Genomic DNA, 56,531 nt, shown 5'->3' with positions numbered 1-56,531 from the left:
TTTTTTAATTATTATTATTTTTGTAACTTCTATTTCCAGTTTGTGTGCTTATATATTGCAGTTGGCCAGGAGACACTTCACTTCTGTTGCTCTTAGCTTGTGTATAACAATGTGATGTTATTTCTATAAAGACGGCTCAAAGTGAGCTGATTGATATGCTGTTACTCCAAGAGCAACAAATTTACCCTCCATGATGTGTATTTTTAGGGGTAACTCTTAAAATTAAGTCAAATACACATTTCTAATTAACCATGTGTGAAATCAACCATGATAAATTAGGGGAAGATTTCACTGGATGCCTATAATTAATCAAAATACGAAAGATAGATAAACTAGCAAACATAAGGTGTTAGCGCAGTGAGGGGAACTTTATTTATAAGCAGCATTTAGCACCATTTAATTCATGAGTTTGGTTTCTACTGACCATCTGTCATAGCTGCTGTCAGCTTCACAAGCCTCATGAACTTTGCCAGTACTGGTGTTAGACTTCAAAAGATGCTACACCCACCCACCGCTATCACACGGATCCACAGACCGTATTGTGGCAGTGTGAAACAAAGCGTGGTTTTGGGAGGAATAGAAGAGGCTGCCCCTGCGTTTCAGTTTTCCTCCTTCCAAAGTAGCAGGCATTTAATTGGATTAACCGGACTAAAGTCACTACTGCTTGAAGAGGTAACATCAGGTTCAGCATCAGATGCCTTCTTGGCAATCAGAATACTTTTATTCAGGGCCATTTGATACATGGTGGGAACTAAATCTCAGTTGGAAGATTGTATTCTCTTCTCAGACAAGGTTTGTAGCAAGATGAGGTGGAATGCATTAGATATCTATAAAATAGCTTGTATGGCATAGGAGAAGTAAAGAGCTTTTAAAATCTAGTTTATAAAGACCTTAGAAACCTGGAAAGCAAATAAAGCAACAGACATTCATGAGCTGTATCCATGCATTTCATCAATGCAGCCTAGCACAGCTGATTGACATAAACTTCAAAATATATTTATCAGGTATTAATTCCTTTTAAATTCTCTATGAGAAATGTAGGGGCATGATAGTCCCTGTCAATTCCCCTCTTTGTATTCACCTCACAAACTTGTATATTTTTACGTCTTGTGGATCTTGATGTGCATATTTGTCACACTGACACAGTGGTTGTTGCTGACACTCTTCTGTAGTCTCCTGTGACTACCCAGCAGCTCTGAGAAGAGGTTTGTTAACTGGTGTTCTGGCCACTGGTTTCACACAGGCTGAGGAGGAACTGTTCTCACCTCTGTTTAGGAGTCTGTACATCTGACGTTGGTTCATCTGAGCAGTTTAAGAGCATTTTTCTACAGGGTGCAGAACACTGAGTTTCAAATCCCTGTTTGCAGACTTTCTTGCTTTTTTAGAAATTCATGTTCTGGGCTAAAATTTCCAAGTGTATTTCAGATTTGGCAACCAAGGAAAGTAAAAATGGACAAGAAGGATCTCTTAGGTATGATCAGGTATACATAGCACATTAATAATTGTGGTATCATTTAGCAGCTATCATTTTTTACAAGATTGTAATAATTTGATTATGTTAATCCTGTTATTTTGTCATTTCATATACAATTATTGAGTAGATCACAGCTTCCTTCATAGTATTGGTGACCTGTTACTGACCCCTGGTCTGTTTATTAACAGAATAAACTTGGGTACACTTGGCAAACAACACTGGTATATGCTACGCTCTCTACCTCTCTCTAGCATTCTTTTATTTTACTACCCTAATGAACATAGAAAACACCTTGTGAAATAAAGAAGTCTCTAATACATAGGGAATGTATCGTAGTCTGAGGAGACCCATGAAGTTGGAGGTAGCTTTTGTTTCGAGCCATTTGAGCAGGCACATTTCTGAGACTGTTCTCTCTTCTCATTGGCAAATGTCCCCTGACAGTTGTGGTAAGCTGGACACAATCATTCCTCAAAATCTGCTCTGTTAGCATAGATATCAAGCTGGAGCAGCCAATACAGTTTTACTGTCTGTACCATGCCTAGGGTGCTTGCCTACTGAGCTTCAAGCATGCCATCTCCTGGACTTCCCCACCTACACTGAATGCATATGAATTACAGGTTGGTTCCTGCACTACAGGTGGACATGTGGCAGCCCAGCAGCACCTTCCACATCGTCGAAGGTACGGTCACCGACGTGCGAGTACCACAGAACACGTCCCGAAGTCTGCTGCCCTACCTCCAGCAAGCAAACATCCAGTACACGTAAGCCTGTGCTTCGCTTTCTGTGCCTCACTCCAGAGATCTGGCCTCCAAGGCAGGTCTGCATCTACTACACCAAGTGCACTTGAAAATACGTTCCACGTCACAGCAATTAGACTGGCAGACAGCTAGACATTGCCAAGAAAACAACCATTTTAATGGGAGAACAGAAAAGCTCCCACAGGCAGGCAGTTTTAATTAAATGTCCTCCTTTGGAGTCATGCTGAAGTGTTTTCAATGTATATGAAATCACATCTGTTAAGAGAGGGATGGCAATTACTAATTCTACAGCCTGCTTTGCTTCTCTGTGTATTTAAAAGGAGCTAGGTTTGTTTACAAGTCTGCTGCAAATGCGGAGGTGGCAAGCCTTCTTCATGAATTATAAAGGAAAGTACTAGTTCTGTTTCATAACTTTTAATTCCTCATGACCCAAGGCATGTCATACAGAACAAATACATGCTAAGGATCACGCATCATTTATAGCACTTCTTAAAAGCATTCAAGACAGTTTTGGAGTATACTTTTTATTTCTTATTTATCAATGTGGTATACTAGACAAGAGTAATGATCTTGTCATTAAAGCCTTTTCAGTGAGATGCTGAAGCATCTGAATAATCAGCTGATGAGCTATTTGAATTCTCAAACATTTGCTGAATAAAGCCCTATGTGAAGCTATTTATACTTGTGAGAAAAGGATGCTGCAAAGCATAGTGTATATTATACGTACCGTTATCAGAATTCCATTTTTATTATAACAATGGTCTCTTATTAATTTGTCATTCTAAAAATACAAAACCAAATATTAGGAAATTAATTATGCAGGCCTGGTAGCTGAAGTTCAGAGCTACTTTCATGTGGGCTCTACACTGTTTCAGTTTTGTTTGTTTTTAAAAATTAGATGGGGATTTCTGTAATTGTTTTTCTGTGCTTACACAAAACATGTCCCCTAATTACTGTGCCCCAGCAGTTGCATTCACGACTGCTGCTGTTCCTGCTCACAGTAATCACCTGTAATGAAATGACAGAGGCCCATTTTATATGTGTTATAAACACTCCCTGTACTTGAAGACCTTTACTTAGGTTGCTGAGCAAAGTGTGCAAGGGCAAGAACTGCAAGAGTGAAGGGTCTCTGCAGTTTACCGAAACAACGTCCTACAAATGGAAGGACACAACTACATTAATTTTCCACATGGAAAATTTCTTTCTGGCACACAAGTTGCGTGTGCATAGAAGGAAGCAGGGCAGCTCTCCTCTTCATCTCACCCCAACCCATTTCAGACTCCTTGACCGCTGGGTCCCAGCTGTCAGCTGCAAAGCCTCGGACAAACATGTGCTTGTCCTGACAAGCCTCCTGAGATCCGTAACTCCACAAGAGCCAGTGGGATCGGCCATGAAAGCAGCAACAGCTCTAGTCTGGGATCAGCAGGAGCAGGGCTGCCAGGGTGGCCAGACACAGCCGTGCCTACAGCGCAACTGGGATGGGGACCACAGCCCTGAGCTGAAGTGCAGCTCCACAGCCAAAGGGCTGAGGCACCCGACCAGGTTTCATACAGCTCCTTTCTCATGGCTGTTTTTTCACAATTTTTTTTAATTTATTTTCAGCACATTATTTGCAAATAATGCAAGTGTATCAATTCAATTGATACATCCCTTTCCCAACTGGAAAATCTGAGGCAAACACCATGTAAAATTTCAGCCTGATGGAGTGTCAATTGCATAAATTACAACAAATTTCTAGACTGGAAGCATTAAGCAGCCCTAATAATGAACAAGGTGACAGCCCTTGCCTGTAGAACAGGCTTATCTGTCCCAGTGTTTGACTTAATGACAATAAGATGGCCGTGAAAACAATCCAGGCATCAGATACACTTTTACTGTACCAAGTTGTCTGGATTGTTAAGTTCTCTGGCAACAAAGCCACGTAGGTTGTATTGAAACCTGAGGGACCTAGGAGCCTTTGGATGTTATGAGCACACACAGTACACAGTCATGTAAAAGTAAATAAAGACTACAAAACCTCATTTGGACTACAGACACATAAACAATCAGGAGTTGTGAAATTAAATCTATTATTGTAAAAGTGAACAAACAGAGCTTGACCCTGGTAGGTACTTAAACTAAATTCAGCAAAGCAGACAAGTTGGGTTTTTTTTAATATTAGATGTCCTAATGACTTGAATAAAACCACTGCTTTAATCTAACTACAGGATCTTTACAGTGCTGGTCTTAAGAGTGTATAGCACTTTGCAAGTCAAGACTATAGGCTCTTAGTTTGCCTAATGAAAATTGCTGATGTAGACCAATGAGATTCCTAATTATACAATTACTTCACTAATACATTTGAAGAAAGTGGATAACCTTTACTTTGATACATATTGCAGATAGACCTCTTCAAGATATCTGCTGCACAGTTGACTTAGGATCAGAGTGAATGTATATTTTTTTCTATCTTTTTCCAATCATTGCAGCTATTGCTTGTAAGACTTCAGAGGGTTGAATGTGATCATCATTTTACAGTAATGATGAATTAGTGGTATGGTAATTATTCTCTGCCATGCTTCAAGAGAAGGTGGTATGCAAGGGATGGCCCTCAGTTTTACGGTGATGTTACTGATGTCAGTGACAATATTCCCAGCATCTGCCACTGTGTGATGGAAGGGACAGACGCTTCAAACTCTGATAGAATTATTTTTAGATGTTTTTGCAGCATTACTTGGTTTTGCCATAAACCAGGAAAGTTTTCAGCTTGAACCACTATTCCTGCATTTTGTTCTTAATGCAAAGAACCTCTCACTTTTTATGCACGCATATCTAAGTTACACTTAGTGTTGTTTCATGTTTTCCCTTAGTTATTTAAAAATAACTGGCAACCAACTATTGCAGGTAGATAATCGTAAGTAACAAACTACACATAAGGTTTTTCATTGTTTGTTGTGTTTCAGACAGAACGATAATGCCATCAAGTTCTTTAATTTTTTGTTTTGCCTCTACAACTTGTAGGTATATGTAATGTTCCATGCCAGTACACTACTCCTGACAGAAAGTATGTGCATGCTTTTCTAAGCCTAAAAATATGGTTTTTAATGTTTTTAAGTAAATTTTTGAAGATTCGTGATCATGTCATATAACTGGATTATAAAAGAAGACAACAAATGTTGCTCCATAAACAAATGAAGGTGGCTTCTCCTTCACATTGGCTGCATTATTTACATCATTCTGTTTTATTCACTTAACAAACTGATTGTGCTTTTTGAAGGCACTGTTAGATTTCAAAGCAGCTGGAGTATTTCTTTGGCAGCATATATTCAAATGAGCCTGAAGCACTCTATTGTCAAAATATAACAGATGAAGTAACATAGGATGGTTTTACTCCAGCTATATTTCTTGTAAATGGGATTGTTGTTCTGCTTTAGCCTATGTGTTCTACTAGTTTTTCAGTAATACCGCTATCTTTTTTTACCTAGGATTCTCATATCAGACCTGCAGAAAGCAATAGAAAACCAAACTGGATTGAGGTCACATAGGAATCGAAGGTCCCTTTCTGAGTATAACTATGAAGTGTATCACTCCCTGGAAGAAGTACGTGGAAATTCATGTTGTTCCTCTTATCCGCCACACCATTGTGTTTAATAAGGCTAAGATTTCATGCTCTACAAGTTATGGTTGCCTATTCATCTTCAGAAGTATTCAAGTATTTCTTCTTAAAAAATGGGCACCTTCTCGAAAATATGTATTTTTTTAATATTTGTATTCAAGGCTTATCTTGACATGTAACTATCTTTGACAGCTTCTGAGTTCTTTTTTTAAGATAGGGGTTTGATGGATTAAGATATTTCAGTGATTAGCCTCAATGATTTATTTAAGTAAGCAATATGAGCAAATGTTTAAGTATTTGCACAAGAGGACCAAAGACTAACAAAGACTTACAGATTCCTATATAAGGGATACTATCATGGAAGATAGCCACATAAACGATTTTTTATTATTTCAGTGTACTCATATATACAGTTTCAGTTGCACCAAGACAAAGTCCCTAGGCAGAGCATGGAAGGTGCTGCATCCCATAAAACAAATATTGCAAGCAGCATTGAATCCTGCAGGTCAATCTGTTTGCTATTCTGTGTCCTGGCAGGCTGACTCAGGGACCTTCTTTCTTCATTCTACTAGTATTTAGTGGGAATGGCAGATTAGCCCCATCCTCAGATTTTCTATGAACAGCTAATGCATTTCAGTAATATCCAACAATAAAATGGAAAAAAAAAATCCCATATGACTGAATGCATCCAGCCTCTGGCTATAGAGCTATGAGAACCCAATGATAGTTCAAGTGTGAAAATAAAACCAAAACAAAACATAACAACAAAAGACAAAAAAAATTACAGGAAAATCCAAAACCATACAGAGGATTCAGAGCTCAGATCTGAATTGTTACAATTGCTTCATATGTGCTAAGATTGTAGTAACAATTTTATTTCTGTATTTGCAGATCCAGAGTTGGATGCATCATCTGAATAAAACTCATTCAGATCTTGTTCACATGTTCTCTGTTGGGAAATCCTATGAAGGGAGACCACTGTTTGTACTCAAGGTAAAGATTAAGTAGTCATTAATCAGATTGAAATCTGGAATCAGTGACAGACACTTTATTACTTACAGTGTAGAATGTACATTGGAGATGCAGGTTATTAGTGTTTCCTAAGGATAAGCTGCTTAGATCTAAGTATCACTTGGAATGTCATATTTAATGAACAAAAAACTAAAAGCTGGAAAACTAAAAGCCCAATCCTATTTACTTGGATTGGATATGGATGAAGATTACAGGCCAAGTTCAATTAGCAGGATTTGGATTTAAGGGAATTGGAAAGTTTTGTGTTTACAAATTTGAAAGCAGTTATGCTGGAGGGGGACTCGGGAGCCCTTCTCAGCATGTGCCGCATATGCTTCCTCTTTAGCTACTGACAAAACTTCAGGGTTATGTGCTCTAAACTCACTTTATTAGGATCACAAATTAGAGGGTGTCAGCAAGATGCAAAATAATTACTTTCAATGTAGTTTCTTTTCATCTGCTGTTGCAGAGTTCTGAAAATTTGATTCTGCATCAGGCTATTCCTGTAGCATTGTTTTTCCTCACCCTGTTCCATGTGATATTTAAGAATTTCATTCCTCATAAAAAAGGAATTGACAGATCTCATTTTTCCTGTAATTTTTTTTCTATAGATCAGCTTCATTACCTTGGCGTACCTGCGTGTCATTGTCTTGGCCATACCTTTGAAAACAATGAATTTCTTTTCCTTTATATGAGGAAGTTCAAAATGGTTTAGTGTTTCTAATATTCTATTTTCTCATTATTATATCACATTAATGTCATGAGACCTATTGATATTTCTATGAATATTCACACTTCAAGTTAGGTAAAACATCACGGCCCTACAAGAAAGCTGTCTGGATAGACTGTGGGATTCATGCAAGAGAGTGGATTGGCCCTGCCTTTTGCCAGTGGTTTGTGAAAGAAGTAAGTGTTTAATGATTTTCAGTCATGCAGCTCCTTCAGTTCAATAAACATGTTTTATTTCTATAATGGATCTAACATATTATTGATAAGAACAATAACTATCTACTATACTTGGGTTTTTTATTTAGTTGGAGAACACTTAAGTGTATGATAAAACACTTAAGTGTTTGATAAATGAAGATGATAGTGACAGCCAGACACAGCTAGGCACAGGACAAAAATATGCCTGACACATACGGGCAAAGAAGTAGGATTTTATTCCAAGACCTAAAAACATAGAGATTGTAATTCTGGTAATGCTCCAGGTAAACCAGTGCCAGTGTGTACTGCTTCAGATCCGTTCAGTAATATCTTTGCTTTAAGGATTAAGAAAGACATTTATCCTCTGTATAATTCCATTAACAATAGGAAACTAAAACCATAGAGAGATTTCACCCAAAATTATGGATTTCGTATTCTCTGAATATCAGGTACTTCCTCCAATGTTTGTTTGATCCTATCTGATTGGATTTATGCTCCCTTTATCTTTGATATCTGGGGTCTAGCCTTCATACCCATACCTTTGCCATTTTTCAAATGATCAGTGAAATCAAATGGAATTAGAATTTTGCTTTCTACTTGTCTAGTACATCTTTTTTTTTAAATATCAGCACTTAAAATTTTCTAATTTAGGATTCATTTCATATGCACGATATGTTTGCAGGGTTTTGACATTTCCCCTTAACCAGAATACTTTTGTTCAGGACAGCATATTAGCTGCACAGTGGATACTGTTTTGCAATGCAATTTACAGAAGTCAAAGAAGGCTTCAAAAAAACCAACAGATGTGCTTTCAGTATCTTCCATACCACTTTTTTCTCAAAATAAGTGATGTAAAATCTTTGTTTACAAGGTTCTTCCTACAAACACACAATTTTCTCACTTCTGTCCTATTCCATCACTGTAGAATTTTACAACGTACAGTTCAGGAAGGACAGGGAACTGCTTGAGAGAGTCCAGCACAGAGCCACCAAGATGATTAAGGGAGTGGAGCATCTCCCTTATGAGGAAAGGCTGAGGGAGCTGGGGCTCTTTAGCTTGGAGAAGAGGAGACCGAGAGGTGACCTCATTAATGTTTATAAATATGTAAAGGGCAAATGTCAGGAGGATGGAGCCAGGCTCTTCTCAGTGATGCCCAATGATAGGACAAGGGGCAATGGGTGGAAGCTGGAACACAGGAGGTTCCGCTTAAATTTCAGAAGGAACTTCTTTACAGTGAGGGTGCCAGAGCCCTGGAACAGGCTGCCCAGGGAGGTTGTGGAGTCTCCTTCTCTGGAGACATTCAAAACCCACCTGGATGCCTTCCCGTGTGATCTCATTTAGGTTCCTGCTCCGGCAGGGGGATTGGACTGGATGATCTTTCAAGGTCCCTTCCAATCCCTAACATTCTGTGATTCTGTGATTAATACCTCTTCTGATTTAAAGGATCGGCCTTTGATTTTCTGGGATCCCTCCACTCAGCAGAAAGATCCTGGCCCTGTAAGTCACTTTAGGAGAGTAAATCTCTACATCATCAACACCCAAGTTTGTTAGCTGAGAGGATCATATAACTATGTGTGGACTTCCCTCAGAAGTCACCAGAGCATGAGCCTGCCAGCATGGCTGTTGACGCATGGATAGGCTAAACTAGATCCAGGAGCTGATCTCCAAAGTGCAATGATGGTCTGTCTTCTTATTGGGACTTCTGTTAGTGTAAAGATGAACAAACTAACAGCTATTTCTGAGCAGCTTTCCTACCCAGAAAAACAGGAGGGGAGAGGTTTTGGCCAGGTACTGGTGGGAAAGCCTATTGCTCAAGTACCTTTTCCTTACCAAGGTTTTATCATGTGGCAGCAAGGTAAAAATCATATTTCTCTGTAGAGCTTATGGCAGAACATAGGCTGTATATGTGTACATAAAAACCTTCTTGTTGTTATCTGAGATCCTCAGAAAGTAGCTTGCTTGTAAGACTGTTTCACTAACTATGTAAAAGCATTTTCCTAGATTAAAGAAATTTTCTGCAGCATTCCTTGAAACTTCCAGAATGTACCACCTTTGTCTGCCCATCTCATTTGTGTTGCCTTTGTACACAGATGGCACATATTTTCTTCTTTCTTTAGAGCAATATTTCAATCCAGCATTAAAGCAAAAAGGATCAGGATAAGTAAATTATACTCACAGTCTCCATCATTATATTAAAAATGGCTGGGAGGGCAGAAGAGATGATTAGACTGTTTGGTTTAGGATATTGCTTTTCTAATTAAATGAGTTAGACATTTTTAGTAAGAACTCTGGGAAAACTGAAGGTCTCTCCATGCTTCAAACTCTGCAATTCTCTTTTGCTGGCAAACTCCTCTCTTAAGCACCTCTGCAGCTCCGCAGCCCACTTTCCATCCTCCCTGGTGCTTACCGGTACTTCTGAGAAAGGGCAGCCAGCATGGAAACAGATTTTTCCTGGCATGTTTGTTGACTCTAAGGAATAGCACCACAAGCGCATTGATTTAAGGCAAGCAAAAGGAAATGTTGGATTTATGTGATGTTAGCTTCTTTTTTAGCAAGAACAGCACACATGCATCCCTTTGCTGTGCAGGCAGCCTGAAATATTTTGAGCTTTCACTTCACCCTGTGATTTCTGTCACTTGTTTTTATTGAAGTATCCATACCCCTGTGTGCAACTGGGCTTTCCAAGTGATTTAGCTTAGTAAGCAACCTCTATTTATGAATGTCACTTAACATTCATGCTCAAGACTGGGTGCTGCAAACTTGATCAGATATTCCCATCCAGCTTGGGAACCATCGGTGTCTTGTGTGCACCTCTGGAAGCGGCAGCTTCTGAGTGCCAGTGAATTTGCCGCAAGCAATGGGAGACACCAGCTCCTGTAGGATGGAGGTGCCACTGAGCAGATGGCTGATAGTGTGGCTTGCCAGGGGTATGGGCAGTGGGTCCTCAGTTTCTGCAAAGCATCTGGAGTTGTTCAGCTGAGCATGATCTGGCTCACAACTATCTAGAAATGCAAAGCAGGTTAGGGCAGATCAGAAATGGGAAGTGAGGATGTGAGGCTAGAGCATGGGAAGGCAAGAGGCTGCCTGCTATATGTTCTGTATTTGGGCAAATACAATAGAGAAAAAGAACAGATGAACTAGAGAAAAAGGGAGAAAGATCTAGCTGTAAAAGCTAAAGATTAAAAAGAGAAAGAGAACACACAGGAAAGAGTTTTGCATTATGTGATAATATAATTGAAAGTAAAACACCAGCCTACTCACATTTTGAAACAAACAAAAGGAGAACAAAGACTATTGTTTGGTTTGGGTTTTTGGTTTGTTGTGTGCTTTTGTACTATAATCTACTCCAGCATGAACTCAAGCCTGGGCTCTGTATTCCGTAGGTCTCGTGTTAATAACATCACTGTTTGTTTCTGTAGAAGGTGCTCCTGAATGCCTGTAGTCTCTCAACTAAAGATAATCAGATGTTCTACCAGGGTTAGCAATACTGCTGGCCTCTGACAAACCCTACCTCATGGTCGTTGAATTTCAAGTCAAGAAAGAGGATGCCCTGCGCACACGGGATCAGAGCTCTAGCTAATGAGCCGCAGAGAAGTGTCTGCACCTGTACTGTCATAGAATACCAGTTAGGTTACAGTGGAGTCCCACCCAATTTCAAGCCTTACTCTGCTGGAAAGGGGTGGAAAAGAGGCCCTGACAGTGGATATATTAAAAGACCTGCAGTGGAGTAGGGAAGCAAGAGGCATTGTAAAAGGAAATTGAACTGATTATGTGTGGACTATTTTGAAGGCAACCTGAATCTAACGTAACCCAGAACTTGTGTCCACAGCAAAAGATTTTAGAAAAAAGAAAAAAAAAAAAAGAAAAAAAAAGTGTTTGTTAGCCTAGATTTTTAAAAAGACTGCTGGGATCTAATCATACATTAAAATGTGTTAGTAAACATTACAAACTGGAAAGAAAGGGACTCTATTATGTCTTACTACTTTGTAGAGAGCAGTAGACTTTAGAAAAAAAAATTTATCAGACATAACATGTATTTATCCAAAATTAAATAGACCTCATAGAAACTAAGAAGCAAAACCTATAGACTTTTTACAAAAGTACAATTATAGGTGTATATATGTTAAATAAGAACATTTAACTTCTCTCCATTGGATGTGCAATTGTGAGAGGAGAAGCAGAATTCGGATACCAAATTAGGACCTCAAATTTAGGATTTTACCATTGTTTTAAAAATCTGAAATACGGTTCACAGGCTGATATTCAAATTAACATCAAAACTAGATTCTGTTTCAGTTTTAGTGGAAGCAGATGATGATTCCCATTACATCTGGTTTGACTTTCTTCCCTCTAATAAATGCTGCCATTTGATCCATGTCAATGATGTATAACCTTGAAATGCCATTCATACATTTTCTGAAAACAATATACAAGAGTTGTGACTTTAAGATGCCTTGTTCTTTGTTTCTGATGCAGAGATTTGTATTTCAAGATTAGAAAATTCAAGAAATGTAATTAAAAACCTTGAAGAGGCAAGCACTGATTGTATTTCTTGACAAAATGTTCTAAGAATCCAATGGCAACTGTAAGGGAAATGTCCCTTAAGACCAAGTGCATTCCCCCTAAGGGAGTGGCCTCATCGGGGCTTCAAATGAAGGTGAAAATAACCTTGTACTTTGGAAATGCAGTAACCTCCACCATCACCTTCTCCTCCCATCCTCAAAAGTGAAGCTTTTAGGAAAAAAGGAAAACTAACATGTGTTAACCAGATTCAGTATATCTGTATCTCAGATGTGAACTGTGCTCTTCCACAGGCTCCCTAGGCTCTTATATTTTTCAAATGTTTAAATCTTGAGGACTGTACTCAAAAGAATGTTATTATTCTTTGACTGTGGGTCAGCATACACTGCATTGTACATGGCCACTTTTCTTTACAGTGAGACTGTTGTGGGTTTTTTTCCTGGATAATCACTGCTACTGTCTGCTTTTTCTGGGACAGAACCTAGCCAATATCCCTAGCCCTATCCACAGGCCCACTGGAAAGGAGTTGTATAGTACAGGAATCCAAACCCGCACCTCTGAAGCCCTGCTCAGAATCCCAAATCTGAAAAGATTATCAGTATGCTCTGTATACTTTAATTTGTGAGATGCATGGCCAGAAGTCCAGATTCTGAAATGTGGGTGTTCTACGATTGATCCCAATTATATGAGTTCCCAAATTATTCAAGATGATGTGTTTGTGCTTCATTGTGCACCCAGGAAGCAAACAGGTAACCTCAGACAAATAAATTAAAGGTTGGGGACAGATTTTTAAATTTTTTTTTTAAATGCTGACATTGATATTTATTGCTGACAAAACCAGGCCTGAATCCTACCTTTTCACTCCATAATAATGAGCTAAGGGAGACACACAGACTATCCAAGATGCAAAATGGCAACACCTGCCCCCACTATTCTAAGTTTGAGACTGATTATGAGTCACCTGGTGGGACCCATATGAGATGCATACTGCCAATTAGCCAGCCATTAAGCTTGTGGACCAGGCCCCAGAGACCAGTCTTTACCAGGAATTTTGCAGAGTTCAATATTCAGATTCTTCCTCAGGAATGTTTATGAAGTGCCTGACTGTAAAGATGGGATACCTAAAATAACAGCACATACACATATACAGAACTGAATAAAGACGACAGTGCAATCAGACACAGGGCCAAGCAGGAGATCCAGACAGCGTCAGTGTTAAAATGGGTTGGCTCTTCTTCTGCACTATACAGGCCATGTGGTCAGAAGGCCATAAAGCTATAAATGTTCCTACTTTAAGATCTGCTGAAAGCCAGTGTAGCACTTACTTACACTTATTCTGCAAAATTCCATAGTCTGTGTCCTGATGGACAAAACATCTGCAATATGCTGCACACATCAACAGTCAGAGCAGCACTCAGTCATTCATTCCAGTGCTGAAGTCCACACTGTCAGGAAAAGAGCTTCACCTTCTGGATCATTTCTGGGTCTTGCTAAGCTCCATCAAAACTGGTAATCCTTTAAGAGTCAGAAAATTCCTTTCCACTTGCAATCCATAGTTACCGGAACCTCAAAATACTGGCTGATTATGAAATTCAGATACCAGTTTTTCATCCACCTCGGAAACAGTCTGATCTTGGGGGTATGTGAGACAGTTATGTGAAACAACACACTAATGCTTTTTAAAGATTATATGCTTGGCCTATCACTTGTCAACAGACTTAAGCCTTTTAAACTGGCACAGCTGAAATGCCACCTTCCCACAATACAAGATTTCAGACTAATATTAATTTAAAGGATGCACATTACACCTGTATTTAGTTATTCTTTGAGACAATGTAGTTAGTTCACCCTCCATGATAGGCTTGCCATCAGATTTCTTTGAGTTCTCCAAGCTGAAGTTTTGAGCCATAGAGGAAAGAAAGCAAGGACCTGACTGCCTCTCCCCAAAAGCCATACATTCATGCCACTCTCTTTCCTGGAGACAGATACGCCCCTGTTCTTAACATATCTTTGAGTGCTGGCTCTCAGAAACCTGAAGAGCTTTTGAAACAATTTAAAATATTCCAAAGTGAATCAGAGGCATGCAAAGCCAAAACAAACAACTGTACCTGTAGCTTTTTCCTTTCACCCTCTTGCTGGATATGTTCCTTCTTTCCAATGTCCATTCCATTCATCTAAAGCTCTTCAGCTGATATTGGTTTGACTTGACATTTTTTGTTGCTCTTTAAACCATCACATCTTCTTGCTCTATGAAATATTCCTATCTGGGTTTTCCTCCTATTCATCAAATTTTAGCTCACCCTTGTTTTAGGAAGGCCAGAAGCTTCTAAGGGCTGTATCTTGGCCCCCTGCAACCTCCTTCACAGCTGCCAGTAATGATGGCATCATGAAGATGTGGCTTTTTTTCACTCTGAGGGACCAGTCACCTGTTGACAGATCTCTCCACAAATGCTCTGCAGTTCTTTCAGTACATGCAATACAATCATTGGAGCTTAATTTTTGTTGTTTGCCAGATTCTAGTCTCCCCAACTGTCTTTTTAGCTGCCTAACCTGAGAAAAAAATTCACTTCTCTGAGTGCTCCCTATATATCCATTATCTGGAGGGAAAAATCCATCTGTTTCATCCAGCAGCATCTATATTTGAAACCCACATCTTTACTTATCTTCAGCTATCTCATTCTTCTCTGTCAGGAGCTTCTGCCTGAAATGCTATTTGTTTTTTCTCCATCAGAGAGACCACCTCTTCCAGCCTCTTCACTCGGTACTTCATTCATCAGACTTTCAACAGCAAGAAGCACTGGTACAAATGCAGAATCTGTTCTATCCTCAGCATTTTTTTTCATCCTCCAAATGCTTTTCCTGCCATTTGAAGTTTCTGTGCAGTAATCACACTTATGTGTATGTAGTTTCTGCTTCTACTCAACATCCCCCCTCCGCTCCACAGCTGGTTCAGTTCTGAATGAGTTCAGTTTTTTGGAAGCCATCTTCTATGCCACTTCGCTCTGAGTATCTGCATCTCTCCAGCACATCCTTGCTACTGAAAACAGAGGTTACAGATGCGCACCACTTCTGAGGGGAGGGAAAATAAAGTAGCAGTAAACACTACCAACAAGACTTTCCCAGACTGGGCTCTCAGTTGTGATGAGTATTTTTTAATGGATAAAATTAAGCCAGTGCCAAAAAGGTGAGTGCAGTACTATGGTATCACCACACCGAGGCATGTGATGCATTGTTTTAAAAGCAGCTGTGGCAAACCATTTTCATACTGCACAGTATTTCTTTCTGTTTTGGTCCATGGTGGATTTTCCCAGGTTCTATTCAACAGTAAGATAGTTTAGAGAAGGTGCTTTCCTTTGCTGTGACATCTACATGATGGCAAAAAACCCAGTTCAAATGGTTTTCAGTTTTCCTTTTCCAAAAGGAAATGAGTACTGCATTATTTCTCTTGTGCCCTTTGAACTACCCAGCTGCATCCTCCTACCCACCCATGATCTTAAGAAGGTAAAAATTACTTTCATTTTGCTTGCAGCTATTAATTTTTCACAATGTGAATACATCTTGATAAAATAAAGGTAACTCTGCAGCTGTGTTTTTTGAATTCTTCAATGACACTTGCTAGTGCAAACTCCTAATCACTGGGACATTCCAGTTCTACCCCATGAAGGCTTTTAAGCTGTTGGGTATGTTCTTCTTCAAGGCATGAAGAGAATTCACATTGTTGTTCCAACATACTACTTGCCCTAGGCAAGAAATCCTGATTTATATTTTAGCAGTCCACTCCTGTATGATGGTGCTGAGTAATTAGGGCCTCAGTAAAACTACTGATGTGCAAAAACACTACTGAGCATGAGAAAGGACTGTTAAAGAAAATTCTGTGTGTTGGACAATTTAGTTGTTCCAGAAATTGAATTACAAGCAATAATTTGCATCTTAATTATTTAACTGTTTCTCAACAATTTCATTAAACAATGTATTCTAGTGAGTTCTGTTGGGTTGCCTTCAATATGTACTACCCTGGACCAACATGACTAAGATGTGAAATTCAAGAAATACATTTTTCTGTGGTAGACATCTCAGGAGCTCTCCACCGTTTGCCAGGCCTTAGCTTCATACAGTTGCTAGTAGAGAAATTTGTGTTGCTCCTTTCAGAGTATCCACAGTGCTTTAGAATAACTCAGGCCTTTCTTTTCCCTGCTAGACAGTCTTTCACTTATTTGGGACCTGTGAATTTTTTAATGTACTGCCTCTCAGAGTAGAACTAAGAAGTTGTGTCTCCTGTTTCCACTAAGATCTGTGTAACTCTATCCAGCTTCTTCCCCACAAGATCTTGCATTTGTTTGGGTGGTCCCAGCTTTGCACAAGGTTCCTGTTTCCTGCTGTTTGCTTCTCTAACATGTCAATCATGCCATCATACCTCTGCCTCTTCTCTGCTTCAGCATCTTCTCCATTTGTGCCCTTAAATATAAGCATAAGCAAGCTTTTGGGATCCTACAGGTCCTTCTTTTCACACTCTTTTTATGGGCTCTCTTCTTAGTGTTGCAGAGTAGTTGCAGCACGTTATCATCTTTCTCAGTTGTTGTTTCTGGGTTCCTCTGAGAGAAATGCTCCCAAAGAGGAAGGAAGATTTTGCTTGGTGCAGAAAAGAAAAAAAAACAAACAAAACAACAACAACAACAAAAAAAAACCCCAAACAGACACAATTCAAGCTTCAGACTTGAAAATCTGACCCTTTGTTTTAAGACATTTTGGTTTAGATACTCAGTAATATCTTACCCTTAATAACGGGATCACCACTCTGCTTTGTGATCTGAGTGCCAAAGCAGGACATTAGCAGTAAAAAAGAAAATGGAGATAAAAGATATACTGCTTCCAAGTACAGAGACAGAGTTAACTATTAATTTGCCAAACTGATAAAGTGGCAATGAAGGCTTGAATGGCGATCATAGTGTCACCCTACCAAAATGTAAGATATACAGACAATAGTAAAACATTGCATCTTACCATCAGAAAGGATGTTTTAATTGATACCTTAATAATTGCATGGAAGAGTTAATTCTATTTTGTTGGAAGCAGTTTTATGAGATTTCTGGTGTAACAGCAATGGAGTCAATTCCCTGTGATAAAATAGTAACTGTATAATTCAGTGTAATTGTTTAATTCAAAACCAGAAACAGCAAATGCTAATTGTTACCCTAAATTTAATAACACCTAATTGTGGGACAGCAGATCGTTATTAAGCTCAACTGCAATTTCAGAGTTTCTCTCCATCCTATCTCCTTGCTTTGTCCTTCTCAGTCAACCTCCTTACTTTATAAAAAGCCCAACTGCATCCTAAATCAATTTTAAACTCTTGCCTTTTGTTGCCTTGGCAGTTTACAATATAGCTCTTTTGTTCACTTTGTCCCCCAAATTAAATTTCCTACAGACCAGATCCTCAGCCAGCCTAAGCTGGCGTAGCTCTATCAACAACCACTGCTCTGCTGATCCAGACGATCGAGCCCCCTCCTATTAATCATTGGTCCTTTCCCCCATCCCCCAGGCAGACTGCACAGTGTTGGCAGGGTTCCTGTATCATCTGTTCATTCACTAATAACACTATTCAGCATTTATTGGGCCAGTCTGGCTCTCTGCACATTCAGCAGCAAAGCTGCTATTGATTGCATGATGGGGAAGCAGAATCAAGCCGTATAAAGTCACATTACTTTGTATCCCGAGAGCTGTGTGCAAACTACAATGCATTTAATTCACTAATGGTTTATATTTGTCTTGCTTGTGTCATAGTGAAGAGAAAACGTTTCAACACTGCCGGGGGACAGGGGTGTTTCGTTCGCATGGTCATTGTTCAGAGGATTTGAGAGTCACGGCTCAAAAGGAGAGTTGTGGGCTTTGCTCCAGCAAGGACACACCTTAGTAACCGTAAGGCACATTGCCAAAGACCTCCCTGCTAAGGGAGGTAAGATTACACAGTCTGTGTTGCCTGATTACATATATCAAACAAAATTGCCAGATAGAAATATTATGAAGGACAAAATATTTTCTGCAGAAAGAGTCAGAATGATCTCACTCACTCCAGGTTACCGCATCTACACTCTTGCTTTCCATGAAGAAGAAAGCCACACCAGGTCCATTACATTTTTAATTAAATGCTACTCAAAAAGGGCAACCAATTTATTAAGATAAACTATATATGCTTTAAAGAACAGAAATGAATGATTGACATATTTGGCTCTAAATCAACTTTAAGACTTAAAACTTTGAAAAGTATTACTGGGGACTATAATGCTTCCTAAAGTATCTCATAGTGTTTTATCAATGATAGCAGGGATTAAAATAACACAGAGTAGCTTTAAAAAATGAAAGGGTGCTTGGCATTTTGCAGTCTGTTTTGTTTCGGTTTTTAAATAGTGATGCTTTTACATAGCAAGAAAAATATATTCTTCTTCTTTAAAACATATTGAACACTAAAAATTCTTACTTCAAATATTTTTATTATGCCAATTTTGCAAATTTGGAAAGGTTCTGAAAAATTTGCAAAGCTCATCCATGCGATTTTTACTGAGTATATTACCTTAAATTAATTAATTATCTGTAGTTATTTCAAGGAGATTATTTTAAAAGTGTTTTAAAGAGTTTAATCTTATAGCATTGCAGTTTATAATACAGTATATAACACTTCAGTATAACAAAATGCATAATTGCAGATCTAACTGACAGCAAAAGAATGAAATATGTAAATACAGATACAGGCAGATATGCCAATCTCATTATCACTGATACGTAAATACCCACCACAGAGACACAACCTGAGCTTAATTTGTTAATACTGTCTAAAAAGGGAAAAGCATTAAAAAGTCAAGGAAGTGGTGTGTGGTGATTTATTTCCTCCCCAACCAAATTACTTCTCCCTGAAATAAGCATGACAAAAATGTTCATTTACCTTGACTCTCATTTTGGAGCACAACATGGTTCTGTTTCCATTGTAACAACAGTCTTACAGATTTAACATCCATACTTATCATATAGGCTCTTAATCCTGTGAAGATTTAAGTGCAAGGCTATCTTAATGCACAGAGTAGTCCTAGTTACCTTAGTGTGTGTTTTCTGCATGTGGAGCATCAGTGAAACAGAGCTCTTGTTTTCATGGTCATTATTTTTGAGTGATTTCTTTTTTGACAAAATTACTTTTTACTATAGCTACAGTTCCCTGAATACCAAGACTTTTATCCAAATATATTTGTAGCCCTGATGTGGCATCCTAATACAAGTAAATCAAATTTAAATGCAATCATAGAATCATAGAATGGTTTGGGTTGGAAGGGACCTTAAAGATCATCTAGTTCAGGTTGCTGAAAACCTCATCCAGCCTGGCCTTGAACACTTCCAGGGAGGGGGCAGCCACAGCTTCTCTGGGCAACCTGTTCCAGTGTCTGACCACCCTCACAGTCAAGAATTTCTTCCTAATATCCAATCTAAACCTGCCCTCTTTCAGTTTAAAGCCATTTCCCCTTGTTTTGTCATTAACTGCCCTTATGAAAAGTCCCTCCCCAGCTTTCTTGTAGGCCCCCTTCAGGTACTGGAAGGCCACTATAAGGTCTCCCCGGAGCCTTCTCTTCTCCAGGCTGAACAGCCCCAACTCTTTCAGCCTGTCCTCATAGGAGAGGTGCTCCAGCCCTCGGATCATCCTCGTGGCCTCCTCTGGACTTGTACCATGCCAGCTAAGAATCTTTGGGGAATTTCTGGCATATGGGCCAGGGGACCTGTGACCTCTGCATTGGCCAGGGACTTTTTCCCAGGCAGCCCATGGCTCCACCAAGCTTCTCCCCTGCAATAACTCTACCCTCTTTCAGCAGCTCATCCCACCCTGTGGTGCTCCACACCATGCTGTCCCAGCTGCTGCCTAAATCTCATTTCATTCTGTGCTGTGCCCTCTTCACCCTCTGTTGCTCACCTTTCCCTCCCCTTCCCTGGCTGAAACAGAATTGGAACTCAGTGTGGAGTAGCACTGGGTGACAAGGTGGCTTTGCACCAGGATGATGCACTACTTTGGATCTGCACATGAGGATGAAGGACTGCTGGGAGGGAAGCTGAGGCTGCGTGAGGATAAGCTGCTGGACGACAGAGAGGTGGTTAATGAATGGCTTAGAAAATGCATTCAGAAGTCTCACTAGGCACTCAATAATAAAGAAAAAAAAATATTCAGACTACTCCATGAGAAAATTTCAGCCCCAGATATGTCTAATTGTATGGGTATTTCTTACAGGTATTCCACAGGTATATCAGTTCCTGTAGCAGCTTCAATAATCCAAACAGCTGCATGGTTAGGAGCCCAGAAGTATTGGATTCCTGTACTTCACACTGTGCCCTGGTGTTTGTCAATTGAAAAGCTTTTAGTTTAGTTTATTTCAGAGGAAACATTTCCCTTTGTCCCCCCAAACACGTTACTTCTTGGATCTGGAGAGACAGAAATACTGCAGAGCCAAAGGCCGTAATCACAGGACCGGGAGGAGAGGAGCCAGGCATCCCTCTGAACCCAGCATCGGTGTGATAGGCTTTCTGACTGCCAGGTGAACCACTTCATTCCTCACCTTACAGAATCAAGACTTAAACTTCGAAGGATGCAAGTTTGATGCCCAACTATAACAAGTGACAGTTTTTGCTACAGCATGGGGAGTGCAAGCTTCCTGAAACTGGTAAAGGAGCATCTCTGGTACTAGCAAACAGCTGCTGAGGGGCCTCTGTTTTGTTGCATTTTCCTAAGATGTGGAATGGAAAAAAAAATATTTTCCCTACCTAGGACAGGGAACTGCTTGAGAGAGTCCAGCACAGAGCCACCAAGATGATTAAGGGAGTGGAGCATCTCCCTTATGAGGAAAGGCTGAGGGAGCTGGGGCTCTTTAGCTTGGAGGAGACTGAGGGGAGACCTCATTAATGTTTATAAATATGTAAAGGGTGAATGTCAGGAGGATGGAGCCAGGCTCTTCTCAGTGATGCCCAGTGATAGGACAAGGGGCAATGGGTGCAAGCTGGAACACAGGAGGTTCTGCTTAAACTTGAGAAGAAACTTCTTTACTGTAAGGGTGACAGAGCACTGGAACAGGCTGCCCAGGGAGGTTGTGGAGTCTCCTTCTCTGGAGTCATTTAATACCCACCTTGACACCTGCCCGTGTGATCTCATTTAGGTTCCTGCTCCAGCAGGGGGATTGGACTAGATGATCTTTCGAGGTCCCTCCCAATCCCTAACATTCTGTGATTCTGTGATTTCCTCTACTAGTCTTTATACTTGAGGTTCTCCAAAAGTAGAGGGTTTTCTAAATTGTAAAGGAATAAGCTGCCTGTATTGATGATTGTGCATAGAGTAAATGACTTTGAATACAACAAAAGCTTAGGTAATCTGAGCCTTAGACACTTTAAGACATGCTCTGACCTCACCAAGTCATCACCTGGTAGAAACAACAGCACTCCATTGTCTTACAGGAGCTAAACTCGTTTCCTCAACTAAGAATCTATTCCACTGACTTTCAGCTCCTATGTCAAGAAACACTTTGTATGCATTTGCTTCTCTGTGATGTGAGTTGTATTTTCTTGGCTATTGAAAGTAATTGAGAAGCAGAGAGAATAGGGTCTTTTGAACGCCTTTTTCACATGTTTACATGCTGCTTTTAATCACATTTGCAAGAAGATGTCAGCCTTTCAAGTACAGCTCTAAGGATGTCAGTGGTGCCATGAGATCAGGTCTCTGTACTGCCAAAGGCCAGTGACTGTCTGAGCTTGTCACAATACTTAATTAGGAAATAGTTTTTATTATGGAAACTACTTTCTTTGGCTTTTTTGCTTTAGGCTCTTCAGACATACCAGACTGATCCTGTCATGAGAAAGATGCTAACTCAGCTGTATTTCTATATCATGCCTGTATTTAATGTGGATGGATATCATTTTACCTGGACAAATGTAAGTAATATCAGTAGTATTACTCAAAAAATAGATCAGACAGGGAAGATCGAATGGTTGTTACATTGTTCAAAGGTGACTTTCTGTATAATCAGGTCCATCACTGTGTAGCATGCAAAATCGAAGTAAATTACTCCAGTTAAAGTATAATACTGAATATGTTTACCAGGGCTGGTTGTTATGTGTACAAATAGATTTTTGCCAAAATATAGTAATATTGCTCTTTCATTATTTTATAACTTATGTTAGGATCGATTTTGGAGAAAAACAAGATCAAAGAACACAAGGTTTCGGTGTCATGGTGTTGATGCTAATCGCAACTGGAAAGTGAAGTGGTGTGGTAAGTGTGGAGATGGTCCACCAGTTCAGATTACCCTGTATTTAATTACCCAACAGAGTAAGTAGGTTAGGTCACACTTCCATTGTGTTCTCTTTTCCATAGTAAAAATTGAAGCTTTCCCATAAAGCCACAAGCCAGGGCTCAAAACTTCCTTCTAGCTTCTAAAAAAAACGAAGTCCTGCACCTTGGAGAAATGCATCTCATCACAAGTAAAAAGTTTTCACAGCAAATGTGGCAAAAGTAAAAAACAGCACATACAGCTATTTTATATTTCTGCAATCATGTAAAGAATTCGAAGCACAGTATTGAGCCTGGCCCATCACATTTTAGAATTTACCTCACTACAGCTTTAGGAAATATTTAAAGCTTCATTTTATTTAATTTGTCATTTTTCTGAAATGGCTTTAGCTTTGGAAATGTCAGACTTGCTTTCTTGCCTCACAGAGAAATGTCTGAGAATATTTTAAGGTCATTATTATTAGTGATTTAATAAAGAAAGAATGTGCTTCTAAATGCATGGAGATCCAGTTTTAAGCTCCCAGCACTTCTGTAAATACTTTCATAAAAAATGACCTTAATTTTACATAGAGAATGCAGCAGTAATGAAATACTAGCAAAAGATTTGGAATGGGTCCACTGAAGAAGAAACGGTATTTTATGAAATCTTAAAGTGACACAGTGCAACTCACACAGGAGCAGGCAGCCATACAGGTTCTGGTGCAGCAGAAAGTAATAGCACTTTGTTGTGAAATACGGCGATATCTACCTGCTGCTGACCTCCTCTCCCATACTGAGCAACTTCCGCCACCTCCCTGTGCAGCTGTTTTCTCCTCCAGCATTCGTCCACCTTCCTTATTTACATTATAAACTTGTAAAGACAGAAATTGTGTTTGCACAGCACTATTGCAACAGCCCTCCCTTCAGCCTGTCCCTCTTCCCCTGGAAGTCTCTAGAAGTTTCTACACTACTCCAATTACTTACAGTAGGAGTAAGCACTGTACAGTCTGGCTTGCAGCAACTGGATTCTTTAAGTAGATTTTTGAGAACTGAAAGGATAAAACTAAGTGTGAATAGTCTGCCTGGGGAAAATACAAATGAAGTGAGCGTGAACAGAAGCATACATTCAATACAGTATGGACCTGTGAAATATGCTTCCAATTTTTTTCGACTCTGCTTGCGGTAAGGAGAGGACTGACACAGTAGTCGTTACAGAAAACCTGTTATCTGAGAATCCCTCTGCTGCAGAAGACAGTCCCAGGGCTAATATCGTGATCTTTAAGGCAATTTTATGCTGCAGAAATGAATAAAAATGAACCAAAGTCCTGCATCACTGTTATCATCTTTTACTTAAGTGCCTAAGTCACAACTGAAGGTTTGAGGACATACATTTACTGTTCAGAAGATAGCCACTGGCATAGTTGGAATGAACAGTTCTCTTACCAAGTCTTCAGAGCCATGTTATAGGTACCTATCAGTGCAAAATTAATACTCACACAGTACATTTTCTTTCTAGTCCTAATTAGTCATTCTTGCATTCAAATCACTCTGCTCCTCCCTCTTCCTACTCCCTAGCCACTGTATTAAAGCACACTTTTTACTCTATCCTGAAAATGTTTGCTTAGTTTTCAGTAATTTTTTTTTTTCTAGGCTGAATGAAACTATAACAATACACACGTGCATTGTGTGTTGTAATCCACTACTTGTTGTATTTTTTCCATGCACTGAATATGAAAGACAGATCCCCACCTCACGTATATTTAAAAATTCTTTCAGGGTTGGTTGTCATCCCACCAAGCACATGCTCTGCTTGCCTCACCAGACCCCAAACTTCAAATGATTCTCTATTTTGCCAGAGAATAAAGAGCTCTTCCATGAACTGAGCTGACTGGTGCTCAGAAGATCCTCATCTGGCACTCTATGTTCTCATTAGTCTGACACTAAATGAGGCAGAGAAGAATCTGGATCATATCATACTTTGAGGCTTGTACAATCATGGTCTGTTTAACATTTAAAACTACATATGCTTGTAAAAACCTTTTAATTCAGTTCAGTCGCACTTACAGTTTGCAGACAGGCTTGAACTTCACTGTGGGGCTTCCAGTCAGGTGTAGCATGGCAGAATCTGGCCCCAGCAAAGCCAGTGAATGCTAGCTGCAATGAGCTAGTTGGTAAAGCCAACACAGCATCCCTTCTGCTTTCCTCTTCCCTTCTGCTAGTGTAGGACATTGATGTACGCTTTATGATGTTGCTTCTGTATTCCCTGTGGACTGACAAAAGGGCCACATCACTGATTGTGGCAGATTTCACTGTGCAGCGCCCTGTACCCAAAATAGCACGAAGAAATTGCACACAGACCCAGGTGAATAATGACAGCAAAATCTCTGGGTAGAAATGCTCCTTGCAGTATATATACACGTGCAATAACTAGTACGATGGTTTAATGTTCATTAAATAAATAGCAACTTTAAAGCCAATAATGAGTTACTTAGAACTAAATTATGTCATAGGGCAAATCCAGTTAAAGGGGTTGCATCCGAAGCTCCCAAGAGAGCAGCAGTGGGAGTTAAAATTTCCAGTGCATCCCAATTTGCAGTGCACCCCATTGCTTACTGAGGACAGTACCTTCTACCACTGGCAGAAGAACTGTCTGCAAGGAAGTTTGAGAATCATGCTCCAACTCATTCATCCTCCCAGTCTTCCTTCTATACCAAAGCACTGGTTTTATCAGTCTCTGCACACATTTCCTTTATACATTTCATCTCATGATGGATGTTGGAGGATACTTGTCCTCCCCCTGTATGCTATCAGGTACAAAAATAAGGCAGGCATGGTAACATTTCATGCAATTCCATTTTCTGCTCATGACTGTAACTCAGAAATTTCACAGGGGTTTATACATACTGTATCATTTTTTTTCCTTCTTGTGTTACTTTACAAGAACTTCCAGTATGAAAATTGAGGATATCCTTACATTATCCAAGGCCACCATAGAAACCCTCTCTTTTTTACTACCAGCCAGCTTCACTTAAGGAAAAGCATGAACTACAGCTGGGATTGTAAATGGCTCACAATAGTAGACCGGACAGTTTAGAGAGTTTTTTCTTCACTGAAAGTCACTAAACTGAATAATATTTTACCACTGGGTCATTTTACCATTAGCTTATAGGATTCTGCTGTTTATTAACAGTGATGTCCATTTTCATGATTCAGTATACCATACTATTACAGGAGATGAAGTATCCATTAAAAAAAAAGCAAAGGCTCCAGAGGCTCTGTTAAATAGCTCTCCTTTAGCTATATTGTCTGACAGGACATCAAGGCAGAGTGCTCTTGGGATTTGGATGACTTGGTGGCCATCTGTTCTACAGGGAGGAGACCATCTGCCCTCTATATAACCCTTCCATATCCACTGCAATCTAAGCACTAATACCTTTTGAAATCCCCACCTGTGGCCATTGGATGGTAGCCTCAATTTTCATATTACAAATGAAGCTGCAGCATGAAATTTAATTTTTTTGGCATTAGGTGGATTGCTTCAACCTGCTTTAGTCCATATTATTATGCCTACTCACACCCTGCTCTTTTCTTATTATTTGAAGATGGCAGTACTTACTATACAAAGGAAAGCTAATAAAAAACTGCTTTTGTAAGTTCCTGATGACACCAGGGAATGTTGCAAACAAACTATTATTATTCTGGGGGTCAGTGTAAAGCATGAGGCATTTGGAAATCACAGTGGACAAAAGAGCTGTGTGGATTTGCATAAATATTGTTCCTTTAGGCCCAGGCCCTAAGCTGTAAGTGAGACGGTGGCTTAGATCCAGAATTCCTAAATGATAAAGGAGCCACAGCCACATCTCCTTTTCTGAGTTCCATCTTTCAGGACCTCATGAGATATGACAGGCAGGCTACACTTCTGCAGCTTACTGACACCTGAGCAGGTTGATGTGGTGAAAGATATTGAACCCCTGTCCCAAGCTTGAAGGAAAATTAAGCCCTGTGCAAACCGAGATGATTTCTATTTTAGCTAACTGAGCAATCATCCCATGTGGTTTGTCATATTTTTCCCATAAGGTTTGCAAAAGTAAAAATAGGCAGTAGTCAGGAACTATTCTCATGTTTTAAATCAGTCTCTAAGATAATGCCTGTTAAGGTTATCTACCTACCATTGTAACCACCACTGTAGTAGCTAGCATGTTAAAATGCTCTTAAAGGCTAGATTTGTCTCAGCAGTCACTACTGAAAGAGGTATAGCTCTCTGATTTCAAATAGACCAACTGAGACGCTTCAATAGTATTAATACTGGAATGCTATCATAAAATGTGCTGCTCATATGGAAAGCCAGGGAAGAAAATACCATGAAGTCAGGCTTGCCTTTTTCTGCTGGGTTAAAAATGTGTCCTCTGGGGAGAACTGTGTGTAGTTGGCCAATTGGCAACTTGGTGTGTCTACTAGATGAACAGGGAGATTGCTGTGCTGAGGTCCCACTGGCTCATGGCCATCAGTCACAAGAACACAATTTGTTTATTGCTTTTCACACTTTGGCATGCAGGCCCACACAGGATGAGCCAGAAGGCCACCCTTGGAAATTCTCTGTGATCGCTCACCATCAACTTTCTCTTTCAACCTCTAGATGAAGGTGCTTCATTTCACCCATGCGATGACACCTACTGTGGTCCCTTTCCCGAGTCTGAACCTGAAGTAAAGGCTGTTGCTCATTTTCTCCGCAAACATCGGAAACAAGTAAAAGCCTATTTGTCCTTCCATGCATATGCACAGATGCTGCTGTACCCTTACTCTTACAAATATGCAACTATTCCAAACTTCAGCTGTGTGGTGAGTACATTAAAACCTGGGAGAATATACTTCCCTATATAATATTTTTTGGTATATTTTGTTTTGAGGGGACACTTGTTTCTTTGATACTTTGCACATGTTTAATATTGAGCTGTATTTATTCTGGATCTGCTTGAAATCACATTTCTGGTTATATAACCTTCACTCAAAGTGAGTCAACGGTAATTTGATTAAAATGTTATAGTGCCTTCCATCCATCAGTCCCTTTAAATTACTTTATAAGATAAATCCCTGGGTTTTAATTATAGTTATTATAATTTTATTTAATTAACTGTAATGGGAATTATGTAGTTAAGTCCTTGGGCATCTAGCTGAAAATCTGTCTGTTCATGATCAGAACTTAAACACTAGGAGCACAAAGGAGATAATCTTCAATGTTACGAACAAAATAAAATTGAAATTGTTTATGTTTATCAATTAGAGGAGAAATCTCATAGATTTCGCCAAAAGTAAAGCTTCGATTGCTTTATGTATCATCCTGCTCAGACGTAGTGGTTTTAACTCTTTAAGGCAAGCAATTAATTAACATTGGGGCTTTTGTCTATTAGAAGAATAAATTAATAAGAATACTTTTTTTGATGCAAGCCTATTGATTTACAGATATGTACATGTCACGTATTCCGTGCTTATCCTAATGCAGAAGAACTATTCCCTCTGCTCACAATCTGATGTCTGGTTTTAGCCAGCCTCCTGTACCCTCCCTATGGCTCATCCTCTTAGGGAAACGTGGCTAAGCTTTACTTTCTGCTTGCTCCTGCTCACAGACAGACATTGCAACAACCAGTTGCAAACCTCTTTCATTCACCCTCAGTGCCCAGTAAATTTACATTGTCCATATATCTCCCATTTTGTCCTTGAAAGGTGCAGTGACTTTTAACTTACTAGTTTAAGCTAGTTTACTCACTGGAGCTTAACTGCACTTTAGATTTATCATGTGCAGAATAAATGATGTTGTCAGTCCCTGGAGCTTTGCTGGAGTTTCACTCGGCTGCCCTCTCAGGAGGCTGAGTAGCCAGTGCTCCACAAACTAAACCCTCTTTGTGAGTTTATTTCTTAAATTCAGCAGCTACTAAACATTATCCTGTCTGATGTCATTCCTGGGAAACAGAGCAAATTAGAAGTTAACTAAGCAGCCAGAGGAGTTAAAAATATGACACTTGTGGGGACTGACCACCCAGCTCTGCACTGACTGTGAATAAATCAGTGAATCTTCTTTTGATTCCACCTTCTCCACCCTCTTTTGGGGAGCAGCAAAGAGAAAGGAGCTCCCCAAGTGAACTGGTGACTATTATCTACCAAAAAACATAAGACTGGCAATTTAAAACCACAGGATCTCATTCCTTTGAAGACCAGCAGGTGCAAAAATATTTTTTTTAAAAACAGACAACACAGCAGAAGGTAAAGACATGGTGTTAGGAAGAATCAGCATCTCTTCTGCAAGTAGATGATTACTGAGTATCTGATAAAAATATCCAGAGTAACGTAAGGCAATAGCAGACACTGTGATAGGAAATCCATTGTAAAGAATAAAAGTCTCAGAGTTTTCACACATATCAGTAAATCTTCAGTACATGTTGTTCTTGTTGCTCAAGGACTATTTCCATTCTGAGACAGGGAATAACTGCCCCTCAGCACACACACTCTATCTTCACATCCACAGCTTTCAGACCAAAGGAACTCAGTTTTTGATGTGTAGTAGGTGTTCCTCAGGATTATGAGACCTTGGATCAGGCTTCTGGAGCACAGACCTAAAGGGACAAAGACAGGCACTGTTTTAGACAACGGCCCCAGACAAATGGAAGCCAAGTCCCAATTTTGCCAGTATTTGGACTGTCTACTTCATTTTATTGCAGTGGGTCAAAAAGAAAAGGGAGGTTGGAATAAGAAACTGAAGTAATTTCCTGTTATTTAGAAAGCTCTTTATAGGCTTCATAGTGAAAATGAATGGAATACTGTTGCTTATTTATTTGTGTGCGTTTACTATTTGTCTACAGCCAAAGGCTCCATCATCTGGTGGCTCCTAAATGAATAGTCTTTAATATTTGAAGTGTCTAAAATGGTGACTTAGGCTAAGGTTTCAGATTCTCCAGTTCTCTTGGAAATTACAGTGAGTTGGAAAGTGGCAGATCTCTATTTCCTGCTGCTGACGGAACAAACTTCGTTGGTCTACATGAACTGTGTACGGTGGACAACTGTAGGACTCCACATGCATAGCAGATAAATAACATCTGGTGCTAACAGGGGGCCACAATTAACCCAAAGCAGAAGAAACGATATTTCTGTCTGGGTCGTATCATTCTAGTGAGCTGCCAGTTACCATTTCGATTAAAGTGGTCAATTATTCAGAATTGCTTTGAAGCTGGAGAGCTGTGTACTGATCACAACATGTATATTCTGCTCTAATTTAGGCACAACTCTCTTATTAACACCCTCCTGAAATCTGTTCTTTTAAGATAAGTAAAATGAAAGTGCACTTTTAGATTGAAAAAAAGAGCAGAAACATTCATCCATCTCGAGAGTGTTAAGTTTCACCTACTTTTCATCCCTTTTCTTCCTCTTCAGTCATTTGTCTTAGTGTTTGCATTGAACTTATATGGCATGACTGAGGTTGTGTACATCTTTGTAAAAATCTGGTAGCTTTCTGTGAAGCTTTCTCCTTGAGGGTGTTCAGAGACTGGTTGCCTGGATTTATTCAGGATCCAACCTGCACAGTATGATGCAATTGAGAACTGTCCCCTGCTTTAGGCACATACCTTCAACAGTGGAAGCAAGCAGCACCCCTTAAGGCTAAGAGCATCGGGTTCACAGCACCCAGGGACACCTGCCTACATGGTGGATGTGGACTTGGATCACTCCCAGTCCGGCCTCCAGGTGGTTACTATCTCTGCACAGAACCCAGTATTGTTGTCTTGGCTTTAAATGGGCATTGCCAAACTATTTTTTCAGACTGATTTCCACACGGCTTGCTTCTGTTGTCTCATTGCTGTACAATGCATAGCTTATGCACAAGGAGTCTTCTCCTTTGTGGCTATGTTCTCCTTTCCATGGCGCGTTTACCAGGACATTGCTCTCCACCCACCTCAGCTCCCTCAGCTGAGCCCTGCCTCCCATTCCCTTGGCATCAGGCCTGTTGTCAGGCCATCCCAGGTCCACACCACAGCCCTGGGATGGTAAGCACAGCTGCCTGCCAAATTTCTGTTGAGCAACTGAGCCTGCTACCTGGGGCTTCAGTGGAGCAACTAAACCTGTTACTCGGGGCTTCAGTGGAGCAACTGAGCCTGCTACTCGGGGCTTCAGTGGAGCAACTAAACCTGTTACTCGGGGCTTCAGTGAAGCCACTGAGCCATTCCCTTGGCATCAGGCCTGTTGTCAGGCCATCCCAGGTCCACACCACAGCCCTGGGATGGTAAGCACAGCTGCCTGCCAAATTTCTGTTGAGCAACTGAGCCTGCTACCTGGGGCTTCAGTGGAGCAACTAAACCTGTTACTCGGGGCTTCAGTGGAGCAACTGAGCCTGCTACTTGGGGCTTCAGTGGAGCAACTAAACCTGGTACTCGGGGCTTCAGTGCAGCCACCAGACAACAGTCCCAGGCTGCAGCTGCAGCTCCCCACTCCCTGGGGCCCTGTGAGGCCCCACTGCCATCACCACAGCCTCGCAGTGCCAACCCAACACCCTCACAGGGTCCAACACCTCCAACCCCATCACGGATCTTGTGTGTCACGACTCATAGAAGTTGAGGCATTTGTAAGAGGAAGGAGAGTCCCAAGCGATAGCACTTCCCCCTTCCTCGGACCTCCTCCCGCCTCCTCATCTTTGGTGTTAGGGTGGGTCAGAGGTTACCCCTCACACCGGCTGGCGGCCATGACCCAACCCGGCAGAAGTTCCCAGAAGCATTGACTTCCGCGGTCCCTGCCTATGTGCACTCTCTCATGGAGGTGGCAAGAGGAAGACAAGCTGAAATCGTGTCAGTCTCTGGCACTATCACCCCTGTGCTGAGAAACAAACAAAAAATCTAGCTGTGCCTAGTGGATTTTTATAATGGAGTTTAAAAAGTGCTCTTCCATTTGCCAAGAGCAGTTCTCAGTGTAAAATAAACTCTCCAAAGCCCTACTTGCCCTTCACAGTAAGTGAAAATGAACTTCTTTTTTTGTTTGTTTTTTTTTTTTTTTCCTGGAATGAACTTTCAAAGCTGTTTTCTCTGGCTTCTCTACTTCGGTGGACAAAGACCCAAAGCAGGAACACCTGCATGGGTCAGACCAAGGATTAAGCCAGAATCCCGATTCCTGACAATGGCAAACTAGTGGAGGGTTAGGGAAAATGTATAAATGGACAAGCAAGTAGAGTAATCCTTCTCCAGTGCTCCATTCATCTCGTGCCTGATAAATAACAAGGTAAAGACCAAGTTCATGAAGACTTGCATAAACTGAAACCTACAGCTCTTCAGTTCACACAAATAAAACAGCTAAAACAGCCACTGCAGCTTTACCCAGTGGTTCAAAGTCCAGCTCCAAAGATGTTCATTTCCTGCTCTCTGTAGAGAGATGGCTCTGTTTTTTTCCTAGATATTCCTGGCCTTTACCGTACATTCTCCAGGATCCTTTTCTTTGGGATCATAATATTACTTTTTATTTATACATTCTTCCTTTCTCTGTGTTTGGATGCACTATCCATGTGTGACCCTCAGAATTTGCCATGGACCAGGCCTTCTGCACCAAGTTTCACAGGATGCTATGGAACCTCCTAAACAGACTACATCCATATGGATACTGAAATTTAGGTCCTGATTTTCCCCAGACAGTACTGAAATCCCATTTCTGCAGTAGTGGAAAGAGTTCTCCAAGCCTACATCATCTGGCCTCAGGGAAAGTTAGACCAGCAGTGAACACTGACCTGTTCATCAGAGATTCAGGAGTGGAGTTTGCCTCCTTCTTCTTCGCACTCTGCTCACTAAACCACTGTGGAGTGTCACCAAGATATCATTTCTCCTTCATAAGTCCAGCAGAGATGAGGTTTAGTGAACTGGGAAATGCATCCGGAGAAACTGGCAGAAAACACATGCATGACTTTTAAACTGCATAAAAAAGAGATTATTTCATCTCATGGTCTTACATTGCCTAAATTTGTTGTGTCTCTCATTTGGTATATATACCCATAATTACAAATACTTAATGGCTGACCATTCACAGTGCAGTGAGCTTCTTTATGCCATGAAAATACCAAACGAATTTTTTCAGGGTATTAAGAAGAAATTGCTGTCAATAAAAATAAATAATGTGTTTATCCTTCAAAATAATTTTAAATTAGCAGCCATGGACTCACAGAACACAGCATTGCACCGGAAGTCAATGATCCATAGCTCAGGTTCCAATCCTATTACAGTATTTAATTCAAAGTCTGATTTATGTATTTTTCTCCTCCACACAGGAATCAGCAGCCTATAATGCTGTTAATGCTCTTCAGTCAGCCTACGGTGTAAGATACAGATATGGTCCTGCATCTAGCACTTTGTGTAAGTTTTCCTCTGGCACAGGTTTGTGACTTTGACCTACCTGTAGTAAGAAGGAGATTACCCTTGTTATAACAAAGAAAGCAAATACTTTTTAAAGTGAACTTTGTTCCAGTTGTGGATGGTGGGGAAGGCGGAAGATGAAGTTTTGTAACTAAGTCAGTCAGTTGATTGCAGTAAGATTAACTGAATTGATGCAATAAAAGAGATTAAAATGCAATGCATTTAAGAGGTGAAAGCCAGCAAAAAACATGTTCAGAATATATATTAAAAAAAAATTTTTTTAAAGGAAAGATAAAACAAGCTCTTAAAAAGCGTATCTTTATCCGATACTGTAAAAGTACTACTAAGTTATAAAATTATTCTGTGAAAATATTTGGGAGGAAATAATTCAAAGTAGGTTTCATTTTTCACCATTGCTTTGTCTTTCCTTCTATGCAATTGTGGTAGATACAGCTATTCACAGAGCTCATTATAAAATTTAGGGTGATGTCTTTAAAAGCTAGGTTTCAAATGTCTCTGTGTCTAGATTATGATAAATGATTGCAACAGTATCTTTATTTGGACATCTTCCATTTTTCAGAGAGTGATTTCAAATGCATTTTTCCCTATAAAAAATATTTTTAAAATATGCCTTTTAAATATGTAAAAATATTTGTCAGGCAAGCTCTCCACATAGAGAAGTAAGAGAAAAAGAAGTTCAATAGGTTTCAACAAGACACTTTTTGTTTTACTGAAACCATGAGGCCTGAATGCAATCAGTAGGGATAACAGACATTGAAAAAGTGAGAAGCTTAAGTAAATAGCAAGATTTTTCACAAGTAATCACCTGCATCTCGTCTGCTGTTGCTGTGTTTTGGCTGGAGCTCCACGTTTTTGTGGGCCTCCATCTCACAGCACGGTCGTTGTCTTATGCCCATTACAGTGCAGTCAGGCGCTATGTCAAAGGAAGAGCAGTGTGAATTAATGCCAGAATTGCACAGAAGACAGCAGGCCACATGAGAGATGGATCTTTATATAAATATAAGTGTCTTGGGTAATCAACATATGGAGATAACGAAAGCGTAAGAAGCACGCTTCCTCAGGAAGGTTTGTTAATATTAGACACCACCTATGCAAATGCTCTCATGCTGTAAGGAATGGTGAGAAAACAAGACAGAAATTAAAATAAGAGGATTTTAAAAGCACTTTGGAAAGGAGAATGTAGATTTCTTTATCAACTTTCTCCTTTCTCCTTGCAAAGGAATTGCCTAAAAAAAACCCAAGTTAAACCTAGGAGCATGAAGAGCTCCAGTCTAGCTGGAAGATCTTTGTGGAAGCAAAGCTTTAGACTGCACTTGCCTGGGGACAGGAGCAGTTTGAGGCTTTATGCGAAATGTTTTTTATTAAAGTTTTGCTTTACTCAAAAAAGTCAGTTATTAATTTTTTTTCCTGTGAAAATCAAGGGTCTAATCCATATTGTGCTGAGCACCTTTCACCAGGTGCTGGGTGTCCATGCCCATCTCTGAAGAGTGTTCAGGATCAGAGCAAGCAACTGGACTTGCAAGTATATTCACTGATTCCTGGAGACAAAATATCACAAGAATCCTCTGCTGCTTCCAACATGGCCTGCATTTAACATTTTAAAAATTTTTCTCTGAATTCCCTCTTTCAGATGTGAGTTCAGGTAGCTCTATGGACTGGGCCTACAAAAATGGCATCCCCTACGCGTTTGCATTTGAGCTGCGTGACACCGGCCATTTTGGATTTTTACTTCCCGAGACACTGATCAAACCAACCTGCACCGAGACCATGCTTGCAGTTAAAAATATAACTCTTCATCTGCTGAAGAAATGTTATTGAGAGCTATTTCTAGGAGCTGGAAGTGAGCGTTTTACTCCCAGTGCTGATGCCTTTCAGTGTGCTCAGCTGCCATTCTTAAGCTTGGCCATTTCAAAATTATAGAAGCTAATGGGAAATGTAGTATTGTTTCTACCAGATTTACTTGGTGGGAAATGGAAAAGATCATTTAATAGCTGCTCTACAGAAGTCCATAAAGTTGATATACTAACTTAGTTTCCATTTTGGTGTAAAATAGTCTGGGGTTTTTTGCAATAAAACTTTGATTCTGCAACTTCAAGGGGCAGGTCCAGATCCACATACAGGTGCCTGAAATAAAATTCCAATTCCAGACAGTCCATGACCTTACTGTTTCCCTAACAGGAAGATCTCCCTTAGTAGGGTCTCTCAAAACAAGGGATAAAGTTTACATTCATGTGTATGTACTCTGTGACCCAACACAGGCCTGTGTCTATAGCAGTAAATGGCGTATAGTTGCAGCTGACAGTGTTGCGATTGGCAATGTGGCTTCCTTCTGCATGTATACATACATATGTATAAGCACTTTTGTGATTTTTTTTATATAATGCAAGAATTTGACTCAAGGTTTCCTTTAACTGTTCAGAGAAACCTATTTTCAAATGTATATGTTAGGGTGGACTCAAAATCAACACACTGCCTTTGAAAATGTAACTCTTCTAGAGATGTGTAAGAATTCTAATGAAATACTATTGAGATATACAATACTCTGCTTTATGGAGAGACAAAGCAACTTGCCATGACTGGGAATTTGTAAGCTGGCAGTCAACTGGTGCCTTTGGGTTCTGCTGTAGCCAGTGTCTGTCCATTTCCAGTCAAGGACCTAGGCTTAAACTATAATTAACTGATGTTAACTGATGTTTTATTTATGGGTATTCTTGCAGTGAGTTCTGTAGCTCTATGGCTATGTGGCTGCTCTTCTTGGAAGATGTATTTTTTGCATGTTTTAAAAGAATACTAGATTCTTAAGTGAGTCAGAGGTGAAAGCAGAAGCTTTACAGCTGAAATACACTAAATAAGTACCATGTTTGAAAGAATAATAATGAAAGCGCAGAGAATATAACAACTTCTTGAGGGGTTTTTTTGGTACTTTAAAAATACTATTTTTTTGATCTTACTATATCTGCAAAAGCATATATTTTACCTTATTGAGTTTAATCTTATGCCATAACATGTTAAATAAAACATATTTGTTAATAAAATCATAAAAGGCTTTTGAAGTATTCTTCATATTTCATTGAATTGTTAAAGCTTTAGCTCAAGGATGTGACAATGTTACCCATCTGTAAAACTCTACTGACACCAAGGATGTGATATTTAAAAAATCTACATCCTCTCTAAATAAGTACTTTAATGTAGCAAATGGGCAACCTTTATGAGACTAGGGACCGCTGTAATTAATCAAGAATACCACTTTTTTCAGGACTGCAAAAGGCAATCAATGAGCAAAGATGACAGAATTGCATTCTATTTGTTTAACGTTTTGTTAATAAAACTATTTATTTTAAACAAGCTTTCTGAAGGCTTGTTCAGATTTGATAAGTTTAAAATTGTTTGAGTAATGCAAGATTCTGTTCTGGTTTAATAAAAATCTAGGGGACAGAAGCTCTCAAAATATCTATCTACTAGTCATTTCAAATTGCTTATGACCACAATCATTAAATATTTTAAAGACAGCAATAACTGTCTTTTGCTGTGCACAGATTCTTGACCAACAGTCTTGATAGTGGTGTAAATTAAATATTAGCTCCAGTTGTTGTGAGTTATTCTGGATTTAGGTGACAAGATTGAACTACTACAAGGACATAAGAGACCGAAGTGAAGGACAGAAGGCACGAGAGATGCCTAATCAGCATCAGGCAAATTTACCTCTGGATTGCTACAGTACAAACCTTTCCAAGTATGGGCCAGGAGAAACCAGATTCAGATGCGGTGATTTGATTTCCGCTTGTAGTCCAACAGTTCGTCAGATGAAACATTTTGGCTTTATCTTCATACCATAACTTCTCCACTGGTACTGAAAGGTAATTGAACTCTTGGAGCAAGAAAGGAAAAAAACCCAACCCAAACCAAAACCCCCCAAACCTCCCTCTTTTAGTTACCAAAAGGACCTTACATGGTAGATCTAGTTGAACTTCTTGGATAGGAGTAACTGCAACTATTCTTATATTTATCTAAGAAGCTTTGACATTTAGTAGCACTTGATATCAAAAACAGTCCATGAATAAAGCTACATCCAGGTATTTGGATGAACTCAACCTGAATACTAAGTATTACGTGCAACTGAAAACTCTGAGCTGAGCTTTGAAGTCCTCTGCAGGTCCTCTGCAGGTCTCCATAGTCAAATACAAGTGTATCTCTGAGCCCTTTAATTTCAGGATTGCTAAAGCTGATCAGAAAGATAGTCACTAGAAAAGAACAACCCCTATTTCCTGAATTAAGAATCTGTAAGACAATTTATCAGCAAGCCTGATTCTAAATAGAGTAGAACTACTGGAAACCAGCTGTTTTGATATGGAACAACAGCCTTTGTGGTTTACAAACGTTACTTCTCTGAACAGCTCTTTTTTATCTCCATAATCACTTCCTTCCCTTCCCTTTGTACTTCTCTTCAGCAGACTTTATTGCCTACAGGACAACAGAATCAATAACTGGTTTTAGGAAAAGTTAATTTATTTTATGATTGTAGGTATAGTTTATCTTTCAACAACAAAGAGTATGTGAACAGCAAAACACTGGTTATTAACCCAGCAGTAAGAATCACACATATAATGATGTGAAATCCAGGAGTTACACTTCCACCAATTATTAATAGAATAATTAAAATCACTTCTGCAACTTGTAAAAAGTGCTCAGTCAAGTTTTTGTGAACATCTGGGTTTTTTTGTGATAGCTTTTATTTTTTATAAACAAAACTCTGAGATTAATTAAGGTGAAGGAAACAGGCCTATGCCTTTTCAAGTCACGCTTCCCAAAACAATTATCCCAAATTACCTTGAATCATCATTTATAAATTGATTAGAAAGTGGCCTTTAGAGGTCAAATAAGGTATTAAGTTTGGTTGCAAACCTTGAAGAAAGCACACAGCTCATGGGTGAAGCTCCCTGTGTGTTTTCCAGAAGTTGTTTCAAAAAGGCCAAAGTATTTGGTCACTTGTGTAACATGTGAAGCCTATGCAAAACTAAAATTCTTTTTTTTAATTTCTGAAATTTTAATAGAAAGAATCCAAATGACCTTCAATGCCAACATGCATTTACTTTGAGACATCCAGTGCCAGTATGCTTTGTCTACAACAAGCTGCAGTGCGCAGACTGTGCTGCTTACTCAAGGGCTGTGCAAATTAACTTTATTGAATAGACTGCATCTAATTCTTAATGTTGGGAAGAAAGTATTATATTTCCTACCAAAAATAAATTACTATTCAACTATTCTAGTTTATTCACATTAAACAATCTGTTCCATTTTTATATATACATTCAATTTAATGGTATCACTCAAAAGAAGATATTTGGTAACATGGGTAGAGTAATAACTATTTTTGTAAGCCTTTGACCTTTCCTTTGGCTATGCAAAACTACTATATCATTTCCATAGTCCACTGTTATACAGCAGTCACATTCATTGTTAAAAAATGTTAGTCTCACACATAATGACTTCATGTTTTTGATTGCTGTGCCTAAAAGCCAGATGCTACCATTTTCATGCAGTTCTTAAGTGATGGTTAAAACATCAGAATGATATTTCAGATGCATAGAGATACAACTACCCCTCTGCTGTAGAAAACAGGACAAGAGAAGAGAAATTCAAATAAACTACAGAGAGACTTTTTAAATACCAATCCCATGATATTAGCTATAATTCTTTAAAAACTTCTTTAATTTTTAAACGCTCACCACACAAAATATATTTTTTGAGTTGTAAATTGAAAAGCCTTCTGTCCACAGAAAACATAGGCCATTTGACATGCTTAATGTACGTCCGATTCTCATACTCATTCAGGATAAAAAAATTAAAGTCCTAACAGCTGTAACTGCGTCCTCCTTCACTGTGTAGGAGGAAAACGGGGTGTGGAGAGAGCTGCCTTCTGGCTGAATGCATCAATAGGCTTTCAAGCCCCATCAGCACCATGAAGTCAGGAGTACTGATGTTGTTGGCAGGTCTGTCTTGGAGGAAGGTGAACAACTCCGGAGTGGTTTTCACAGTCCTCAGCTGAACATGCCCATCGCCCTAAGTGTGATGCACTGGTTGAGCAGCTTGTCAGAAATACACAGCCTTAGGCAGTATGTGCTGTCAGAAGGGCCCACCTTAAGAACAAGGTCTTCTGTTAATATCTGCAAATTTGGGATAATTAGAGTCACTCCAGAGCAGAGAGCTAACACATGGTTCTCCTTGGCAAAGGATGTTTGGGGCAAGGGTATTTAGAATAGGCAAATCTTTAGCCCCTGAATGCCTGTTCTTCCTGACAGGCAGGAGCAGTCAAGCAGAAAGTCTTGGCTCTCTCTGCTTGCAGATCCTTTCAAGCCCTCTCCTGAGAGACCAAGTCAAGCTCGGCGGGGCTTGCCCTCGGATTTAGACATCAGGGAATACACTCATAAATAGTAGATTCGAATGTTAATTAAAAAAATCTTCCACTGTCCCCAGCCGTGCAGAAAGTGCACTTTGCCTGAGACAAAGAAAATCCATCCATTGCCATAAAGACACAGGTAATATATTTCACACGTCCTGCTTGTTTTTAAGAGTCCAGCCACCTTAGCCCTGCTCAGCGTTACTGAAAAGACATGCAGCAGAATAGCCATAACAATGAAATATTTTAATCTGCTCCCAAGTCTGTAGGAGCATATACTTTATCTCAAATAATAGATAACAGCTTAAATGTTGTGGTGCGGCTGTGAGCAGGTGTTTTAGTCTTTCGAGTTGACGACTATATGCCAGGCTATTCCTTCACATACTGGGATGACTTGATTCCGGGAGGGCTCTCTCTTTCTTTAACCAAATAATGAACCCCTTTTTATTTTTTTTTTACCAATTCTGAGCAGAATATGAAGTTAGGTCTGAAGGTATATACACACAAAAGAGTCTGAGAAAGTTTCATTTTATAACTGAATTTTCAATTTTCTTGAAAATAATGCATCTCAAAATCACAGCCAGAGTTTTCAGGTGGCTTATTGTTTTCAGTGTGCCATACAGTATAGCAGCCTGAAAAGCTGAGCAGAAATGACTGATCTACTTAGTGTTTCATTTCCCTTGTTTCATTTCACTTTGTTTCTAGATTGAGAAAATCTGGGTTGATTGGGCTGAATTGAAAGAGCGCAGTCAAAAAGCTGAGTATAAAGGGTTCTTCTGTGCTTAATGAGCTAGAAAAAGCTACTTTAAAAAAAAAAAAAAAACAAAACCCAACTTGGTATATTTTAAGTAAGTTCTTTATACAGATTAATTGCTTTACTCTGTTTGAATTAAATTATCACATTTGCAGAGCTGAGTACAGTTTGGAAAGATGCATTGTTATTTTCCTGTAAGCCAGCCAGTTTTCTAAGGGTTAAATAAGTGAAATGCCTGTTAGTGTGGTAGCAGAACCAGAGCTGCTCTTTGGCCTTGTTAGCACAGAATCTGCCAAAAAGGCAAAATGCACTTGAGCATTCTCTAACAGGATAAATTTGCTATATCATGCTGCGTGCATCTCCATTTCTCTTCCTCCATTTCAAAAAAGTGAATACTGTCTGTCGGTGATGACTTCAGGCTGTATGAGCCTAACTTTTGGTACTAAATTTAAATCATGAACCTGTTAAAGCGTGTGAACTTCCACACATACCTACGCAGATCCATTCACACACAAACAAGATGTCTGTCTGCACAACGTGTACTGTGTGACGCTTTACGTAATGGTGTAGCTGCAATTCTTGGCAACCACAGGGCTGCTGATAGCAGGCAGCATGTGTTCAGCATCTCTCCTCTGCCTGCTGTAAGCGCATGCAAGTTCAGCTCATTTGGCCAGTTCCCCAAAAGCCCCCAACACTATTTCACTGGTGCAACCCAAGAAGTTCTCCTCCTGGGGATGCTGCAGCCTATTTCTGTGGGTTATCCGCTTCTATGCTTAACACACCACTTACAAGCTCAGATCATAGGCCAAGCCCTTGTGTTGCACCATAAAAAGATAAGAGGTTGGGGTTTGCTATTGTGAATGCTCAGGGCAGAGGCTGTAAGAAGGTGTTATGCCCTCAATTCCCTATGTGGACTGCATCCCAGAAAGTCTTCATTAATGACAGAACAAGGGGAAATGGCTTTAAGCTGAAAGAGGGTAGGTTTAGATTAGATATTAGGAATAAATTCTTCACTGTGAGGGTAGTGAGACACTGGAACAGGTTGCCCAGAGAAGTTGTGGATGCCCCCTCCCTGGAAGTGTTCAAGGCCAGGCTGGATGAGGCTTTGAGCAACCTGGTCTAGTGGAAGGTGTCCCTGCTGATGGCAGGGGGGTTGGAACTAGATGATCTTTAAGGTCCATTCCAACCCAAACCATTCTATGATTCTATGATTCATTACCTTGTGGGTTATGAAGAAGGCCCTATACCATTGCTCATAGTGACCAAACGTGTGTCTAAGGCTGTTCCTGTGAAGTCCGGAAACACTAAGGAGAGCCTACAGGCCCATAACAGCTGCCACCAGGATTTTTGGACTGCTTCAGCCCATGAACAATTCTTTCATATATGAGCCATTTGCAGGAATAGATTTGTAAAAGAATAATTTTAGGGGAAAAACCTTTACATTTTAAAGATTTTTTTTATTGTGATTATTTTAATGAGGTTTCTTTTCCAAAAAGCTGAGGTAGAAATAACCTGAAGATGCTGTCATGCTGAAGGGTGTTTACTGGGTCAGTGGATGCAGTCCACTACCTGTCAAACACACACCTACCAACACTGTAGATAATAAGTGCAACCTTCAGGAGATGTCTCAGCAGAGGCCTCACAGCAAACATTTCTGAAGACCAGGTTCCTCTTCAGAGAGCAGTATTGATGCAGACTGGCTAATGAATGTTGGGAAGCTTGTCTACATCTCTTTCCTCTTGAGCTGAGAGTAGGAACATCACGTTTCCACAGCTGTCAGAACTGCACTTTTCAAGAAAACATTAAAGTCTGTATCAGAGTTTTAACAGAGAAAGGAAGGTCCTTGCTCATTTCACACTCCTCTGCAGGGCAGCAGGGGAAGGGCTACTTCACTGGTGTGCTTGGCTGCAGGTCTGCGAGCACCCAGCCCATCAGAAACAGCATTATTTAAAGTTGCTGGAATCACCATTCTGTTTTTTGCTTTTGCCTCTTTGAGAATCTCAAACAATCCATCAGTGCTACAGCCTGAATATGCACAAGAATAACTCTCCCCCATTTAGGTGTCTATTGAAGGACACACAAAAGACAATTTCTTAAAAATTCCTTTTTGGATCCAGTGATTTCCATTTTGATGAAAACAAACAGTTTGTATGTACAGGGGGAAAAAAAAATAATACTGGAAGACGAATGATTTATGAAAAGGTTTTTTTTCCAAAAACCATACTAAGTACAGTATGTATCATCTTCATAACCTAATTCTGAATGCACAGACCAAAGGTGGAACATTTGGAGCATGTTGTCCATTATCACTTGGTACCCTGACTTAAAATAAAGGCAAAGGACAAAAGTCTAATGTGGAGTAGATGAAAAAGTCTAAATTAAATAGCAAGACTCTAGGCCCCAAGAGCAGTAGAGATCACTTGGACTAGTATAAAAAGGCATTTTTATTTTTAACCAGAAATAAAATCACTGAAGCACCGATACTTAAGAAAGATGAAAGGAAATAATGTTGAATAATGTTAATGTGTTGAATAATTAGAGGACTGCTGGGTCAGATGGCCTACTGGGAGAGTGAATGGCTATCTGTGACTAAAACAGTTGGCAGAACAAAAGTTAGGAAAAAACTGGCAAACAAGCAGAGACTAATCACTTTAGACTGAATGACACTGTAAGAAGTATAAAAATATTTTCATCCTGACCAGAGTAAGTAAACAGGTATCACTGGGATTATTCCTAAAAGCAACAAGCAGAGAAGACCAAAGTGACAAAAAAATCAAGAGAATCACTTCTTCATTCATCTGATGGTGTCAGAGTCCACAATCAAGCTTCTCTTACCTAAAAAATCACCTGCCTTAAGAGTACTCCCAGAGGGACAATGTTTCTTAATTCTCAGGAATCCTGTGACATAATTAATTTTTAGTGTGTGTGGATAGTAGCAAAGAGGTAAAGTTATCTAGTAATGCTCACTGCCTTCCCTGGCAATTACAGCGTTTCCCACTCCATGCCAGTTGGCACCTTTATCTCCAGCTCTCCAGCTGCACGTGTGGACAAAGTCTAACATGGCAAAACCAGATGGGTGTCTGCTGTGTGAAGAAGCAGAGCAGCGGATTCCATACAGAGGTAGGCAGAGTCGTCTGTATTGTATTGGGGCTGTATTTCCTCAAGGGAACATGTATAAGTGTAAAAAGCACCACACAGCTGCTGCAAGATACTGGAGATCAAAAGGTAAACAGGGTTAAGATTAACTTCCTTTATGGAAAGCCTTACATCATAAAATTTATCAAAATATTGATCGCATTGCACGGTAGAAGTGCATTTCTTCTTCCCCTTTTCATTAGACATCCATAATGCCACACAATGATAATTTTTCTCTATTCTTCTGCACTGTAATGCACTTCATAAGTACACAGCTTTTCAAGAACAGATTGATAGCATAGCTGAAAAGGATGAAGTTGCAGTACCACCAATATACACTATGAAATTAAAGACATGCAATAAATTCCAACCAAAAAGCAGTACTGGAACCCAAGAGATGAGACTTATATGGGAATGTTTCCAAGGAAGGCTCTCCTAAGCTTCACTAAATCTTAAGAATGTGTATCTATTTAAACTACATTTTACACTCAAATTCACTGGAGTACAGAAATCAAGGCTGCAATGAAAGGGTAAACTATTGGCTATGTATCATTTTATTTGCCATTCAGTGTGGGAAATTATTTTAACATAGCCAGAGTCAGTGTATTTGTGTAGTATATATCTTTTAAAACAGGGAAAATAAATAAATAGTAATCTTTAAACTCTGCAAATTTCTTTGTTATATAAGAGTATTACTTATCAAGGCTCACACACATCAATTCAAATCTCTCTGTGATTCACCTTAGGTGTTCCCTGAAAATTCACACACCACCATGAAAAAGATGCAAACCTTTAACAGCCCAATCACTATTATTCAGCATATTGACAACAGCTGGCAATAATCCTACAACCAAAAGTGTTACTTGAGATTTCTGAGACACCCCAGTAAATCCTCCCATTCTTTCACGTCTGGAAAAAACAAACCAAACAGGCAGCCTTTGTACCTCCTCCTGGGGACAGTAGTGCAGGGTATGAAGAAACAGGAGGTGTTAGAGTTACAGGCTTACCGCTGCCACAATTCACCTCTGTTTTTCCTGTATTCACCCCCTGGGGTGGCAGGCCTCAACTTTCACCTGTCTGGGAGGAGAATATCACAGTCCTTCTGCTATGAAGGTGGGATTTAACTCCTCTGACTTCAACTACATGAAAGCTACTCATCTAAAGTAAATTGACTTTGTTCCTTCTGCAGTCAGTAGAGAAAAATAAAGGATGTAGAGGATGATAGGTCACATCTATCTTAAGACTTGGTACCATCAGTACTGCATGAGTTACTCATTAGATATTAGTCTTTTTGCATAGCAAGAGTCCAGGTGACAGTTTAGACTAGGTGCCTAGTTTCTATAACTGTTAAAATTAATTAAGACAAATTCCACCCTAGGATGAGACATATCCTTTAACTTCCAGTACATCAACCATGCTTACAGACCAGCTTTCACTGAATTCAGATGCCTGTAAATTCTTTCTGTCAGGGTTGCCCATGGCACGTGGGACATTCAGGGAACAAACAGCCTTCTTAAAAATAAATGTTATTTTAGCTGTAAATATTTGCCTAATAGAAAATAATGTACACATAATCAGCAAACTTTCTACATATATTTATGTCATGTAACTTCAACTATAATTCAGGCAGATCTAATTTCTTCAGCCACCACAATTGAAGCCTGGTGTCTTTCAGGTGCTGTGGACCATGAATGCTTCTCCTTTTCTGTCCCTCTCTCTCATGACTCTTACTCCCGCCAGTTATTTTTGTTACTCTACATTCACACTTCTTGTCCTTGTAGTTTGCTGGAGAGGGAGCCAAAAATGTAAGAGCCTCCATAAATAACAATTAGCTGCCTAACTTTGACTTAGTGGCTTGATGCATTCTTTTTCTCCTTTTTTCCTGGACAGATCTTTTACAAGTCAAACAAATGCTACTATACAGCATACAGAAAATACCAAAGACACACAACATACCAGTACATGAATAATCAAGCAATGTAGAGTATTCAAAATCTATCACAGGGCAGTTCCAAATCTGTCATCAAAGATAGCAAATTCCAGAGCTGCTGAGACCCTGTGGATTTTACCCCAGCAGCTGACTGGCTGCCAGCTGGATCCATAGGAGATACCTCTCTAAGCAATCAGTCTCCTCTGTTAATTACTTATTTTTCCTGCTTCTAGCAGGCATTTTATGATATTTGAAGACTACTGAGTTTAAAGTGCTCCCTGAATTTAAAGTGAAAATGTTATCTTATTTTTATAAGAATGTATAAGAACTTCATGTTTGATGCAAATGATCAATAATTGAGACTAGTAAACAAAGTCAAAGTAAGCTACAGCCTCTTCAGCTTCCCGCTGCAGAAACCAATCTTGCTCTTATAAAAGCTAATACCTTCATTAGAAAGAAAATCCGCTCTGAGCTTTTTTAAGAGCAAGAAAAACAAAATGCAGTCATAGCTTCATGGTAAAAAAAAAAAAAAAAATAGAATTCTATGAGTGAACCAAATGCTTTCTAGTAAATGACGTAGTAAAAATAACCTCAGAATTTATGCACAGAAATAGTGACTACAGATTCCTGTGTTCCATATTTTTTTAAATAAATGAATGTTTGCAATTATTGCAACAACATGTAGGCTTGCAAATACACCAGATTATATTTCACACAGTGACCACATTTATCAAATGTGCACAAATATGCAAAGTCTGCTTATAAGACATTGCTGTTATCTCTCAGATTTTTAAAACAGAGCACAGTCAGCTTCCACAGAGGGCTCACATCTATTTTGAAGGACATAACCTCATTCTTATATGGTACACTGTGAATTTAAAGTCAATTTGGATTTCAATCTTCTACATTTGATGCAGCACTACAATGAAAAGAAGTGAAACCATGAATTTAAACCTCCACAAACTTGGGGAAAATTCTGGTGGGGTCTTACATTTCATGACATGAATGCCTCAAATTACTATTTTTAAATTATGCACAATTGTTTACCTTCCTTTACATATTTCTCCATGGACTATTATGCCTTAAGATTAAGGAAGCTATCTTGCAGATGCCATACATACTGCTGCACCAAAAAAGGCAGAAATTCCAGTTGCCTGTGCTAGGCGTTCTGTCTCCTAAGTACCCAGATTTGGGTTGACCTCATCCATGTGAGACAGCTTACTGCCAGCACATTTCCTTTTGAAAAACCATACCATATTGTTTCCTTCTTACATCTGTGTTCATGCCATTTGTGCACAATAATATCCCACATATCATTTCTGTTCTAAAATGGTGAGAAAAGGAGAAGCAACGTGCTGACAAGAGTTTAATGCAGGAGAAGGTAAGGAAAAAAACTAATGAATTGAAGTGATTTGTTAAGTGAGCATTTTAAGGATGACACCTGCATCTATCCAGAGGTGTGACCCCCATCCCATGCATACACAAGTAGACCAATTCAAGCTCCACTGCCATAACCTGCTATTAAATTCATGTAAATAAGCTTTTATTGCAAAATTTATCTAGTCCCAGTGCTAGTCAAGGAAGCAAGTTTGGTCCAAGCACATATAACACCTTAAAAATTATCATTAGAGTTGACTTGTATCATTATCTATCTATTGTAAGGGCCCTGCACAAAGCCTCCTCTTTACAGACTCTTTGTTTAAGCAAGGGTTGCAGTACTGGTAAGCACAACTTACCTCAAATCACATTTGTCAGGAACTGAGAAGAGAAGCAGTCACAAAAATCAGTAATGGCTCTATGGATACAGAGGAATTTGGCCCCGTAGAATTATCTGCTGCATGTCCCACAAACTATGATAAATGAGATTTTTACCAGCCCAACAACACTTGGTTGTTTGGCCTTCTCAGCCACAAACAATTATAAATTGCACCTCAACACTCCCACCAGTGGCATAGCAACATTTTCTGACAGCCACTCTCCCTACTCCTGTATGAAGAGATCTAAAATTATAAAGCTTTTACAAGAAACAGCACACAATACACACTTTCAGATATTGAAACTAAGCGCTCTGGGTCTGCCTGGATCTGAACTCTGACAGCAGCAGCTTTGAATGTCATAAGAAACCATCCATCGTACATGCTGTGAACCAGTCAGTCTGGTTTTTAAATGATCCAGATTGCACGTAAGCTCTGATACTTGACCTGAAACCAGAAACATCTTAGAAGTCTAATCAAAACTGCCACAGTTATTTAAAAACATCTTGTAAAGATATTTTAGTGAGTACACACCTAGTAAATACTTAGTGAGTTAATTGGGATACCAGAATGAATCACTACAGTGCTTCTTTAATGTCTGTATTCTAGGCAAGAATATCCATAACCCCCATTCAATTTTATCTTTCTAGTTATTCATATTCAAAATCTTTCATTCCTGCCACGAAGCCCACAGTTTATAACGTATATGCTGAAATATCAGTTATTGCATTTTTGACAGGAAATAACCCACTGCAGTTACTGGGGGAAACAATCAGGCAGATTCAAAGATCACTTCATGGCAGTTAAAAGTGGTTATTGCTCCAGTCTCATTGCTTCTCACCTTAATTCATATGACTTTTATGACCTCTCTGTCTGAGCTTTTCAACACTGATATTAAAATACTTGGAAACCATCCTTGTTATTCATTTGACTTACCCTACCCACAGATTAAAGGGATATTTTTCTCCAGCTGAATTCCATTCAACTTTTCTCAGTTCCTTTTAATTTTCAACCCTCTTTTGTTATTATCAGCTTATTGAAAGAGATCTGCATAAACCTTTGAAAATGCACAAGTTCTAAAGCAATATACTGAATTCACTTCAGATCAAGGGCAAGAGAGTCATCCAGCATGTGAAAATTAGGTTAAAACTAATTCTTCATGCTCCCAATATCTAGGCTATTTAATGCCTGATCTGTAAAACAACTCAGCATGCATCACACTGGTCACATCAGTAACAAAGACATGCAGGAGTCTGAAGCTAGGATTTAAAGGTAGGAGAGTCATCATTTTTAGTAAATCTGTTACTTTTCTAATTTGTTACCAGTCAGAATATTCCCATTTTGAAAACTGAAATTGGAGATTAAGAATTCAGGATAACCATACACTATGGTAGTCCTTCCTATTACAGGTGTTTGGGGAGATAACTAATGAACCAGGCTCACACCCACAGATTAATCTAGGAAAGCCATAACAGTAGGAAGAGCACCTCCCAAGAAAGAGGGCAATCATGTTGTGGTTCCCCCTTCAACAGTTTCTCCTTAAAATCCAATAACAGTTCCTTAGCAATTTTATCTGCTGGAGTTGGCTAGGAGAAGCAATAAATCAGTGGATCTTATTGCTACCTTTGCCATGCATCCCCCACACGTCTTATTTTGCAGTGCAAGGCTCTCAGGAAATTGCCAGAACTTTGTATTCTTGGTATTCAGAGGCAGAAATACTTGCCATTATGAAGGAGTCACCATACTGTCTTGGATCTACCGCTGCATTTGGGGCACATACAACAATAACTGTATAGTAGGTTCCTGGTTCAGGGTGAAGATGTGCTATTCATTTCTATGTTCCCCAAAAGAAACACTATTGTTTTCTCAAACAATAGAGAGGTATCTCAGAAAATCACCTTCTCAGTCAGTTATGGCTGACACATCCATAATCAGGTCCTCAGGTCTGAAAAACTAATAAAGTTTATTAAAGTATTTTTTAAAAAATATTTTTCCTTCTGTCTTTAAGATGGATACTTATATTCCTTCTTCATTGACAATACGAGGGAATGGTATGCTTAGGTGCAATGGAAGCTGGGAACTGAATTATTCATCTATTAGCAGGTGCAAAATGCTGAGGAAAGAAGAAGTTGGAAACTCCTATAGGCAGGCTAGAAGAAAATGTATTCCCACAAGAAAATTCCTAGCAAAAAGGGAACACATTCCAGCAAATGCAGCAGTATAAGCTTCCAGCACATAAGTGCAAGCTACAGCCAGGAATGTTTGGTATTCTCCACAGTTTCCAGCCACAATTCAAGACTTTATTCCATCAGCCACTGCTATCTGACATTTTTCCTGCATCTGTCACAAACTGACGAATATCAAGCTTTACTAGGAGTATACATCCTCGCTTAACTGTAGTACTGAGAATGTATTTCAATACAGAAAGAGCCTGTACTTTTAGCTTTAAGGAATAAATTTGTCACCTTACAAGAGTCTCTTCACAGTGATGGGTGTTTCTTTAGTTATTGGTCACTCCAGGGTGTCATACGCTTTTGTACAAAGGTTTGGAAGCAACCTAGGAATTACCTATTGATTAATATTCCCTGTGCTAGCAAACATTTGCTTTTTGTTCTTTCAGTTCAGCAGTGGATATACTGCAACCTGTTTACACCTTTTAGAATATTCACTCTACAAACAATGAACTCTTAATTTCAGGTCCTGAATTCATCTAAAAAAAAAAAAAAATCCCCTTAAAAATATTGAAGCACATTTATAGTGAGTGTATGTCTTGCAGTTTGGTTGACAGATTGCGATCCTTTGCATAATGGATACAGTTGATATTTTGCATTGTACTTCACTTATTTTTACAAGAGTGGCAAGCCTAGGACTCCACAAAGGGTCAGAGAGAAATGCCTTCTTTGTACCTCAGTATTACATGACCAAGCAGCATCAGCAGACCTGTTAAATATTATGCATGCAGTAAGAGACTTGGAAACTTCTCCACCAAGGTGCCTGCAGTTGCATTACAGAATCACAGCTTCTCTCTTGTTCCAGATTCCCATCTGCTGGATCCATCTGGACCCTGATCCATCACGCACTGATTATCTGCATCTGGTACATGTAAACAGAAAGGGAGCAAATGCAAAGTACGATACTGCAGCTAAACAAGTCAGCCACCATAAGGACCGTATACACTGGCACTAATACACTGCTCCTAGGCATTGACCCATCCATCCTATATATGGGGTCACATGTAGAGACAGGGCTGAGTGGTCTCTTGCACAATGGAAACACTGAAGAAAATTTATATTAAAAGCAGTAGTTTAAACAACATTTATGTTGGTATAAGGTGGTACTGTTGCCAAAAAATGCAAGCCTGCCCTCTTGTTGCACATTTTTTTTGTTCCTGTCCTTGTGTTATGCCCTCCCTTGAGCTAAGACAAACATTTGTGAGGTTGACTGATGAATCAGGATGTGGAATACATCTGGATTAAAAATCCTGCTTCTTGTCAGGTTAATTTCAACTTAATTAAATTCTGATTATAATTCAGCACATAATTCACAACATGACAATGCAAATGCTTATGCTGACCAAGGAAGCAAGAAACATATAGGCAGGAGCAGGAAGAGGTATTGCTTCTTTTAATGGCAGTTCTGTCTTATTCTAGTTTAAGGTGATCACAGTCTACTTATTACTGTGCTGTTTCAAAGCTAGTCAAGGTGATGTAAGAAGACAGTGCCACCATGAGCAGCAGACCGGCCCTCCTCATCAACCCTGACCACATTTCCCCACTCCCTTTCTTCTGTAAAAATTACTGAATAGGAAGGTAAGTCTGACCAATTCTCTGATCCTACTAAAAACTAACTTTCTTATAAGGCTGATTTTTGGCTGGACCACTGAGCTGAACTGACTGCACAGCTGCACAACAGCACCAATGCAAGGAAGGGGGTGCGAGCTCATACAGGTGAGAGAGTTCCCTTTGGGAGGCAGTACAGCCAAAGAGCATCAGCTTGTTCCAAGCATGAAAATGCACTTTTGCTATCACCTTTTACTGTCAGTTGGTAGCAAAGGCTCGAAAGTCCTCGCTTTTCAGCATTTCCAGACAAGCACTATACACAATTGTTGTGCACAAAACCATCAGTAGTAGGTGCTAATTGTTCTCTTTCACACAGAAAGTTCTCTACAGTTTTTTACTAAACAAGTATCTAATACTCAGTGAAAACATTTTAAATATATAGGAAACAATATAAGTGGCTTTTGGACTACTCCAATTAACTTGTAAATTAAAAAGTACTGGACAGTAATATTTGGGGTGTTTCTCAAATACATTCTTTTTCTTGTGTTGTGTAATGTTTAAATGTAAAGGCTCCAACAGAGCAGTGATGCTCTTGTGCTTTAGCACATACATACCAATGTTTTTCTTTTAGGTTTGTCAGAAAACATTTCTCAGGATTGATAGCACAACTATAATATGTCCTACACGTTGCCTGCAGGCTTAGTGGTTTGAGCAGAAAGAACAATTATCAGTCCTTTTCCACATCTTCAGGATTTCACCAGCAACCAAATAGGGATCTCTGCAGTCCTTGGGTCAGCCACTAACTGATGCCAATTACCACTAAACCAGAAATCTGCATGCTGAAAGTAAAACAATACAGGTATTGGAATCACTGTTTCTCACAGGCACTTCGGAATTCTTTGGAATGTACTGCTGTTGTATGGCACCACCTGTTCCCCGGGGCTCAGTATTGGGGCCAGCTCTGTTTAACATCTTTATCGATGATTTGGACGAGGGGATAGAGTTTGCAGACAACACCAAGCGGGGTGGGAGTGTTGATCTGCTTAAGGGTAGGAAGGCTCTGCAGAGGGATTTGGACAGACTGGATCAATGGGCTGAGGCCAACGGTATGAGGTTCAACAAGGCCAAGTGCTGGGTCCTGCACTTGGGTCACAACAACCCCATGCAACACTACAGGCTTGGGGAAGAGTGGCTGGGAAGATGCCAGGTGGAAAGGACCTGGGGGTGGTGGTCAACAGCCAGCTGAATATGAGCCAGCAGTGTGCCCAGGTGGCCAAGAAGGCAAATAGCATCCTGGCTTGTATCAGAAATAGTGTGGCCAGCAGGAGTAGGGAAGTGCTCGTCCCCCGGTATTTGGCACTGGTGAGACCGCTCTCGAATACTGTGTTCATTTTGGGCCCCTCACTACAAGAAACACACTGAGGTGCTGGATCGTGTCCAGAGAAGGGCAACGAAGCTGGTGGAGAGTCTGGAGAACAAGTCTTATGAAGAGCGGCTCATAAGGGAAGTGAGGTTGTTTAGTCTGGAGAAAAGGAGGCTGAGGGGAGACCTTATTGCTCTCTACAACTACCTGAAAGGAGGTTGTAGCGAGGTGGGTGTTGGTCTTTCTCCCAAGTAGCAAGTGATAGGACAAGAGGAAACAGCCTCAAGTTGTGCCAGGGGAGGTTTAGATTGGATATTAGGAAAAGTATATTCACCAAAATGGTTGTCAAGCATTGGAACAGGCTGCCCAGGGAAGCGGTTGACTGACCATCCCTGGAGGTACTTAAAGGGCATGTAGATGTGGTGCTTCGGGACATAGTTTAATGGTGGACTTGGCAATGTTAGGTTTTCAGTTGGACTTGATGACCTAAAGGGTCTTTTCCAACCTAAATGATTCTATGATTCTATCTTTAGTTAGGAACCCATGTAAGACAGAAATACTCTAAATCCTCACCCTTTCTTTCTTGTGAATTTTCTTAATTCTCCTTTCAATAGAGATAAACCCCTAGTTTTGAAAGTAATCAGCAACGAGCTAAACGTGTTCTTTATGGTCTGTAGTCTCTGTAACAAAATCTGCCCTCAAAGTCCATAAAATTCTTAATAATTGACCAAACATTATTTTAATATATGGCTTCCCTAGTAAAAAGCTGACATAACAACTGGCTCTACTCAAAGCACTGGGACGCAGCACACAAGCTGGCAACCATTCATATCTTGGCCCTAAAGGAGGGCACTGGACTGTCTTTTCATGTCCAATGCCTCTATCATAGTTCCATAGTGATTTCCATTCTTATTGGCTCAGCTTTTGGAAGGAAATTGGATGTCACCCTGTTGTACAGATGATTTACAGTAAGATCTTCCCATGCAATTTCAGAAGCAGTCCTCTGGTAACATATAGGCTCTATACTGTTGCAGGGTTTAGGCAGGGGTTGCCCTGTGACTAGCATGTAGATGTAGAGTACCAGCTGTGCCAAGCTATAAATTTGGTGAGCCAAGCAGCAGTTGTTTGAATGTGAGAACAGAAACTGAAGATTCAAACCATATTAAAAAAAAAAAAAAAAAAAAAAAAAAAAAGACAAAACAAGAAGTTCAAGAAGTTGAATCTACTTGTATCAGAGCAGGAATAAAAGACATGGAACCAAGTGTCTTTTTGAGAGGTCTTTTCCTCCAGTAGCTTGATGTTTCAGCATCAATTCTATATGCTCAACTAAAACATATTTTGCATGTAAAATCATCTTATGTACAGCATCTGAAAACAGACATAATATGAACAAAACAGATAACTGCAGTCCTCAGTGCTCTTTACATACCGATACCCATTGTCTTCAGGATACTGCAATTGCAAGTCTATTTCTGCCAAATGGACTGTGAAAATCAATAGCAAACTCCATTTGCTAAATAACATTTGCAAGCTCTGGCTTGGCTAAGGAAATTTGGACTCAGATGATCTGTGCAAAACTACCAGCAAGAACTGCAGAAATTCTTACTCTTGCCATGTAGTCATTAGTGGGCAGCTTTGAAAGACAGAAGTAATTTTGACATCAGAATTTCTGAATTTGCACCTGTGTATAAAAAAAAAAAGAGATTTAAGCAACAGGTAAAAGGTTTTTCCCTAAATAAATTACTAGAGATAATTAAATTATGCTTAGTAATTGTGCTGCTGAAGACACAGCCTTTTGAATTGTGTTGGGTTGGGGGAGGGGGGGGAGCCGTTTTTGGTAGGGAAGGGTCACCTTGTGAGAGTGAAAAGTTCCCCTACCTCCAAGGCAGAGACCCACCAGCCCAGGCTGGGCCAATGAGCACTAGAGAAATGCTTCTGTGATTCCATATTTGTGAGGGGAAGGACTGTCCTGAAAAGCAGGTGGAGAGAACCTGGAGGAGAGGCCATCGACTGGAAAAAAAGACAATCATTGGCCTAAACAAAGAGAGAGCTTGGTTGGCAGGAGCAAGGAGGAGGAGAGGGAGGACAAGGAATGTGACACCCAGTTCAACTGCATGGAGTAGGAGAAGGCAAAAGAGGTCCCTGCAACCCATGGAAGTTCAATGGCAAAGCAGATATCCATGTGTAGGCTATGGAGGACTCCACACCGGAGCAGAAAGCTGAGCCTAAGGGCAAATGTGACTGAGTTGAGACCCCAAGAGTCGCTTGATGCCAGAGTGCGGGTGAGGAGGTCCACTGGACCAGAGGCCCATCTGCAGCCCGTGGATGTCCCCATGCTGGAGCTGGGAGCTGAGCCTGAAGAGGTCCATGACTCCATGGGAAGCTCACATTGGAACATCTTGTTCCTTGATTTTCATGCTGGAAAGACTGGCAATGGTGAACTGACTGCAACCCCCATTCCCTGCCCCCTATGCCCTAGGGGGAGTGGGTTGGAAGGTAGAGAAACTGGGAGCAAATTTGAGCCCAGGAAGAAGGGAGGGGTGGGGGGAAGGTGTTGTAAGATGTGGTTGTTATGTTTACTCAGATGAATAGCAACGAATAAAATTGATTTTTCTTCCCCAAGTTTGAGTCTGTTTTGCCCTTGACCATAACTGGTGAGTGAGCCGCCCCTGTCCTTCATTCCTAATCCTGTGCCTGCTTTGTTGTGACTCCCATCCCATCTCACCAGGTGGGAGGAGTGAGTGCAGGACCGCATGGTCCCACTGTCTGTCAAACCACCACATGAATAAACCAATTCAACCTGACTAGGGTCTTTAAAAAAAGATTTGGGTATTTTTTTTTCAAGAATCAATGTGCTTGGTGATGCGACTTCTAACTCTCTCACAAAGCTGTTATAAGGCTAAAATGAGGTCTCCCTTCTTAATATTTTCAGTATTGTTTATCAGTTGGGTAATACAATACCCTGTGGGTTCTAACTGACAGTGACTAGAAAAAGCTTCTGGTGCAGATCAAGCCATTTCAGCAAAATATGTGTTTTGCTCTAACAGTCAGGCCTGGCATTCACCTACAGCTTTAGCAGAATTCCCCATGCCAGGGTATTCCTTAAAAAATCCAACTATAGATACCTGTAAGGCAACAAGTCATTTTGGCACAAATCATTTCTAATTTTGGAAACTGGTTAAAGCAATAGTTGTCAGCATTAGCTGCCTTTTCATTAGGGGGGACTGGGATCACTGTACCTTTACTAATGCAGCTACAACTGCTCTGTTGTGGACACACAAACAGAGGTGCCCAAATAAACTATTTGGTAATGAATGCAAGGCTGCTTGCAAGGCCTTAGCATGGTGGCATGATAGCCTGGGCAGGCTCTCTCAAATCCTCCATGAGGAAGAGATCAGGATAATGTGCACTTGCAGCCCAGAAGGCCGACCGTATCCTGGGCTGCATCAAGAGAAGTGTGTCCAGCAGGTCGAGGGAGGTGATTCTGCCCCTCTACTCCGCTCTTGTAAGGCCCCACCTGGAGTACTGCGTCCAGTTCTGGAGCCCCCAACACAAGAGAGACATGGACCAGTTAGAACAAGTCCAGAGAAGGGCCACCAGGATGATCCGAGGGCTGGAGCACCTCTCCTATGAGGACAGGCTGAAAGAGTTGGGGCTGTTCAGCCTGGAGAAGAGAAGGCTCTGGGGAGATCTTATAGCGGCCTTCCAATACCTGAAGGGGGCCTACAAGAAAGCTGGAGAAGGACTTTTCATAAGGACAACTAATGACAAAACAAGGGGAAATGGGTTTAAACTGGAAGAGGGGAGGTTTAGATCAGATACTAGGAAGAAGTTTTTCACTGTGAGGGTGGTCAGACACTGGAACAGGTTGCCCAAGGAAGTTGTGGATGCCCCCTCCCTGGAAGTGTTTAAGGCCAGGCTGGATGAGGCTTTGAGCAACCCGATCTAGTGGAAGGTGTCCCTGCTGATGGCAGGGGGATTGGAACTAGATGATTTTTAAGGTCCCTTCCAATCCTAACCATTCTATGATTCTATGATTAACTTCTTCGGAAGGCTGTTGTCCTGACTGATGTAGCACGACCAGAGGAATAGAGGACAAACAGGAAAAGTTATCTGGGGATACCCTCCTTCCCGTGTGCTGGCTCTCTGTCCTCTGAGGTCAGAGATGGCCCCTGGTTTCCGCAACCATCTCTGTTTTCTGCATGCTGATGCTATAGCCTTGTCCCACTTTGCCTGAAAGGTACATATAGAAATTCAGTCCTTTTGTTTACAGATTAATTTTTAATTAGTATTTTTTGCATCAGGCAAAAATTTTCTACAACAGACCTGATTTCAGTTAGTGCCATATTCTACTTTTAAATACCGCTTGGTGAACCACTTCTGAGTGCAAAAACTTGCCCTGTTATGTTTTTGCTGCTTACCAGCTCACCAGAGCTTTGCCTGGCCCTGAACCAAGC

General features: G+C 40.0%; 1 protein-coding gene across 1 annotated transcript; it reads left to right on the top strand.

Annotated features, from left to right (window-relative positions):
• Positions 1-1,385: 1,385 nt before the first annotated feature.
• CPA6 (carboxypeptidase A6) lies at positions 1,386-34,780 on the top strand (the record flags this gene model as incomplete). The annotated part of the gene is made up of 10 exons (XM_010178241.1): positions 1,386-1,481; positions 2,111-2,235; positions 5,697-5,811; positions 6,719-6,820; positions 7,640-7,744; positions 22,124-22,234; positions 22,484-22,574; positions 27,208-27,410; positions 32,857-32,941; positions 34,593-34,780. Coding segments are annotated over 10 exons (1,221 nt in total), but the record flags the coding sequence as incomplete, so codon positions are not given.
• Between the last annotated feature and the right edge of the window lie 21,751 nt (positions 34,781-56,531).

This window comes from Antrostomus carolinensis, unplaced genomic scaffold, assembly GCF_000700745.2.
Source record: "Antrostomus carolinensis isolate BGI_N321 unplaced genomic scaffold, ASM70074v2 scaffold8911, whole genome shotgun sequence".
Taxonomy (NCBI): Eukaryota; Metazoa; Chordata; class Aves; order Caprimulgiformes; family Caprimulgidae; genus Antrostomus; species Antrostomus carolinensis.
The sequence above is the reverse complement of the archived record's forward strand: the minus strand, read 5'-3'. Positions and strand labels throughout refer to the sequence as shown.